General features: G+C 40.6%; 1 protein-coding gene across 1 annotated transcript; it reads right to left on the bottom strand.

Annotated features, from left to right (window-relative positions):
• On the bottom strand, positions 50,829-51,792 carry LOC102169731 (microtubule-associated protein RP/EB family member 1-like). The gene is made up of 2 exons (XM_005698695.2): positions 51,732-51,792; positions 50,829-51,316 (listed from the first exon to the last, which is right to left on the bottom strand). Exons 1-2 carry the CDS (start codon positions 51,790-51,792, stop codon positions 50,829-50,831), a joined length of 549 nt encoding a protein of 182 aa, XP_005698752.2.

Here is a 72,089-nt window from a genome sequence, read left to right as displayed (position 1 = left end):
TGGGCTCAATCCCTGGGTCAAGAAGATCCCCTGGAAGAGGGCATGGCAACTCACTCCAGTATTCTTGCCTGGAGAATCCCATGGACAGAGGAGCCTGGTGGGGCACAGTCCACAGGATGCGTGGGCTCAGTAGTTGCAGCTTCCAGTCTCTAGAGCACAGGCTCAGTAGTTTCCCTACATGGAGCTAGACACCCCATGGAATATGGGATTCTCCTAGGATCAGGGATTGAACCTGTGTCCCCTGAATTGGCAGGCAGACTTCTCACCACTAAGCCACCAGGGAAGCCCCTCTTCCTTATTTCTATCACAATGAATGACCTCAAATCTGGCTAGATATGTGTAGATAATAAGTAGGTGGTAAGTCTGGGGAGGCCTTACAAATAGCTGTGAAAAGAAGAGAAGCAAAAAGCAAAGAACAAAAGGAAAGATATAAGCATCTGAATGGAGAGTTCCAAAGAACAGCAAGAAGAGACAAGAAAGCCTTCCTCAGCGATCAATGCAAAGAAATAGAGGGAAACAACAGAATGGGAAAGACTAGAGATCTCTTCAAGAAAAAGAGAGATACCAAGGGAACATTTCATGCAAAAATGGGCTGGATAAAGGACAAAAATGGTATGGACCTAACAAGAGCAGAAGATATTAAGAAGAGGTGGCAAGAATACACAGAAGAACTGCACAAAAAAAGATCTTCATGACCAAGATAGCCACGATGGTGTGATCACTCACCTAGAGCCAGACATCTTGGAATGTAAAGTCAAGTGGGCCTTAGAAAGCACCACTATGAACAAAGCTAGTGGAGGTGATGGAATTCCAGTGAGCTATTTCAAATCCAGGAAGATGATGCTGTGAAAGTGCTACACTCAATATGCCAGCAAATTTGGAAAACTCAGCAGTGGCCACAGGACTGGAAAAGGTCAGTTTTCATTCTAATCCCAAAGAAAGGCAATGCCAAAGAATGCTCAAACTACCACACAACTGCACTCATCTCACATGCTAGTAAAGTAATGCTCAAAATTCTCCAAGCCAGGCTTCAACAATACGTGAACCATGAATTTCCAGATGTTCAGGCTGGTTTTCGAAAAGGCAGAGGAACCAGAGATCAAATTGCCAACATCTGGTGCATCATCGAAAAAGCAAGAGAATTCCAGAAATACATCTATTTCTGCTTTATTGACTATGCCAAAGCCTTTGACTGTGTGGATCACGATCAACTGTGGAAAATTCTGAAAGAGATGGGAATACCAGACCACCTGACCTGCCTCCTGAGAAACCTATATGAAGGTCAGGAAGCAACAGTTAGAAATGGACATGGAACAACAGACTGGTTCCAAATAGGAAAAGGAGTACGTCAAGGCTGTATATTGTCACTCTGCTTATTTAACTTATATGCAGAGTACATCATGAGAAACGCTGGACTGGAAGAAACACAAGCTGGAATCAAGATTGCCGGGAGAAATATCAATAACCTCAGATATGCAGATGACACCACCCTTATGGCAGAAAGTGTAGAGGAGCTAAAAAGCCTCTTGATGAAAGTGAAAGAGGAGAGTGAAAAGTTGGCTTAAAGCTCTACTTTCAGAAAACAAAGATCATGGCATCCGGTCCCATCACTTCATGGGAAATAGATGGGGAAACAGTGGAAACAGTGTCAGACTTTATTTGGGGGGCTCCAAAATCACTGCAGATGGTGAATGAAGCCATGAAATTAAAAGACGCTTACTCCTTGTAAGGAAAGTTATGATCAACCTAGATAGCATATTCAAAAGCAGAGACATTACTTTGCCAACAAAGGTCTGTCTAGTCAAGGCTATGTTTTTTCCAGTAGTCATGTATGGATGTGAGAGTTGGACTGTGAAGAAGGCTGAGCATGGAAGAACTGATGCTTTTGAACTGTGGTGTTGGAGCAGACTCTTGAGAGTCCCTTGGACTGCAAGGAGGTCCAACCAGTCCATTCTAAAGGAGATCAGTCCTGGGTGTTCTTTGGAAGGAATGATGCTAAAGATGAAACTCCAGTACTTTGGCCACCTCATGCGAAGAGTTGACTCATTGGAAAAGACCCTGATGCTGGGAGGGATTGGGGGCAGGAGAAGAAGGGGACCACAGAGGATGAGATGGCTGGATGGCATCACTGACTTGATGGATGTGAGTTTGAGTGAACTCTGGGAGTTGGTGATGGACAGGGAGGCCTGGCGTGCTGTGATTCATGGGGTTGCACAGAGTCGGACATGACTGAGCAACTGAACTGAACTGAAAGATTATTAGCCTAGTATTTGATGCAAACAATGGAATACATTTGATTGAATGCCAGGATGTGTGTGCGTGTGTGTGTGTGTGTGTGTCTGTGTATAAGATGGATGCTTATGTTTTTAGTTATTTGCAGAAATGCTTCCTCTGTTTCCTTTCAAGCCACATTCTGGCAGCCTGTATATTCCAGACATGGTCACCACCACAAATCCTGATCTACAAACTCTTCTGCAGTGTCTTAGTACTATTACTCTGCCTTTTCAACCTATGAAGTGGCCTTGCACCAAATACAGGTGCGACAGGAGGGAAGGGGTCAGGGCACAGCCTCTAAAAGAATGACATTCTATGGTCAATCTTTGGGTCTAAAGTCTGGCTCAGATGTCCCCTTCTGGAATTGAAGAGAAAGGGTCAAATACAAGCCAACTATGTAGACTGAGAGTGGGAGAAGGTGAGGTTCAAAGGAAAGCCTACACGTTAACAGAAGAGGCGGGAATGACTGATGGGGAGGGAGAAATGGCAGCTGTCCAGGGTGCTGTGAATTACAGCTCCTGCCTGGACCGATAAATAAATAATGGCCAGAGACATTATGAGCGACAGCATTCTTGTTCTGCAGACACTATAAATCTGAATAGAATAAGCAATTCTTTGGTGAGTTGATAGAAGAATCCATCTTCTGTCACTTTACCTACTCAAGGAAGGCGGCAGCCTCTGAATTCTTGTTTTGTGTGGCTGTGATCTGAAGAGTATCCACTGCAGCCATCATTGATGGTGTATAACAAAGTAAGAAAAAGGTGCGATGTCAAAACCAGCTTAAGTAATATTCATGCCACTTTGGTTAACCTTTAGAATATGTTCTTTTTAATCTCACAGAGAATTGATATTCATTTTCTAATCCACACGAAAAGTAAGTGAATGCAATCTCTGGAGGAGAAGGAACTGGTCAAATACGAAGATTTGGAGCTCACTTCCTTGAGACGTGACCATGAGCGACACTTCAAATTATGATGAGATTAAATAACGTAATTTAAATAGAAGGCTTTCTTAAAGATTGGAAAGTAGAAGGGACTTAAACATTAGCCCCTGTCTTTGCATCCTTAACTACTTTTGATGATAAAGCTACACAGGGAAGTGGAGAGTCCTTATGACTTCACCTTTAGTTTCTATAGGACTTGCTTAGTGGCTCAGACAATAAAGAATCTGCCTGCAATCCAGGAGACCCGGGTTTAATTCCTGTGTCAGGAAGATCCTCTGGAGAAAGGAATGGCTCCCCACTCCAGTGTTCTTGCTTGACAAATCCCAAGGACAGAGGAGCCTGGAGGGCTACAGTCCATGCAGTCACAAAGAGCTGGACACCACTGAGCAACTAACACTGCACCTTCCTCAATGACTCAGCTGGTAAAGAATCCCTCTGCAGTGCCAGAGGTGCAGGTTCGATCCCTGGGTTGGGAAGATCCCCAGAGGAGTAAATGGCAATCCAATCCAGTATTCTTACCAGAAAAATCCCACGGAAAGAGGAGCCTAGTGGGTTACAGTCCATGGGGTTGCAAAAGAGTCAGACATGACTGAGTGAACACACAGCCAGTGTTTATAAGATGGCATAAAATGAAGCTATTTTTTGGTATTTGTTTTAATTGCTAGATTAACAGTAAAATATCCCTGTCTATTAATAATGTCAAAAATAAGCTAAACATAAGCTGGTAATCTTATCAGGAGCAGCAGAGTTTCATTAGAACTATACTTCAACTGTGCTCCAGTCAAGATGCTTCTTTAATCTCTCACACTGCATGATTCCTGAACCCTCATCTTCTCTTAAATCTCAGTGCCATTTAGATCCATGTCCTGCTGGCTGGTGGCAGAGTGGAGAGCAGATACTAGGAGAGTCACTCCTCTGGATAATCGGGTGGCTGTTTTTTGGCATGTTTTATATAAAGATCCTCTTCCCTACTTCTTCCCCAGTATGAGCAATGATTAACCTTGCTCTTTGTATAAATGCTCCCTGCCATACACACCCATCTCCACTTACTTACTAATGGGTTAACATCTTCATCTGCCTTGCCCAAAGTCACCAAAACATCTATAAAAATATGAGAGTCATTAACTGCATATGTTTGACTTCTTCAAAGAATTGCCTGGACAGGAAGCCAGGATCATATCAGAGCTAGAGCCAGCAGAGCATAGCATCAACCCACCAGCTTGTAGGAACTCAAATGCATGAAAAAGGAGTTAAAGTTGGGGTGTTATCGTGTTCTGTCCTCTCAGACCAGGATAGAAAGACTTCTCTTGGATTCCCTTCAGCTTGGGAAGTCTCTCACCACGTAGAAAAGCAAATAGAAATTGTAGTGATTGTGGAAGAAAAGAAAAGGTGAAATAACAGTCATCTCTGATCGTCCATAGGCTTTGAAGGAGGAGAAGGACGAGATGCTTGCTGTCCAGGTATGCAGCAGAGTAGAGCTACGGGAAGGGAGCTGAGGCAGAAATTTAACTGCAACAAGAAAAGAACGCACCAGACTTACATCACATACATCTCTACAGACAGCAATATGTGTTCTGTATAGGAAAGGAAGTCTCAGACCCTGGACTCAGAATGAGTGATTACAAATCACATAGCGCTTTACACTTTACACTTCTGCAGAATCTTCACAGAGGTGTTTTAAGTTGTAATTAAGGAAAAAATAAGTTTCTCACTTTCATGGACATGTCTTGGAATGATCTACATGGAAAATGAAGATATTTGGTAGGAGAAGGAGATGGGAAATATTTCTGAAATGGAAAGAGACCTTGTCAATATTCCAGGATACCCATTTTTCATGTGAAAAGCAAGCATGTATTTGTAAACCTAGTTGCTTACTAAAATTTTCACTTATTATTTGTAGGAAATATTGAGAAAATGAGTTATTCTCAAAGGCTAATTAAGTCAATCTTCCTCTATATTTGTGTCACAAAATGCAATTTTAAGTCTTCTTATATATACGGTCTTATTTCTTTTTTGGGGGGGTTAGAGATTATTTTATTTTATTATTATTTTTTAATTTCTTAAAATATAAATTTATTTATTTTAATTGGAGGTTAATTACTTTACAATATTTTATTGGTTTTGCCATACATCAACATGTATCCGCCACAGGTATACACGTGTTCCCCATCCTGAACCCCCCTCCCTCACACAATTGGTATATAACATTTGTGACTGGGCAGAACATATGCAATTATGTTAATTTTTAAAATATAGAAATATATCATAATTAAATAAGGTTTTCATGGAAATTCAGATACTAAGTAGAAATGCTCTACATCCAAGACTTTCTGACTCCTAATTTAAATTGTAATCTTGGTAGAGATTTAAACACATTTTAGCAGTATGTTTATAATACATAAAAATACTAAGAGAAGCGCATATTAAGAATGACATAAAATCAGTGAGGGTAAACAGACACAAAACATCCTCATTTGCCCACACTCGCAAGTCAGCGCCTGAGACAGGGAGTTGCATGCATTTAATTAGTTTTTGATGTGACTGCAAGATGGGAAAGTAAGCGAGTGGGTGCAGGAGATGTGCAAAAAGGTAACATGTGTTAATAATCCAGTAGGATATTGTTGTCAAAATTAAACCGTTACACACAGATAGAGACTTAGAAAAACCGAAGCAGGCTTGGCAAATGAATGGGGAATCTTACACTCTCTGATTTCAAGATTTACTCTGGAGCCACAGAGGTTCCAGACTGGCCTAGTCAGTCGCGTCCGACTCTTTACAACCCCGTGGACCATACAGTCCATGAAATTCTCCAGGCCAGAACACTAGAGCAGGTAGCCTTTCCCTTCTGCAGGGGATCTTTCCAACCCAGGGACTGAACCCAGGTCTCCCACACTGCAGGCAGATTCTTTACCAGCTGAGCCACAAAGGGAAGCCTAAGAACACTGGCGTGGGTAGCCAAGCCCTTCTCCGGGGGATCTTCCTGACCCAGGAATCGAATCAGGGTCTCCTGCACTGCAGGCAGATTCTTTACCAACTGAGCTCTCAGGGAAGCCCAGACAGACTGGAGCTGACATGAAAAATGACAACCAGATAAACCAAGCAGGACAGAGGGTTCAGAGACAGACCCACACGTGGGATTTTTGACAAAGGTGCTAAGATAACCCAGTAGAGAAAGAAAAGTCTCTTTCTTTTCTATTTGTGATACCTGAAGATCCATTAAAACAATAAATAAATAAATAAGAAACCTAACCCCCAAGTCACACCTTACACACAGATTAAGTCAAGGTAGATAAAAGACCTAACATAAAATATTAAATCATAAAGCTTTAGAGAAAAAGATGGAATAAAATCTTCATGACTTGAGTGTCGGCTAAGTTTTCTTAGACAAATCACAGCAACTAATGACAATTAAAATGTTAAATTAGACTTGGTATCTGTGCTCAGTCCCTTCAGTCCTGTCTCAGTCATTGAGACCCCATGGATTGTAGCCCACGAGGCTCGTCTGTTCATGGAATTCTCCAGGGAAGAAGACTGGAGTCTTTACAAGGAGCAACTTTTCACATGTTGCTCCCCAGCTTTAGAAATCAGAGAAGTCCCCTTTAAAACTGCTGTGGAATGTACATCATTAGAATATCCAAAAAGATAAAAAGAATATAACACAAAATTTTAGCAAGAATACAGGGCAAATGGAACATTGTTGGTGTGAGTTTACAATGATACATATGCCACTTAGAAGAAAGGCCTGACAGCCTCTTATAAGTCAAACTTACACCTGACATACAGCCGACAGAATCAGGTCCCTGGTATTTACACAAAAGAAAGGGAATATAGCAACACGGGCACACACAGACACACATACACGACATGTTCCTCAATATTTATGGTGACTTTATCCGGAAGGACAAACACTGGAAACAAACCAGGTCTTCCTCAATGAAGGAATAAGCACCCCGTTTCTGTTCACCCAGCATAACAAAAATCAGCAAAAAGAAACCAATAAACTGCTGACACCCACGGCATCACAACGTGAGTGGAGAGCGATGGATTGCGGATCCTTTCATTTTTTCCCATGGTAATGCTGTAACCGCCTGGATTTCAGATTTACAGATCTATCAATCTTATCCTTAGAAGTCCTTCTGCATCCCTCTGGTCGATAAATATTCCCTTAATTGCTTCTAGTTCTTATGGCTTCATTTTGTACATTTCCAAATATGTTTGCAATTAAGTGTGGTGGACAGTCTGTTCCAAAAACAGTTCCAATTTCCTGTTTTGGTAAATAATTAATTATGACTCTCAGCATCGTTAGAGTCTCTCTTTCCCTACTTATTTGTCTTAATGTTTTTAGCATTTACAAAATTCTCATCGATACTAAGTCTATTGCTGGCCTGTCTTTTCTGCTCTAGCCATCAGCATTTTTGTGTGACAATAACAGGTTTTAGTTATGATGAGTTTATAGTTCACTTAGCTTCAAAATGATCTCATACTTCCTTAAACTCAATAGTACTTTTTATACTTTTAGATGAATCAGTCTTTTCCTTCATACATTTTCTTAAGTACCTGCATTTTCTTGTCACAGCCATCTAAAAGATGCTTGTCTTGTTAAAACTGCTGATATAGAAAAGACGACTAAACTTTAGTAGTTTGGTTCTAGGGAGATTTTAACCTTACTGAAACGCAGAATGTTATAGATTTGGTCTTAGAGCTATTCAGTTCTGCAGAAGTGTCATGGACTATAATTTAAAATTCTTCACAGGAGGGAAAGCTTTATAGTTGGGGTTGAGAATGCACAGATCCTAATTATTTAATGACTTTGCTACAAAAAATATATACTCTGATTTTAGAGCTAAACAGGATCTCAGAACCACTCAATTAAAAACCTTTATTTTGCTGATAGGAAATAGAGGATCAGATGCAAAGTAATTTGTTCTATGCTAAGCCTCAGCCAAGCAGCTGAATCAGAGGGAGAGCACAGATCTTCTTCCCTTGCGGTCTCCTTCCTACCCATCGAGCTGCCTCCAAGAAATAACTACATCTCAATACAGATTTTGTACTGGGATCTCACATGCCTGGGAAGTTTGCAATCTTGGTAGAAGAAAGACAACAGGAGGAAGTCTCAGCCACCAAGGAGAGCAATTAAAATGCAAACAGGTTTGAGCTATCCCAAGGCAGGCGCTTTAAAGGAGGCCTGTGCTCATTAACCACATCATCCGGTGACCACGCCAGCAGAGCAGCTCTTCTGCACTGGGCCAGCCCCAAGTGCACTGCCAACAGCAGCGACTCTGATGATGAAAGCAGCTGAGCCCTTGGTAACCCCTCGGCTGTCACTGTCTACTATCTGGAGATGGAGGGAAGAGACAGACATTCCATCATCTTAAAATGCATTTTGAATATTTTTGGAGAAACAATTGTTCAGGAGCTGAACTGCTCAAACTTTGAGGCTGTGCTGCAGAGGGGAACTTTTCCATCAAAGAAAAGTGCACACAAAGGGGATGGGAAATGGCAAACTGGGAGAAAATTATAGCATTTGCTGAGATGAGTCTTCAAGAAAGTCATTTCCACAGAGAGGGCTTTGCCACACGGGAAGAGCTGTCATTTCAAAATGCAAGATAGAACCTGCAGTTTAAAAACTTCTGAATGTGTACTGGAAGTCTATGATGCTACCTGCAGAATCCCTGTTACCTTTGGGGAAGAAACATTTTTTCTTCCTGTTATTGTAAATGAAAACATATAGCTTAGCTATTAAAATCACATATATTTTCAAATATATATAAATATCATTTTATTATGTTATCTACAATTAGATTTGCATGCATATGGATATATAAACCTCTTCCCTTGTTTTTCTTAAAGATGTTTTCACTGTTACAGTCTAACAATCTACATTCTTTAGAGTAATTGTCATGGGTGTATTTTTACAGATGAGAGAACGGAGGCCAGTCAGATTCTGTTTGTCTTAGAAACCTCAGTGCATGATTTATCTTTGATCTGTTCAATGTACAGGAGAAAATTTGAGTTCTCAAGAATAAATGCCAAAATCTTCAGTACTGCAGGAGTAGATACACAGATGCATCCATGTAATTTTAAATAATTATGTACCTGAGTAAATCTGATGAGTCCTTTTATTAACATAACCTATTAGAACTGGCAGACATTTTACAGGGGAAATGCCTTCTAATCCTATATTCTACTTTACTCTCTTGCCTTCAGGCTGATTGTAAATAATTGCCTTTAGTAAGTTAAAAAGAAGAAGAAATAGAAACTGAATTCAAAATTCCAGGATTGCCTTTACAACCTCAACAGAGATTTGCCTTCCCCCTAAAATACTCTAGAGTAATCCAGTATACATGCATTATCTTTAGGATGGCATATACGCCAAGAAACAAAGCTTATATGTCATCAGGTTTCATGCTCACTTGACTACACATTATGGGTGAAAGAAAATGCACAGTATATCAGGGTGTTAGTCAATTTAAGGTCCTATGGTTATGCATATGACGTATATATGTGTATATACTGGGTTGGCCAAAAGGTGCCATTAAGTTTTTTTCCATTACATATTATTTAAAAAAGCAAATGAATTTATTGGCCAACTTATATAAATATATATAGCTTTCAAAATATACAGCTGTGGTGAAAGACAGTAGGAGATGAGGTGATGTTTTGGGACCGTTTATTGCTAATAGAGTCATAGCTTCTAAGGACAGACTTTCTGGAGGCATAATTTTGATCCCCAGACCTGACAAGCATCAATCAGCAGAAATGACCAAGTGTAGCTTGTGAATTGGGCTTCCCCACTGGCTCAGTGGTAAAGAATCTGTCTGCAGTGCAGGAGATCCAAGTTTGATTCCCAGGTCGGGAAGATCCCCTGGAGAACGGAATGGCAACCCACTCCAGTATTCTTGCCTGGAGAATTCCATGGGTAGAGGAGCCTGGTGGGCTATAGTTCACGGGATTGCAAAGAGTCAGAGATGACTGAGAAAATGAGACAGACAGACATACAGCTTGTGAAATATCTTTGCCTACTCTAATTGATAGCACATGGCCGTTTTGTGGCCTAAACACCTCACAAAACCGTTTGGAGACCATCACAGACAGCATCTTAGTCTTATTGAGGACTGATCCATGATTATAGAATCTGGAGAATAGCTGTCCAGCGTGGAGAGTGAAAAAGCTGGCTTAAAACTCAGTGTTCAAAAAACTAAGATAAAGGCATGTGGTTTCATCACTTCATGGCAAATGGAAGGGGGAAAAGTGGAAGCCGTGACTGATTTTTCCTTCTTGGACTCCAAGGTCACTGCAGATGGTAACTGCAGCCATGAAATTAGAAGATGACAGCTCCTTGGAAGGAAAATTATGATAAATCTAGATAGCATATTAAAAAGCAGAGACATCACTTTACCAACAAAGGACATATAGTCAAAGCAACAGTCTTTCCAGTAGTCATGTATGGATGTGAGAGTTGGACCATAACAAAGGCTGAGCACCAAAGAATTTATGCTTTTGAACTGGTGTTGGAGAAGACTCTTGAGAGTCCCTTGGAGTGCAGGGAGATCAAATCAGTCAATCCTAAAGGAAATAAAACCTAGATATTCATTGGAAGGACTGATGGCTGAAGCTGAAGCTTCAATACTGTGGCCACCTGATGCAAAGAGCCAACTCACTGGAAAAGACCTTGATGCTGGGAAAGATTGAGGGCAGGAGAACAGGGTGGCAGAGGATGAGATGGTTGAATGGCATCACTTGAGTTTGAGCAAACTCCAGGAGATAGTGAAGGACAGGGCAGCCTGGAGCGCTGCAGTACATGAGGTCACAAAGAGTCAGATATGACTTAGTGACTGAACAATATCAATGGAGAGTAATCTATTGTTTCTGGTTATTTTAACACTTGATGGTGGATATTAATCTGATTTATAATCAAACCAGCTTTAAAAAAATTTTTTACACTATTGTATAATCACTTGCAAAAGTATAACTTAATGATGACTCCAAAGAAATAAACAAAATAAATAAATGTATGAAAAATTCTCCATGTTTATAAAGAAATTCATGGAGACTAATGAAAAATGAGGTGGTAGAAGATTCTTTATGAGCCTTACTAATACCAAACAACTATTGTGGAACCAAAATATTAGCACAATATAATGACAGGACATGCTTCACAAAGTTATTATAACTTGAGTTCACAGGTTCTGTAATTTTTATAACATCACAATATGTGTATGTTTTCAAAGTCTATTTAGTAATGATCACATGACTATAAAACAGACCACTAGGTAATAATATCTTGCTGCTATATATATGTACACACACACACACACACACATATACACATATATATACAGTTTAAAACTATGTGAGTTGGAGCATAGGCACTAATCTCTACATATCTTCAAATGACAAAGATATATATTAATTTCTAGTTTCTCATTAATAAGAAAATAAGGTTGGAATGGACTGACAGTTTAAGATGCCATGGTTGGAAAGTTTCAAAACCAGGGATGAACTCAGGTCTCTTTGCTCCTCTTGTGTGTGTGTGTCTGTGTGTGTGTGAGACAGGGCTCTTTATATATTTCCTCTTTCAAGAAAACCTAACACAAATGGAGGTCTGTTTGAGCTTCTGACTAATACAGTCTGTTAGAATAATGTTACTGAGCTTCAGATGCCATCTTCAGATGCCATTTAAAATAATCATGTACGATGTATAATCTTTTCCAAATCATAAGTCATCAAGAACTAGCAATTCACAAACAATGAAGCATCATCCCATATCACTATATTGATCAACTTAGGATTCTTGGTGGAAATGGAACTCAGCTATAGAAGAAACACTAGCAAATTTAAATACAAAAAGACAGGACTTCCCTGCCTGTCCAGTGATTAAGATTTTGCCTTCCAATGCAGGGGGAGTCAGTTTGATCCCTGGTGAGGGAGCTGAGATCCCATCTCTCTGGGCCAGAAAATCAAAACATAAAACAGAAGCAATGTTGTAGCAAATTCTAAAATGGCTTAAAAACATGCACATAAAAATATTTTTTAAAATAAATTAAAAACCTAAAAAATTTTTCCTATTATTTTATTTTATTTACTGAGATATAATTAACACAAAGCATTGTGTCGGTTTAAGGTGTACAGCATACTGACTTGACTTTCACATACTGCAAAATGATTATTTCAATAAGATTAGTTAGCACCTATCACTATGTACCAACAGTAGGAAATGACAACCCACTCCAGTATTCTTGCCTGGAAAATGCCATGCACAGAGGAGCTTGGCAAGCTAGAGTCCATGGGGTCACAAAGAGCCGGACATGACTGAGTGACTTAGCAGCAGCATCTCATATAAGAAAAAAAAAAAAAGATTTTGTTTCTAGTGATGAAAACTCTTAGGATCTAATCTCTTAGCAACTTTCAAATTCACTACACAGCAGTGTTAATTACAGCCATTACGTTGTATATCACATCCCCAGGATTTATTTGTCTAATAACTGGGAGTTTGTTTCATCTCATAACTTGGAAGTTGGTTTGAAACTTATTTTTTGGTCAAGTAATGGTGCAACGTCAATATCCTAAAGACTCCGTGTAGTTTTGGGTCTTTCCACTTTGACTCCCACCCCCATGTCCATGGTCCTTGCTGTTATCTGTTTGCTGACTCTGGAAGAAGATGGGAAAGAGCAGAAGAGAAGAAAAAGGCTTTCTTACAAGCCCTGAACCAGAAGAGAAACAAATTGTGGCCTCTCTCACCCTCTTGTAGTGAGAATTAGTCACATAACTACAACTACGCACAAGGGGCCTGAGAAATAAAGTCCCACATATTTTCTGGCAATGCTGCTATTCTCTGAAACGGGGCATTTACTTCTTGGAACACCTGAGCTCCTCTGCTGTGTTAATGTTTCATCACATTTGATCAGATAAACCAATCATCCCCAAATTCCCAAAACCCTATTTCATGGGGAGAAATAAAAACCACATCCTTCTTTGCACAGGTAAGACTATTCTTTGCCCCACTAAAATTGTTGATGAGAAGGGTAGAACACAACAAAAGTTTCAGAGGATCAGGGTTCAAAATCTAGTCTAAGAGTTGTGTCACTATGGACACATCAATGTTTGAACTTCTGTTTGTATCCAAGTATAAGATTGTTTAGCATGGAAGTTAACAGGGGGCAGGGGACGACATTGTGTTTGGTAATCACTCAGGGTGTAAAGCACACAACGGTTTCCATAACCATCTTACACGCTCCACTCAACATCAGCAGGAGTAGTTAACAAGAGAGTGTTTTATAAAAATACCAGTGATCAGCCCAATCCTACCTGAGATTTTGTTACTTAGAAAAATACTATGTAATATAGCCCCTTTTGGACTGAAATTTGGACGATTGTGAAAAGTGATGGTTCTTATTAAAAACATTGTGCAACAATAGGCTTGCTGCTTGGCACTTGGTGTGTTATAACTTAATTATCCCAGTAGTTTGGTGGAATGGGGATGTTAGACTCATGTTACCAATAAAGAATTTAAAACTCCAGAGAATCAGGTATAACCAAGATTCTAATTTAGGCTTCTCTCAATAAAAGCCTTATTGTCTCTCCAGTAGGCCACAGATCTCTGCTCCACAGGCCCTAGTGGGTAGATGGTGATGTATTGTTGGACCAGACTTTAAGCTGCCATGGGTGGAGACCGGGCTATCTGTCACCCACTCCACCTGCTTCTGAAGCTTATGCGTCTACACTACAGGCAGAAAAACTCAACTCTTGCTCAGTCTTTCCCATTGACAGGATTTATCCTTTTCCAAGGGGTGGGTAGAATGTTCTTGAGTTACAATTCCTGTGATTCCTTGAGTCTCCTTGCCCACTATACTTTGGGTGGAAGAAAGGCTAAACACAAGCAAGGATATATGGTATTTATTTCATCAGGAAATGAAAAGGATGTATTTGGGCATAACATTCATGACAATGACCTAAATTACTTATGCTATCTCCTGTTTTTATGAGATACCACCTAATTTGCCATTATAATTCAAAGTAACTTCATTTTCCCAGGTGGAGGATGGAACATTACTGTAGCTTATAATTTGATGGCAATTAGAGTGAGAACTCACATAATTAGTGTAACTGGATCCTTGTTCTATTTATTTCTCAAATGAATCATATCCTTTGTAGGGGAAACTCTTGAAGGATAGGTTTAAAGTTACAACTGCTATCAATAGATTAGATGGCACCTAAATAAATAAAACATGATCCACTCTCTATGTCCAGAGAATATTCTGAAATAGTCGCCCAGGTCAAACTGAGGGGAGATCTAAGTGCATGAATGAATTCTAGAAGTGAGGAGGTGCCCAGGACTCTAAAGCTATATCGTGAAGGATGAAAAGAAACCCATAGCACCTATGATACTTACACATCCCTGGTATCAAGACTTCCATGCATAATATCCATTTATTCTACAAACAAGTTCCACACTGAGCGCAGGACATCCCACCACTATTCCTCTCTCCTCCATGCAAACTGGTAACCCCACACTCCTTGTCACATGACTTGACCATCCCTTATATCTTTACCTTTTTAAAGTCACTACATTTTTATTCTTTCAGTTTTTAGCAGCAACTTGTGGTTCAGATCAATGCAAAGAAAATAGAGGAAAACAATAGAACGGGAAAGACTAGAGATATCCTCAAGAAAATTAGAGATACCAAGGGAACATTTCGTGTAAAGATGGGCGCAATAAAGGACAGAAATGGTAGGGACTGAACAGAAGAAAAAGTGGCAAGAATACACAGAACTATACAAAAAAGATATTCATGACCCAGATAATCATGATGGTGTGATCATTCAATTAGAGCCAGACATCCTGGAATGTGAAGTCAAGTGGGTCTCAGGAAGCATCACTACAAACAAAGCTAGTGGAGGTGATGGAATTCAAGTTGAGCTATTTCAAATCCTAAAAGATGATGGTGTGAAAGTGCTGCAGTCAATAAGCCAGCAAATTTGGAAAACTCAGCAGTGGCCACAGGACTGGAAAAGGTCAGTTTTCATTCCAATCCCAAAGAAAGGCCATGCCAAAGAATGCTCAAACTACCGCACAATTGCACTCATCTCACACGCTGGCTAAGTAATGCTCAAAATTCTCCAAGCCAGGCTTCAACAGTATGTGAACCATGAAATTCCAGATGTTCAAGCTGGATTTAGGAAAGGCAGAAGAACAAGAGATCATATTGCAAACATCCACTGGATTATAGAAAAAGTAAGAGAGTTCCAGAAAAATATTTACTTCTGCTTTATTGACTAGGCCAAAGCCTTGACTGTGTGGATCAAAACAAACTGTGGAAAATTCTTCAAGAGATGGGAATACCAGACCACCACCTGACCTGCCTCATGAGAAATTTTCATGCAGGTGAGGAAGCAACATTTAGAACTGGACATGGAACAACAGACTGGTTCCAAATAGGCAAAGGAGTACATCAAGGCTGTATATTGTCATCCTGCTTATTTAATTTATATGCAGAGTACATCATGAGAAACGCTGGGCTGAAAGAAGCACAAGCTGGGATCAAGATTCCTGGGAGAAATATCAATAACTTCAGATATGCAGATGACACCACCGTTGTGGCAGAAAGCAAAGAAGAACTAAAGAGTCTCTTGATGAAAATGAAAGAGGGGAGTGAGAAAGTTGGCTTATAACTCAACATTCAGAAAAATAAGATCATGGCATCTGGTCCTGTCACTTCATGGCAAAAAGATGGGGAAACAGTGGAAACAGTGACAGACTTTATTTTGGAGGACTCCAAAATCACGGCAGATGGTGATTGCAGCCATGAAATTAAAAGATGCTTGCTCCTTGGAAGAAAAGTTATGACCAACCTAGATAGCATATTAAAAAGCAGAGATATTACTTTGCCAACAAAGGTCCGTCTAGTGAAAGCTATGGTTTTTCCAGTAGTCATGTACTGGATGTGAGAGTTGGGCTATAAAGAAAGCTGAGCACCAAGGAATTGATGCTTTTGAACTGTGATGTTGGAGAAGACCCTTGAGAGTCCCTTGACTGCAAGGAGATCCAACCAGTCCATCCTAAAGGAAATCAGTCCTAAATATTCATTAGAAGGACTGATGTTGAAGCTGAAATTCCAATACTTTGGCCACCTGATGCAAAGAACTGACTCATTGGAAAAGATCCTAATGCTGGAAAAATTGAAGGCAGGAGAAGAAGGGGGTGACAGAGGATGAGATGGTTGGGTGGCATCATTGACTCAATAGATATGAATTTGAGCAAGCTCTAGGAGCTGGTGAAGGGAAGCCTGGTGTGCTTCACTCCACGTGGTTGCAAAGAGTCAGACAAAACTTAGTAACTGAACAACAAAAAATACCCTGAACACTGGCTGAGCATTACATGCCCAGCTTGTTCTAAGCACTTTGCTGCTAGGAAAAGTAAGCATGGCATTTGTGAGACTGTCTCTCTGTGGTGAGGGGCTTGTGGTGGGTAGGATGGAAAATATGTACAGGAAAGCTGCCTGGGCTTCATGTCTAATGCACAGTGTTTAATGTGCATTTCCTACAGCAGGAAGGGGATTTTCCAAACGTTGTCGTCTCTGCTACATTTTTATCTTTGTGTTTTTTCAGCCTCACAAGTCATAATTATGCCATTGCTTTCTGAGAAAACCTTTGTCGATTAATCTTCTCTTAATTATGTTCTCTGTGTAGAGATGCTACTTGTAATAGGATGCTCAAATGTAAATAATCTTAAGCTTGTAGAACCAAGAATTTGGAATGAAGATGTGACATTATCATGTTTCTTTTTAATTCAATGGGCACCAAACTGCAAAAACACATAAAAAAGCCAATAAATTGTTGCCCATGAGTGACATTTTAGAACAACTTTAGTACATAAATAACACATAAACTGTCCAGTAATATCTTTATTTTCATTAAAAAAAAAAAAACATTTCTCTTGAGAAGTCAAGCCAGTATGAGAAAAAGTACTTGCCAAAGACATATCTGATAAAGGGCTATTATCCAAAATACACAAAGAACTCTTCAAACTCAGCCCTAGTGAAATACATTGATTAAAAATGGGCTAGCAGCCTTACAGACACCACACCAAAGACAATATACAGATGGTAAATTAGCACAAGAGAAGACGTTCCATATCACCTACCATTAGGAAATTAAAAACTGAAACAGCAACGAGACCCCACTACACACCTATTACAACTGTCAAAATCCAGAGCACTGACCACACAAAATGCCAGGGAAGATAAGGGGCAACAGGAACCCTTGCTCACTGCTGGGGTGGGAGGTGGAATGCACAATCTACAGCCATCTTGGATGATATTATGGCAGCTTCTTTGAAAACTAAACATATTCTTGTCATATCATATCATATCATATATCACATAACACATTATGCTCCTTAGTATTCACTCAAAGGTGTTGGAAACTTATGACCACACAAAAAACCTGCACATAGCTGTTTATAGAAGCTTCATTCATACTTTCCAAAACCTGGAGGCAACTGAGACATGCTTCAGTCAGTGAAAGGATAAATAAACTGAAACATCTAGACAATGGAACATACTCAGCACCAAACATAAATGAACTGTCAAACCAGGAAAAAATATGGAGAAAGCTTAAATGCATGTCACTAACCTAAAAGGCAGTGTAGGTATGATTCCAACTGTATGACATTCTGCAATAGGCAAAATTATGGACACAGTAAAAAAAAAAAAAAAAAAAAAAAAAAAAGAAGTTACCAGGACCTGGGGCCAGGAGGATGAATACTGTGAGCTCAGAGGATTTTCAGGGCAGTGAAACTATTACGTAAGACACTATGATGGTGGACACATGTCATTATGCGTGTGTGCTAAGTCACTTCAGCTCTGTCCACCCTGCGACCCTATGGACTGTAGCCCACCAGGCTCCTATGTCCATGGGAGTCTCCAGGCAAGAATACTGGAGTGGGTTGCCACGTCCATCTTCAGGGGATCTTTTCAACCCAGGGATGGAACCAACATCTCTTATATCTTCTGTGTTGGCAGGTGGGTTCTTTACCATTGGAGCTCTTTGGGAAGTCCCACACATCATTATACATTTGTTCAAACTCATAGAATGTACACCACCAAGATGTTGTAAACTAATGTAAACTATGGACTTTGGGCAATGTTGTGTCAAAACAGGTTCATCGATTGTAAAAGTAACATGTATCATCTTGTCGGGAGTTGCTGACAATGGTGAGACTACGCACGAATGGAGTCAAAGGGTGGATGGGGAACCTCTGTACCTTCTACTCAGTTTTGCTGTGACCCTAAAACTACTCGAAAAAATAAAGTCTGTTGAAGCTTATACATTTCTCAATTTTGTCAATTACTTTAAAAAATACAGTCTCTAAAAATGCCATCTAAACTCTAAGTAACTGCATGTTCAATTATATAACCAAAACATCTCATTCGGACTTACAATATATGTCAAGTCAAAGTATATAATCATAGGCTCGCCTTTCATGAAAAATCATAGTGGTAGAAAGTGCTGCCTTAGAGTAACAACTAGTAAGCTACATTGGATACATTAAATTGATTTTTTTTCATAGTTTGGACAAGAAAAAACACAGGGTTGTGGTTCTTGAGAAAAAGGAAACTGATGAAGTAAGTCCTATGTCAGCCCCTTAAGGTTCGGAGGAAAATTCCAAGCCTGAGTACATGAGGGAAACAAACAAACAATAAAACAGGGAATTCCCTGCAGGTCCAGTGGTTAGGACTCCACACTTCCACTGCAGGGGACATGGGTTCGATCCCTGGTCGGGGAACTAAGATCCTGCATACTGCAAGGTGTGGTCAAAAAGAAACCTAAACTATTAGAGCCCAGAGGTCTCTGAGTTTAAGAGACAGAGATCAGAATTCACTGAGGCTGAGATTATCAGATTTTAGAGTTGAGACCATCAGAGGAGAGTGAAGTGGACTGAAAGAAAACTTTAGAGATATGCAAAAAAAAAACAAACCCCAACTTTTAATTTTTTGTCTTACTTCTTAACTCAGTATGTACTAGGTGAATATCAAAGACACTAGAGGAAAAAAAAAAAAACACAGAAAGAAGTAGGCTGAAAAACTCCCAGAGTTCATAAAAAGCTGGAAAAAGCCTGTATCCAACTAGCAGAAAGGTAGAGACCCTGAAATGCACAAAGCGTCTGGTAGACTCCTTCTAAAGATAGTTTTGGGCAACATTAGCTCCAGGCTGAAGAGCAAGCTGGCTTGGTCCTGAGGAAGCTTGAAATACACATTGCATGGGTAAAGCTGACTCTGAGTAAGTTATTGGGATTCCTGAACAAAGCTCAACACCATTGAACAAACAGAAGAAAACTCAGCATCCAACAATGCAAAATCATAATGTCCGTCCAATAAAACATTACCAGCATATGAAGAGACAGAAATATATGCTCCATCACCAGGAGATAAATCATCAATACAAATAGACATAGATATGACAGAGATGATATAATGAGTGACAAGGCACTTAATATAGCTACTGTAAATATAATCCATATAATCAAGAATGCAGGAAAAAAAACATAAGCCTGTTGAGGAGAAATATTGGAAAATAAACTTCAAAACTCTAAGTAAAAACTTCTTGAGGTGAAAATTTAACATTGAAAATAAAAACTGCACTGGGTATGATGAACAAAGGATTAGAAACCCAAAATAAAACATTAGTGAACTTGAGGAAATAGCAGTAGGAGATCTCAAAAATAAAACACACACAGAGAAAGAAAAGAGTGGATTAAAATGAACAGAGCTAATTAAAATTAACACATGGGAAAAAATATATATTGATACCTTTTCTTTCTAGTCATTCATCAATGGACACTTAGGCTGTTTCCATATCTTGACTGCTGTATTTAGATTGGTACAAAAGTAACTGTGGTTTTGCATTGTTGAAATTCACTGTTTGATGTAGGACGAAGTGAAGGATGAAGTGAAGTCGCTCAGTCATGTCCGACTCTTTGTGACCCCATGGACTGTAGCCTACCAGGCTCCTCTGTCCATGGAATTTTCCAGGCAATAGTCCTGGAGTGGATTGCCATTTCCTTCTCCAAGGGATCTTCCCAACCCAGGGATCGAACCCGGGTCTCCCACATTGTAGACAGATACTTTACTGTCTGAGCAACCAGAGAATACATTTTTAAATGAATGAGGCTAGGTTATGCATCACTTTAAAGGACAGTTCTTACTTCTTCTTCTTTTTTTTTTTTTTTTTGCTAATGACTTCTTACTTGCTGTATATTTTATATTTATTCAAATTAGAGAAATGACGTTAGGCAAAGAAACAATTGGAGCGATTTTCTTGAGTTCAAAATGGGTCATAAAGTAGCAAAGACAACTCACAACATCAACAATGCATTTGGCCCATTGCTAATGAATGTATAGTGCAGTGGTGGTTCAAGAAGTTTTGCAAAGGGGAAGAGAGCCTTGAAGATGATGAGCATAGAGGCAGGCCGTCAGAAGTTGACAACGACAAACTGAGAGCCACCACCAAAGCTGCCCCACTTACAACTACATGAGAAGTTGCCAATAAACTCAACATTGACCATTCTGTGGTTATACAGCATTTGAAGCAAGCTGGAAGGGTGAAAAAGCTCAATAAGTAGGTGCCTCATGAGTTGACACAAATCTGAGACATATGTTCAGCAAACTGATGAGATGCACTGAAAATTGCAATGCCTGCAGCCAGCACAGGTCAACAGAAAGGGTCCAATTCTTCATGACAATGCCTGATGGCACAACACCAATTGCACAACCATTGCATCAAAAGTGGAATGAACTGGGCTACAAACTTTTGCCTCATCTGCTATATTCACCTGACCTCTCTCCAACTGACTACCATTTCTTCAAACATCTCAGCTTTATGCTGGGAAAACACTTCTACAACCAGCAGGATCCAGAACACGCTTTCCAAGAGTTTACTGAATCCCAAAGCATGGATTTTTATGCTACAGGAATAAACAAATTATTTCTCATTGACAAAAATGTGTTGATTACAGTGGTTCCTATTTTGATTAATAAAGATGTATTTGAGCCTAGTTATGATGATTTAAAAGTCACGGTCTGAAACTGCAATTACTTGCTTTCCTGGTGACTCAGATAGTAAAGAATTAGCCTGCAATGCAGGAGACCTGAGTTTGATCCCTAGGTCAGGAAGATCCCCTGGAGAAGGGCACAGCAACCCACTCCAATATTCTTGCCTTGAGAATTCCATGGACAGAAGAGTCTGGTGGGCTTAGTCCTTGGGATTGCAAAGAGTTGGACACAACTGAGTGATTAACACTTCACTTCACTAGGTAATAATAATAATAAACAATGCTGCAATGAACATGGAAATGCAGATATCATTTCAAAATAGTGATTTTATCTTCTTTGGATATATAACCAAAAATGGAATTTCTAGATCAGCTGATGGTTCAATTTTTAATTTTTGATGAACCTGCCCAGTTTGCCACAGTGGGCGAACCAATTTACATTCCCACCAACAGTAAATCAAGATAAATTTCCTTTTTTCCACCTCTTTGTCAGTATTTTATATTTTTTTAAATGATAGTCATTCTAATGGGTATGATTTTTAATCAACAAGTTAACCTTCAATGTAACATAACAGCAAAAACAAAAAGAGAAAATTAAACAAAGGGTGGGCAGGGTGACAGAAATATAAAGAGAAATAGTTGATGAAATATAAAGCATAACATCAGGGGAGTAACAATTGAAACAAAAGTGAGAGATCAGAATACTGGCTTATGGCAGTGAGTGTATTCTTAAGAAGAGCATAAATAAGCTTTCTTAACTGAGTTAGAATATTCTAGGTCTTAATAAGGTGGTGATTACATGACTGTATAAGTTAGTAAAACCTCATCCATGCTTAACAGTTGTGCATTTCACTGCATATAATTTTTTCCCAGGACAAAACCGATTAAACTCATATAGGAAAATATTGTATGAATGGTTGCTGACTGCCATCCAAAACAATTGAGACAGCCTATTTAAACTGTTTAAAGAAAGAGAATGTCAACTCAGATTTATTTATGCAGCAAAAACAGCCTTAAAGAATGAAAATAATACATGGCCAAGCAATGGAAGACAGACAGAATCCATCGCAATAGTGTTGGCCACTCCACTGTATTTTTGAATGTAAAAGAAGTCTTTAAGCCAAAAGAAATGAAAACAGATGGCAAGTGGAACCTTCTAGAAGGAGTGAAGAGCACTAGAAATAAAATAATGAAGAAAAGAAAATTCCTTAGTAAAATAAAGATAGGAAGCTTGACCACTTCAACTCTCAGCATTTTATGTGACCTGGAGGATATGTGTGTACATATATGTGTGCACATATCCTTTGATTCTAATAAATAATTTATTGTGATACCTATTTAAGTATTCCATTAGTTCCTCAGTGCTATCTGAAACTGGAATTTTTCTGAGGATTTTTTAAAATTTGTGATTTTTTAAACAAAATTGTCTTCACTCTTCTTTAAAGTTGTATCTTATGGTTAATAAATCTGAAACTTTTGACATCTTCAATTGATCTTTTTATATTTTAAAAGAGAAAATACTGTCTTTATAATGCAGTAGGTACATGTTCAGCTTAAGCAAATTATTCTAAATGGAGTATTTCTAGCTCTACTGTGGTAAATAGAGAAATTTGTAAATATTTAAGAAACAATTAGTTTACCAATGTTTCCTCTTATACATGTATTCATGATACCTCCCAATGACAGATAATTTTTTATGAGATAAAACATGTCTGATAGGTTTTCTCTGTTTATAATTCTTTCAAATGTTGGACCAAATTTAGATACTTCATAATCATAGACTTTTGCATCTTCATTCTATTGCAGTACAGGATATAAACATATACAGCTAAAATTAGAATCATTTTCAACAAATCAAGATATCCCACAGAGTAATTATAGGATCTGAAAATCAAATAAACAGGGTAGTTTGGGCCTTCATGCTGTTTGCTAGCTTTGTTTTGAATACATGCAATTTTTGAAAGTATGAAGCTGAAGTTTGAATGTTTCCCTTGTTTATATACTTTCAACTTATTTTTAATGAACTGCAATCAAAATTCAGAAGAACTTATTATAGAAATGTTTAATATTTTTCTAGATACAGACTTGATTTATAAGATATGTTTTAAAAGCTCAATTATTTCTAAAATATAGTTGATCATGAATGGCAAAGAAGAAAATACACATAAATAAGTTGATTTTGTATCCAAAACAGAATCAAGCATATATTTTTTTCTTTAGCTACTCAGAAAAAAACATATAAGCACTATTTATGATGTTTGAAAACTATGGTTTCCTTTAGTCACTTTTAGATGCTTTTTAGATGACATTATGAACTACTTTAACCATGATTTATCTCAAAGATATTCAGGTTACATAACTTTCCTAATTTAATAAAACAACTGTTTTACTGTGATGTCTACCTCCCAAGAAAGCCTTTGTACATTTGGTGTGATTCAAAAACAACCAATGTTCTTTTTCAGGGTGAAACTGCAGAATTCACGGTAGCCTTCACAACAATCTTTGCTCTTTCACTTTTAACCAAATGAATTTTCAAAAGCTTTGCTTTACTTCCATAAATTTGTATTAAAAAATAAACTATCTGAATTAGGCTGAGCTTTTTATTTGATGAACACTGCTGTTAAAATGCCACCATTTTAAACATCTGTGAAGTTCTGCTAATGAAGCAAATCCATTAACATCTATTTCTTGACCTTGCATGTATGCACTGCCCCAAACACTTTAAATTGGAAATGAGATGAATCAATTGACAAGAAGAGTAATTTGATCTAAATGAAAACTGATGATGCACAGAGAGGTCCTTACACATCTCTTCTGTTCAACAGGATAAACCATCACTTTGGGCACAGACTTTTAAAAATAACCACACACTTTTGAAGGACATCCTGGAGCTTCTGACTTGTGTCTTCCAGATATTAGGTGAACCATCAGTAGCAATCAGAAGCCCCACAGTTCAGCTCAGTTCAGTCACTCAGTCGTGTCCAACTCTTTGCGACCCTATGGACTGCAGCACGCCAGGCCTCCCTGTCCAGCGCCAAATTGCAGAGTTTACTCAGACTCATGTCCATGGAGTCAGTGATGCCATCCAACCATCTCATCCTCTGTCAGCCCCTTCTCCTCCCACCTTCAATCATAAATAAGCATTAGAAGCATCAGAAGCCCCACAGCAGATGATAAATGTCGACCAATCTTTTCTGCAAGCTTCATACTTGTCAGGAATCTTCTTTAATAACAAAATCATTACCTTATTTTTTCAGTTTAACCCTCGTTCAGTTTGCTGTTTTCTTATTGATGCTAAAAGGGTTCACTGGAAAGAGGGGTAGCCTGTAAAGGTCAAGGGGTCATTGCAGAATGGGTGGTGAGGACGTGGTTAACAGGTGAGGATGTATTCTGAGCGCCCCCAGACACGGTAAGGGCCACGTGGTCACAGCTAGGTCAAATAGGTTCTGAAAGGAGAAAACAAAATGGTCAAAATAGTGAATGAAAGTAAAAACCTTCAAAGGATCAGTTGCAAATAAAAACGTTAAACTAGAATTGAAGCACAGTCCCACTACCCTGAAAGTCCCACTCCTGCAAGGCTTTCCATGAGAGTGCTCAAAAACACCTCAGGCAGGGCGAACGTTTTGATTGTAAAAGGTTCACTTTCTCATAATAGACTGAAATCATTCACCCAACTGAGTTTGTAGGTTTTATACAACCTTGATTTTAAAGCCAGATAAAGAATGAAAATTTAGAGCATAGTTCTGAAAATTAAAAGCATAATATTATCTAACCATATCCAGCAGTGCATTAAAAAGCAATAAACCACCACAATCAGAATGAGTCTGTTCCAGAAATGCAAGACTTTTATAACTTCTGAAAAAAATCCAACAATTGAATTCATCACTTCAATCAACTATATAAAATCACATAATTATCTGAATAGACGCATACAAAATTGTTGGTAAATTTTAAAATTGAAATTAATATACAAAATATATGCAAACTGAAAAAAAATGAGGAACTGCCTTCCTTGGGGAAAAAAGCATGTACAAAAATCTGACTGTGATCCTACTCCTTGGCATATATCCAGAGACAATAATAATTTAAGAAGACCCATGCACCCCAATATTAACTGCAGCACTATTAACAATAGCCACAACTTGGAAGCACCCTAAATATCCATCAACAGAGGAACAGATAAAGATGTAACATGTACATAATGGAATACTACTCAGTCATAAAAATAATAAAATAATGCCATTTGCAGCAACACGGGTGGACCTAGAGGTCATCATACTAAGTGAAGTAACTCAGAGAGAGAGATAAATATCATGTGATACCATTTATATGTGGAATCTAAAAGAATGATTAGAAAAGGTCAGTTTTCATTCCAATCCCCAAATAAGGCAATGCCACAGAATGCTCAAACTACTGCACAACTGCACTCATCTCACACACTAGCAAAGTCATGCTCAAAATTCTCCACTCCAGGCTTCAACAGTATGCAAACTGTGAACTTCCAGATGTTCAATCTGGATTCAGAAAAGGCAGAGGAAACAGAGATCAAATTGCCAACATTCTATATATGGTAATGTAAGTTTTCACGTTACTCTTTCCATACGTCTCACCCTCTCCTCCGCTCTCCCCATATCCATAGGTCTATTCTCTATGTCTGTTTCTCCACTGCTGCAAGAATATAAAGAAATTCTTCTGTAGCATTTTTCTAGATTGAGTATATAAGTGTTAGAATACGGTATTTATCTCTTTATGACTCACTTCACTCTGTATGATAGGTTCTAGGTTCATCCACCCCATTAGAACTAACTCAAATGTGTTCCTTTTTATGGCTGAGTAATATTCCATTCTGTATATATATCACAACTTCTTTATCCATTCATCTGTTGATGGAAATCTAGGTTGCTTCCATGTTCTAGCTATTGTAAATAGTGCTGCAATGAGCAATGGGATACATGTGTTTCTTTCAATTTTGGTTTCCTCAGAGTATATGCCTAGGAGTGGGATTGCTGGGTCATATGGTGGTTTTATTCCTAGTTTTTTAAGGAATCTACATACTGTCTTCCATAGTGGCTATATCAATTTACATCCCCACCAACAGTGCAAGAGTGTTCCCTGTATGGCTCAGGAAACTCAAACAGGGTGTTGTATCAACCTAGAGGGGTAGGAAGGGGAGGGAGATGGGCAGGAGTTTCAAGAGGATCTATGTATACCTATGGATGGTTCATATTGAGGTTTGACAGAAAACAGCAAGATTCTGTAAAGCAATTATCCATCAATAACAATAAATTAATTTTTTAAAATTGCCAATATTTGTTCAGTTCAGTTCAGTTCAGTCACTCAGTCATGTCCGACCCTTTGCAACCCCATGAATCACAGCACGCCAGGCCTCCCTGTCCATCACCAACTCCCAGAGTTTACTTAAACTCATGTCCATCAAGTCAGTGATGCCATCCAGCCATCTCATCCTCTGTTGTCCCCTTCTCCTCCTGCCCCCAAATCCCAGCATCACGGTCTTTTCCAATGAGTCAACCCTTTGCATGAGGTAGCCAAAGTATTGGAGTTTCAGCTTTAGCATCAGTTCCTCCAATTAACTTGTTGGATCATAGATAAAGCAAGAGAATTCCAGAAAAAAATCTACTTCTCCTTTATTGACTATGCCAAAGCTTTTGACTGGGTCAACAAACTGGAAAATTCTTCAAGAGATGGGAATACCAGACCACCATACCTGCCTCATGAGAAATCTGTATACAGGTCAAGAAGCAACAGTTAGAACCAGACATGGAACAACAGACTGGTTCCAAATAGGGAAAGGAGTACATCAAGGCTGTCTATTGTCACCCTGCTTATTTAACTTTTATGCAGAGTACATCATGCAAAATGCCAGGCTGGATGAACTAAAAGCTGGAATCAAGATTGCAGGGAGAAATATCAATAACCTCAGATATGCAGATGACACCACCTTTATAGTAGAAAGTGAAGAGGGACTGAAAAGCCTCTTGATGAAAGTGAAAGAGGAGAGTAAAAAAGTTGGCTTAAAATTCAACATTCAAAGAACTAAGATCATGGCATCTGGTTCCATCACTTCATGGGAAATAAATGGGTAAACAATGGAAACAGTGACAGACTTTATTTTTTGGGGCTCCAAAATCACCGCAGATGGAGACTGCAGCCATGTAATTAAAAGACACTTGCTCCTTGGAAGAAAAGTTATGACCAACCTAGATAGCATATTAAAAAGTAGAGACATTACTGACAAAGATCCATCTAGTCAAAGCTATGGTTTTTCTAGTAGTCATGTCTGGATATGAGAGTTGGACTATAAAGAAGGCTGAGCACCAAAGAATGGATTCTTTTGAGCTGTGGTGTTGGAGGAGACTCTTGAGAGTCCCCCTGGACTGCAAGAAGATCCAGCCAGTCAGTCCTGAATATCCATTGGAAGGACTGATGTTGAAGCTGAAATTCCAGTACTTTGGCCACCTGATGCGAAGTACTGACTCATTGGAAAAGACCCTGATGCTGGGAAAGACTGAAGAGAGCAGAAGGGGATGACAGGGGATGAGATGGTCGGATGGCATCCCTGACTCAATGGGCATGAGTTTGAGCAAGCTCCAGGAGTTGGTGATGGACAGGGAAGCCTGGCACTCCATGGGGTGACAAAGAGTCAGACATGACTGAGCAACTGAACTGAACTGAAAAGAATGATACAAATAAAGAAGCAGAAAACAGAAGCAGACTCATAGACAGAGAAAATAACCTTACAGTTATGGGTGGGGGGAGAGATAAACCAGGAGTATGAGACTAACAGATACATACTATTGCATGTGAAATAAACAAGAAGCTCCTATTGCGGAGCACAGGGAACTATACTCAGTATGTTGTATAACAGAAAAGAATCTGAGTAAAAAGCTATATATATATATATATGCATGAATGATGGAATCACTTTTGTCTACATGTGAAATTAACACAACATTGTAATTCAACTTTACTTCAATTAAAAAATCAAAGAAACAAAATCCTACAGAAAACCTCCCATATAATAGAAACAATTCGGTTTCACTTCCTTTAATACTCAGAACAAAGCACATACTCTTACTATGATCATCCAACAGAATACTAAAGGCCAGGCTAGAGAAGCAGTGCAAGAAAACAAATGAGTGTAAACCAGGTAGATGCAGCCAGCAGCAGCACACACTCTTCACTCCTCCCCAGCCCCTTCTGTCTCAGTTCCACCGCTGTCAGTGACCAATTTTGTATGAACGCCAACCCGTTTCTCTCGGAGGCAACCTCACCCTTGCCCATTGTATCCATTAGCCAGTTCCCTCAATTTCTTTGGCTGTGCAGCCATTTCCTCCCAAATCATAAAATACAAGTCCACTCTCTGAACGAGTTGTGACCTGCTTCTGGGCACAGAGGCCAGGAAGCAGAGGGAAGTCAGGGAGCAAGTCCTGAGGAAAGGCTGTGTCTTTGGGGCACAACTCAGGGCTCCATTTCTCACTTGGGGAGTGTGGGCACGATGCCTGAGTCCCCCTTGAAGCCTCAGCATCATGTTTACAGTGAGATTCTGGGCAAGAAGCTCAGCATGGTCTGCTCTGCTCTACAGAGATCAAAGTCTCTTTGAATCAGTTATGTAAAGTTCCTTGGGTGGATTTCAAGGTGTACCGTCAGTTAGAAGTCGACTGCCCTAAACTTATGATTTTCTTTTGCTGAAGATTCCAAATGGAGTCAATATAAATACACCAGCTTGCTCTACAAGCCCCGCTCTTAACCTCTCTCCATGCTGCATAGATGCCATGGCTGCCATCATACACTGACGTTTCAGCTCCTACCTGTTTCTCATCATGCCGACCACAGATAGAAGCCCTCATAACTGCAACACCACCGCATCCACTACTCATCACTGCCACATCTGCAACAGGGTTTGGTTTGTGTGTAACACTGAGACTACTACACAACGCACTTACAAAACCCTGATGTGATAGACTGGGTTCCAGGATCAGACATTAACTCCTGTCTTAGCTTTAGTTTCTCAGAAAGACTCTCAGGGAAGGCTTCCATCCTGGTCCTTCACTAGGGAATATAATCGCAAGGAGAAGGAATAATCGACAAGGATAATGGCGAGGAAAAATACCAAGAAGCAATGAATTAGCTCATGCTAATCGCAACTGTTTGCTTGATTTAGTGGAACACTCTCCAAGAAGTGGAATAAACTGCATCTCTGGAGAGACTGTCTGGAGGAGAAAAGGGGAGAATTTATCTTCCAGCTCCTACAACTCATTAGTCAAAGGTTAGCCCATGGGACATGAAATAACCCACAGTTCTGAGTTTTACAACCATGGTGCCAAGTAGGGTCTCATCACACCCAAGCTTTGGCAACAGGAACCTGTGGGGCAGGACACACAGCAGAGAGAGAGAGGCAGGAATTATAGTTTCTGTTCGGGGAGGAAACAGGTACACAGCTAAAGAAATGGAAGCAACTGGCTAACTGATACCAGTGACAATAGAACATATATGGATCCTAAGGCCAGGTGTCACGGGTATTGAACTAAAGGTTACTGCTGCTAAGTCGCTTCAATCGTGTCCGACTCTGTGCGACCCCATAGACGGCAGCCCACCAGGCTCCTCCGTCCCTGGGATTCTCCAGGCAAGAACACTGGAGTGGGTTGCCATTTCCTTCTCCAATGCATGAAAGTGAAAAGTGAAAGTGAAGTCTCTCAGTCGTGTCTTACTCTTAGCGACCCCATGGACTGCAGCCTACCAGGCTCCTCCATCCATGGGATTTTCCAGGCAAGAGTACTGGAGTGGGGTGCCATTGCCTTCTCCAACTGAAGTAAAGGTAAGGGGCATAGAAACGAGGGCATTTCTAGATACAGGACACGTGTTCAAGAGTCTGACATTCTGGCAAATACACCAAAATGTGATCCCAATAGTTCACTGAGCTGGCTCCTTGAACCACGTCCATCATTCAAAGACTTGACCAGTCAGTAAGGTGAAGATGCAGGGAATTTCTTGGCATGGTTTTGATGGAATTGTCAGTTGTCTCAGACAGGTGAGAATGTTAAACCAGTTCTAACTATGTAGGAACTGAGAAACTACAACCAACGACATTCCTTGAGATGATCCAAGGACACTCTCTTTACTAAGGAAATAGGGAAAATACTTTTGAGAGAAGTAATACAATACTTGAGGAAATGGAGGCTATTTTCTGGAGGCCAAGGTGACTGCCTAAGATGTGCCACCATAGGCCGAGTTCCCTGATAGCAACGAAGGAGTCAGGATTCCAGAGCGGCACGGCAGTGTACAACAGACTCTGAGACAGGGCGGACGTAGTCACTGTAATAGGCAGTGAGGCTAGTGGGGTGGGCAATGGACATCTGATCCTAGTGTTTTCATGGTTAAAAGAGATGGATAACCAGTCAGGGTAAGATAGAAAATACACAGATAGATAGGGAGACAGAGAGGGAGAGAGATGAAATAGATCAATAGATAGATACAGCTTTTCTACGCTGATATGTCCTACACAGGCTGGTGGAATGAAGGCTATTATCAGCTAACAAGTGGAAATTCGTGATTCTTCACCAAGTTTTCAGATCAATATCAGTCCACAAATTAAACCCTCTCTGTAATGTCACAAGTGAATGCTCAAATACTTCTTTAGCTTTTCTCAAAGAGATCTATGACTATTTTCCATGGTAACTGTGTTCTGGAGATGGAGATGAAGGTCCACAGATAATCTCAGAATTAACAGAAATGAAACCTGAGCTGCCACTGGAACCAGGAGATGAGCAACCATCATCATCCTCTGGATAGAGTGGGTGCATTGGGAAGTTATGTGATAAATGGAGTTTTAGCTAAGGGCTGTCTCATAGTAGACTAGAATCTGAAGACCCACCATGAGGTTATTCTTGTGCTTTTTTTTTCCAGTGTGTAATAGGAATGTATGCTAAGTTGCTTCAGTTATGGCCCAATCTTTGCCACCCTATGAATTAAAGTCTGCCAGGCTCCTCTGGCCATGGGATATATGTGCACAACTATCATCCTGCCAAAAAAAAACCCAGAAAACAAAGAACCCAATTCTCTTGGGGGTGAATGCTGGACTACTCCACCGTTTAAGTAACTCAGATCTGCCAAAATACTGGCCAGTGGTGAGAGAAAGCTGAAATGATTGTGGAAGAGTTAGAGGACGAACATCAGGCACAACCTGTAGCTTGTTCCTCTCTGCACTTGGCCTGAAATCTCTGGAGAGTCCATATCCAGCTGCCGTCGTAGAGGAGACTCCATGAGACGCTGGACTTCTCACTGTCTTCTCAGAGAAATGGGACAGCACCCGTTCTCACCCCTGTGGAGATTCCATGCTGGAACATGAGGCCAGCTCCGATGGACAGCATGTGGATCTGAGCGGAGTCCCGGGGGATCGGGGGGTCTCTCATGCACATCCCATGAGCCACATGGAATGTTCTTGGCCTTCCTTATGCTCTGGCCACTGCCAGAGACAGAGATGCCTGTGAGCTAACCGATTTCCACTTAAACAAATGGGGGAGGGCCCTCCTGAATGTCCCTGTAGTCCTCTCCCTCCCTTTACAGGTTATGACGGTGCATGAGGCTGGGTTGGCGCCCAAGCAGGTGAAATTTATAAGTCCAAGGGAGTTAAAGTACACTGTAGTAAATCTTTGGCCATGCAATGGTGCGGGCCAATGGACTCAGTTTCCCGCTTCTTCCTTTGGATGCACTGCCCTGAAGTGCAATCAAATGCCTGCTGGGTAGGCGAGATGAAGGCCAGCCCTGGGTGCACTTGAGAAGCAGCCAGTTGACTGTTCCCGGCTTCCCTCTCCCCAGCCCTCAGTGTTGCTCCTGGAATTGCCCTAGCATGTGATTAACACCTAAGCCGCTGCACGGCTGCTGCTTTCTGGGGATCCCAGGCCAGCACAGCAGTCAACAACTGGCATTATGTGTGCACAATATGCTCATTGTTAAACAAAAGACAATGGAAGCATCAGATTAACAGGAAAAACAAGGTAGATTTAGGCAAATTCATATTAGATGATCACCAAGAACAATTAAAAGAGAACCTGAAAAGAAGATATCATTCATAGGAATAGTGTGAAAAACAGTAGCAAATTAGCACAAACAAAAGGAAACCTTAACTGATGACACACAAAGTAAACAGCTCTCAGTCATGATTGTGAAGGAAGCTTGGATATGACAGCAATAGCCTCAAGACAGTGTGGAATGTTCAATCATAGAGTCTGAAAAATTATCTTTTAAATATTTCATACATGGATTTCAAATGCGTGCTTTGTGAAATAACATTTTTATTTGATCATGACCCATGAATAAATGCAAATTTCATTTCCCTACAGCCCCAGATTTCAGGATTTTACTTTATTTTTTAAGGGGAGCCTTACCATAGCTTTAATTTTGCTCCTGCAGAATGGGAGGCAAGTGTGTCTCCTTGCAGTTTGGAGGAGGGCAGGTGAGGAAACCAGAGCTCTGAGTCTGGGTCACTGTGTCAGCCTCAACAAAACCCTGCTGGCCTGTCTGTAGGCACAAGAACAGTGGAATGCAGACAACAGCTCCAGCATTTCAGGTGACGCCACTTTGCCTTGCAGTAGTTTAAAAAAGAGTCTAGAAGTCTAAAAGGGGGAGAGTAAATCAAATTCTCCATGGTCTCAATTTTCAGAATGATGGCAGTTGGAGCAGTTTTCACACCTTTCTTGTGTGCAGGTCGGCTAGGGGAAGAAGGGCCATGGCACTTTCTGTGATGAGTTTCACACACTTGTCACACTTGGCCTAAAGCCTAATCACAGACTCCCGGAAAGGAGACCAGCGCAAGTCTTTCCCTTGGCAGGCATTCCTGGGAAGGAATGTACAAGGCTTCTTCTGGAAATGACTGCAATACGTGTGTCTCCATGGTGGAGCCCACGGTGGCCCACTGCTGGGATCAGCGGCTTGCCCGCTGTGTGTCCACCCTCCCTGGGAGGCACCCCCAGGACAGGGACTCCTTCACCCAGCCCCCCAGTGCTTGTAGCATTTACTGGTCACTAGACAACCAGGTGGGCCTTCCTGGTGGCTGTGGTAAAGAACCTGCCTGCAGTGTAGGAGTTGCAGTTCGATCCCTAAGTCAGGAAGATCCCCTGGAGGAGGAAATGGCAACTCACTCTAGTACTCTAGCCTGGGAAATCCCATGGACAGACGAGCTTGGTGGCCACAGTATACGGGGTGGAAAAGAGTTGGACACGACTGAGCAACTAAACAAGATGTGTTCCATCTTCTCTCCGAGGCCCATCTGCCTTTTATCCATGTCCTAAGACATTTAACAGAATCCCAAGAAGATCAGTAGGAGAACTAAAGGAATTCACACTTAGGTGTTACACCTACTTATCTCCAGGAAAGCTGCCAGTCTTTACCACTTTTTGTCAGTGTCTAGTACTAAGGGCAACAGGCATTTGAAAAAGAGCCCTGAATTAAGACCAATAAAGTATCCTTACAATTGACTGAAAATGTTTATTTAAAAATGAAGATACACTGGTAAAATGTAAAGGCAAGACCTTAAGTTTCAAAACAGCTCTTGTGCTTAAAGGACGCAGGTTGTTCACTCAGCGAGTGGTGGTGTTTGCATTTTCCTCTTCTTCCTCACTTTCATGGCTTACCGAGGGAAGCATCTCCTATAATTAGTGTCAACTTAGAGGCAGACTAACCTTCAGGTCTCCAAATATTTTCCCACAGTTTCTGTAAATGGTAAGACATCAGGCCAGTGTTTGAAGTTCATGGTTCAGAAAGTAGGATTTGGTTCTCCATTCACGGTTTCTGCTCATAAACTTAATTACTCGCAGGAACATTTTTTTCCAGGAGTGACTGATAGGACTTTTCAGTTTGTACAAGAGCAGTGCCTAACATCCAGCTAAAATGCCACGGTGAAGATCGGACTGTTTAGGAAGCCTTATTCATCTCATTTTAGACAAAATTCCATGAAGCTTCAGGCTGTAAAGTTTGGATTCCGGGGCAGGCAGGGGGTGGGCCAGCTGGCGTGCTGACATGGAGGACTCAGGCCAGCTTTCTCTTTTGTCTCTGAAATGGGCTCAGAGGCAACTTTGCCGCTTGACAAAATTCCTGAGTTCCTCGAGGCTGTTGTGTTGGTGAATACTTTGACCAATACTTTCACCCAAGAGTTGGTGAATACTTCTCTTTCTGTGCAACAGATCCGCAAGCCAAACCCTTCAATGATTAAACGGAAGAATGAGGACAGTGCTCGTCCATTAATTTACAAAGTATGGTTGAACATAATGTGTTGTTACGTTCTGGAAAGGTTATCTGTCATTTGTTTATTTTCAAACTATATGTCTCTCTATGAAGAGACTTTTTTAAAAAAGTTTTTTGCATTTTTTCCAAGTTTGGACAGCCTGTTCCTGCTTCCACTATCAAATTAGATTGCTTAATTTAGCAAACAATCCTCCATGGAGATAAAAATATAAGAAAATCAACAGGGTAACTTCCTTCCAGGGTAAGCAGCTTAATGGAAAACAAAGTGAATGGCCACTGAAAGACCATAAATGCTAGCCCCAGGCCCAGCTGGCCCTGCAGGCAGTATGAACCAGCTGAACCGAACAGGGGCATTGCAGTCAGACAGATCTGGGTTCAAATGTCCTTCCAAAACTCCAACATTTACTAAATAGATGACTATGGATATGTAACTGAACTTTTCCACACCTCTGTTCTCTCATTTGTTAAGTCCCACAAAATCATCATTCTTATACTCCAATGTGGGAATTAAATGAATATTCAAAATTTATGGATGTACTATATGCTCAGTAAATAACTTCTATCCTGTCACTAAGCCTTCATTGTTTCCATATTATGTAAAAATACTGTGATAACTTGGATGGAAAGCAAATGGAACTGGGACTGCTTGGATATCAGCTCTTACATAAGATTCCAGCTGATGCTGCACAGAATATTAGGGTCGCTGGACCAACACATTCTGGAAAGTAAATGGTTTGGGCTGAAGGACAGCAAGGGGGCTCATTCTTTCAAAAAACATTTGAGTACATACTATGGGCAGGCTCCTTTTTCCAACAAACCTTTAAAAATCCTTTGAGCCAAGTACTGTCCTCAGAATGTTAAATATTTTACTTGAATTGTTATAACAACCCTGAGAGGTATATAGTACTTATTGTGCCCTTTCATGGGAAAAATGGCATAGAGGTGAAATGGAAAATATATCAGATTCCCAAGCTACAGGGCAGAAGAGCACGATTAATTTGTGTGGCATGTGGGATCTTAGTTCCCTGACCAGGGATTGAACCTGGGCCCTCGGCAGTGAAAGCACAGAGTCCTAACCACTAAATGGCCAGGGAAGTCCCGATGACCGCGTTTTTAATATCTACACTCTCTGCCCTTTCAGTTTCCAGGAGTGGCTTACCACACTCATTTTCTGTCTCTGGTGAGATCAATTTGTAATTTCTTCTCTGTTATGAGATTTTTTTTTTTCACCCTTCATATCTGTCTCAGCTGTATCAGTCTGTCCTAATTCCGTGCTTCTTGCTTAATTTTTGTGAAGGTTGGCTAACCGTTGTATCTCTGACATTTTCGAATCTGGAGGTTATCTTGTCACATCTTGTCAGAAGTCTCACTTCTACCAGGTAAATTCAAGTTGAAGTCCTGGCAAAATTTTGCACTGTCTTCTCAGTGAACGGAGTATCAAATCCATACTGTTATGCTGGTTCATGAGACCCCCTATAGTCATGCCTTGAATCAATTTTACTTCTTTTACTCCATAATCTCACCCTTCCAAAACTGTCTGGTTCCTGAAGCCTGGACTTCTTTTCTCTCTGGAAAGAGATTCTATATTCCTTACCTCTGTTCATAAAGAATTCTCTCTTTTCACCTTTCCCCCTTAAAATCATCTATTTATCCTTTAAGGTTCCACTTGAATGCATCTTCTCAAAATTGCCTCCCAAATTTCCCAGGTAGAAGTATTTTATTCTTTTTAATGGTTTGGGGTAGTTTGGCCTGGGCTGGATTGTAGGTCTGTCACCTAGTAATCTGGTCTCCAGAATACTTGAGTCTTTATGTAAAAATCAGGGAGTCCCTCGGACAAGACACCTCAAGACCTCTGGCCTCATCTCGCTATGACTCAGTTTTCACTGTGAGCAGGTAAGGCCAATGTATTATGACTGTACAGTGTCCCTAAGTGACTTACACTGAGAACCCTGAGCCCTGTCTGCCTCCCTTGTTATAGACATGATAAGGAAGAAAGACAGGCAACATTTCCAAATCTTCTGCTCAGTTTTTTCAGCTGTGACTTCTGCTTTATTATTTTTGTAAAAATTACATAAAAGTATGTCTTCCAGTGCACTAAGTTAAAACAGGATTGCAACCTTGAAACAGAAAAATGAAGTGAGTAGGAAGTGACCTCTTCGGTTTTTCTCTCTGAGCCCAGGGGTCATATCAAACCATCTCTAGAGCAGATTATCACATGGTTGACAAAACCCACCCTCAGACTAATGACAAGGAATACCTGATATTTCATTCAATAAAGGATCGTGTAACTGACACCCTTCTACTTGTAACTGACTCTTATTGTTGTAAAGTTTCTGACGATTGTGGAATAGTTTATGTAGACTTTACTGAACTGCTGAATGAACTCAACATACATGTAGCTTAAACAGGCAAGATAGGAATTAACAAAAAGTCTGGTCTGTTGCTAATCTAACTAAACATGAGTTTAAGATGCCCTGGCTTGCTCAGCCATTTCTAAAGACCTGGGATGGATGCATTACATTTCTCACACAAGTATATATTTTTCTAAAATCTGAAAAAATCACAGTTGATGAAAAAGTCTTTCTACGTCCTCTTCAATTTGCCCTTGTATTGGATGGCACTGCAGTGGTTACAGATACTTTCAGTACCCAGTAAAAGGGAAATTGACCCAAGACCACATATAACCCAATTATGTGGTTTCCAGCCACTTCCATGAACAACTCTTTCAGTACATACATAAATGGTTTTCAGTAACACTACTTTAGCCCATGGTGCCAACCTGCACAGAATTTGACATATTTTCAGGACCAGGAGCTGAGTCACAGTATGTTCTTAACCTGGCACTGTAAATATGAGAGTAGTAGAGAAAAAAAAAAAAGAAGTTTGAAACATGCGCTTCCAACAGTTAGACTTGCACATCATCAGATGTGTAAAAGACATAGAAGACTCAGTTCTGGTCAAAAGAGAAGGTGCCTTCTAGAAGGAGTACAGTGAGTAATCCAGGACATAGTTTCTCCCATAGTCTTGTACGAATGTGAGAGCTGGATCATAAAGAAGGCTGAGTGCTGAAGAATTGATGCTTTCAAACTTCGGTGCTGTGGAAGACTCTTGAGAGCCCCTTGGACTGCAAGAATATCAAACCAGTCCATCCTAAAGGAAATCAACCCTGAATACTTGCTGGGAGCCAGCATGGGGAATCCCGCCCGTGGCAAAGGTCATGAGGAAAGGGGCCTGACAAAACACTAAGGTGGGATTAGGCCTCAGGGGTCCCCCTTGGATTTTATCGATCATCTACCCCCAAAACCAGAGTCTGCCTGCTTTACTGTGTTATGCTTTCCACCCATTCTTCTGACATTAACAGGGGGCTATCCCCCTGCCCCACCTTTTTCTGGAAAAAGTTAATTTAGAACTTTTAGATAATAAGTCTCCTGGGCATAATAAGAGTGTTTCAATCCAAAAACCCCTCTGATGGCTTTCTAGCCTGTCTGCCAGACTCTTACAGCTGCACATGTGATTGCTTGCGGCCTCCTGACTGCAAGAGGCATAGGAAGCTTAAAACATCCTAGGAATGTAGGGGCTTCCGAGGAGTCAAAATCATTAGACTAGGACTGATTAAGGGTTTGATTTGTTGAGCCAATACTTGCTGCCAAATTTTCATATCTTTTATTTGTTGATATAGTTGGCATGTAAAAAAAACTGGTAGTAGCCCTGGTATTAGCAACATTAGATCTTTGAGTTAAGTACTTTCTTTGTTATAACCCACTGCACCTTTGTTCTACAGGAATGTAACTTTATTTAGTACTTTGAGGGTGATGCAAATTAAGAAAAAACACTTCAAGGGAAAAAGAGTTTTCTGGTTGATAGACATTTACCTAGGAAAAGAGCCATAAAACTGTTAACAGGCCCCCTGGCCAGAAGATGATGTAAAACCACTTAAGACCTTTTGTATACAGGAAGGTATGCAAAAGGAAAGCCTGGTCTCAACAAGGGTCAGGGCTGCTGCCCCTGCATAACTCTGCATATTCCACTATTTCTTTATGTACAACCTGGGGTACACAAGCTGCTTTTGAAAATAAAGTTGTGGGTCTGGCACCGATGCTTGGCTCCCCCATGTCATTCTTTTCTCCCTTTTCTGGCTGAATTCCCATCTGAAGCGTGGAGGCTCACCATGTATACTTATTTGCCTGGGCTTCTAAGACCCACGTGAGAGGGAGCCCAAGGCGGGGCACCCTCTGCTATTCAAGTGGGCGCCGGTGGCCTCCTTGTCTCAGAGTTTTATTGGTTCTCCGTGTAAACCAAGTTATTAAGCCTCTTTTCCCCACTAATTTCCCTACTACACTATTCTTTCCTAATCTCTCTTTATAAATAAGTCTCTCCTTGCTGACTCCATCCCCACTTTGAATTACCCTCGATCCACCAGGGCTGGACCCTGGCAAATACTCATTGGAAGGACTGATGTTGAAGCTGAAGCTCCAATACTTCGGCCACCTGTGCAAAGAGCTAACTCACTGGAAAAGACCCTGATGCTGGGAAAGACTGAGGGCAGGAGGAGAAGGCAGTGACAGAGGATGAGATGGTATCACCAACTTGATGGACATGAGTTTGAGCAAACTCTGGGAGACAGTGAGTGAAGGACAGGGAAGCCTGGAGTGCAGCAGTCCATGGGGTCACAAAGAGTTGGATATGACTGAGCACCTGAATGACAACAGAATATAACTTATTAACACAGATGGTGGGTTGAACCACTCGCCCTATTTCTTCATGTCTCTATCCTACCACATTTTGCTAAGTTTTCTTTAGGGGTAAATCACCCTTGCTTGATCATCAACTCCTTGCTCTCCCATGCAACTCACTAGGGCCAAAGAAATGAGGTAGAAATAGCAATGTGCCAATCCTGGGCCTTCATGGACCAGACATAGTTCTGCTGGCCTGCCTTTTTTCTGCAATCACTATGACCAAAATATACCCTGGCTAGATCCAGGTTCTAGGAGAATAATAAAAAGGGTAGAGCCTCTCAGCTGACCAGCTACTGTCTACCTGTCCCTGATACCTTTTACAACAACAGCTAGAATAAAACAAATATCATGAAAATGTAATAAATAAAATGCAAAGATCCAGTGATCACTCAGTGAAACTCATGATTTTCTGCTGTGCTAATATTTGAGCTTTTGTGCTTAGCTGCTCAGTCATGTCCGACTCTTTGTGACCCCGTGGACTGTAGCCCACCAGCCTCATCTGTCCATGGGAATTCTCCAGTCAAGAATACTTGCCTGGAGTGAGTTGCCATGCTCTCCTCCAGGGGATCTTCCCAACGCAAGGATCGAACCCTGGTCTTGCACATTGCAGGTGCATTCTTTGCCATCTGAGCCACCAGGGAAGCACATTTGAGCTTTGGCCCCTTTCTCTTTCTTTCAAACTATATTTCTGAACATTATTATTTTTATTTAAAAGGAATTGTAGTGTCTTCCCAACTCCATGGATTATCTATCCATGCCATGCTCTTTGAAAAATCTTTCCATAACTGCTTTCCAAATCTTTCCAAACTTTCCATAACTGCTCACCCATAACTACAGAAGGGATCACAGATTCTCAGAGAAAGATAATTCAAAATTGTCCATAACTATTTAATACAATCCCAAATGAATTTGGGGCACATTTTCACCCAATTAAACATTCAACCATGCATATCATCCAGGCAAACTTGGTAGATGACCATTTATTACTCCATATTCAAAAGTTCCTCTGTCTATAGAAATGAATACCTAACAGTCTTCCAGAATTTTTTCACTGCAAAATTTTCAGAGACATTAATAAAATGTGTTATCCATAACATTCCTTTTCAAATCTTTCTACGTGTCAAGTTTTATTGTACTTGCCCAAAAACTGATAACTACGAAAGGTACAGATTCCAATATGTCACACCAATTTCAGTGTTCTACAAAATTCCTTATATCCACATCACACCAAGGAGACCCTAACAGATCAGGTGAGGAATTTTCATAGAATAAGGAATCAATATATTGAGGATGGGGCCAGCTCCCAAATGGCATGTGTTCACAATGTCAAGGAAAATAAAATGACAGCATAGCCAGGAGGAAAGGGAAGGTAAAAAGTCAGGAAAAAGTAGAACCTTGTGATTGATATAAAAGTACCAAAATTATGAATGAGCATTCAGTTCAGTTGCTCAGTTGTGTTCAACTTTTTGCGACTTCATGGACTGAAGCATGCCAGGCCTTCTTGATCATCACTCACTCCCGGAGCTTACCCAAATTCATGTCCATTGAGTTGGTGATGCCATCCAACCATCTCATCCTCTGTTGTCTCCTTCTCCTCCTGCCTTCAATCTTTCCCAGCATCAGGGTCTTTTCAAATGAGTCAGTTCTTTGTATCAGGTGGCCAAAGCTGGAGTTTCAGCTTCAGCATCAGTCCTTCCAGTGAATATTCAGGACTGGTTAACTTTAGGATGGACTGGTTGGATCTCCTTGCAGTCCAGTGGATTTTCAAGAGTCTTCTCCAACACCACAGTTCAAAAGAATCGATTCTTCAGCACTCAGCTTTCTTTATGGTCCAACTCTCACATCCATATATGACTAGTGGAAAAGCCATAGCTTTGACTAGACAGACCTTTGTTGATAAAGTAATGTCTCTGCTTTTAATAGGCTGTCTGCATTTGTCATAGCTTTTCTTCCAAGGAGCAAGTGTCTTTTAATTTCATGGCTGCAGTCATCAACTTCAATGATTTTGGAGCCCAAGAAAATAAAGTCTGCCACTTTATGAGCATAGGGGTGGGTAATGAGAAAGTTTGGAAGAAATGCTCAAGGACTGAGTTCAGAGCAAGCTTTAGTTCCTCAGCAGAAATGGATTACTGAGTACTGGAGACACAAGAACTGATGTCATCATAATAGAACCACAGGGGCATATGCAGTTCAGTGGTCAACTGAAGATTCTTGTACCACACAGATCCAAACCAAAATGCTGACTATTTTCTCCATGTCCTTGAGAGAAAATTTTTAATCTCTCTAAAAAAAAGTTCCTCAGTCTACATAATAATAGAATTTACCTAATATGCTTATTAAATCATGAGAAATACTGGACTGGATAAGGTTAAAAACTGCAGTGAAGATTTCCAGGAGAAATATCAATAACCTCAGATATGCAGATGACACCACCCTTATGGCAGAAAGCAAAGAAGAACTAAAGAGCCTCTTGACGAAAGTAAAAGAGAGAGTGAAAAAGTGGGCTTAAAACCAAACATTCGGAAAACTAAGGTCATGGCATCTCCTCCCAACACTTCACGGCAAATGGTGAAACAATGGAAACAGTGAGAGACTCTATTTTTGTGGGCTCCAAATCACTGTAGATGGTGATTGCAGCCATGAATTAAAAGACACTTGCTCCTTGGAAGAAAAGTTATGATCAACCTAGACAGCATATTAAAAAGCAGAGACATTACTTTGCCAACAAAGGTCCATCTAGTCAAAGGTATGGTTTTTCCAGTAGTCATATATGGATGTTAGAGTTGGAATATAAAGAAAGCAGAGAGCCAAATAATTGATGCTTTTGAACTGTGGTGTTGGAGAAGACTCTTGAGATTCCCTGGACTGCAAGGCAATCCAACCAGTGAATCCTGAAGGAAATGAATCCTGAATATTCATTGGAAGAACTGATACTGAAGCTGAAACTCCAATATTTTGGTCACGTGTGAGGTAAGGAGTAGTGGCTGTGCGTTTCTGGAGCAGTTGTGAAGACATATCCCATGTCCAAGGTAAGAAAACCCAAGTGAGATGGTACACAATGAAAGAGGGCATCAGAGAGCAGACACACTGAAACCACAATCACAGATAACAGGCCATCTGATCACATGGACCCCAGCCTCGTCTAACTCAATGAAACTAAGCCATGCCATGTGGGGCCACCCAAGACGGATGGGTCATGGTAGAGAGGTCAGACAGAATGTGGTCCACTGGAGAAGGGAATAGCAAACCACTTCAGTATTCTTGCCTTGAAAACTTCATGAACAGTATGAAAAGATGAACTCCCCAGGTCAGTAGGTGCCCAATATGCTATTAGAGATCAGTGGGAAAATAACTCCAGAAAGAATTAAGTGATGGAGCCAAAGCAAAAACAATACCCAGTTGTGGATGAGATGTGATAGAAGCAAGGTCTGATGCTGTAAAGAGCAATACTGCATAGGAACCTGGAATGTCAGGCCCAGGAATCAAGGCGAACTGGAAGTGGTCAAACAGGAGATGACGAGAGGGAACACTGACATTCTAGGAATCAGCAAACTAGGATGGACTGGAATGGGTGAATTTAACTCAGATGACCATTATATCTACTACTGCGGGCATGAATCCCTTAGAAGAAATGAAGCAGCCATCATGGTCAACAAAAGAGTCCGAAATGCAGTACTTGGATGCAATCTCAAAAACGACAGAATGATCTCTGTTCATTTCCAATGTAAACCATTCAATATCATGGTAATCCAAGTATATGCCCCGACCCTAACGCTGAAGCAGCTGAAGTTGAACAGTTCTGTGAAGACCTAAAAGTCCTTCTAGAAATAACACCCAAAAAACATGTCCTTTTCATCACAGGGGACTGGAATGCAAAAGTAGGAAGTCAAGAAACACCTGGAGTAACAGGCAAATTTGGCCTTGGAGTACAGAATGAAGCAGGGCAGAGGCTAATAGAGTTCTGCCAAGAGAACACACTGGTCATAGCAAACACTCTCTTCCAAGAACACAAGAGAAGACTCTACACATGGACACCATCAGATGGTCAACACCAAAATCAGATTGATTATATTCTTTGCAGCCAAAGACGGAGAACCTCTATACAGTGAGCAAAAATAAGACCAGGAGGGGACTGTGGCTCAGATCATGAACTTCTTATTGCCAAGTTCAGACTCAAATTGAAGAAAGTAGAGAAAACCACTAGACCATTCAGGTATGACCTAAATCAAATCCCTTATGACTATCATGGAAGTGAGAAATATATTTAAGGGACTGGATCTGATAGACAGAGTCCTGATGAACTATGGACGAAGGTTCATGACATTGTACAGGAGACAGGAATCAAGAACGTCTCCAAGAAAAAGAAATGCAAAAAAGCAAAGTGGCTGTCTGAGGAGGCCTTACAAATATCTGTGAAAAGAAGGGAAACAAAAAGCAAAGGAGAAAAGGAAAGATATACCCATTTGAATGCAGAGTTCCAAAGAATAGCAAGGAGAGATAAGAAAGCCTTCATCACCGATCTATGCAAAGAAATATAGGATAACAATAGAATGGGAAAGACTAGAGATCTCTTCAAGAAAATTAGAGATATCAAGGGAACATTTCATGCAAGGTGGGCTCAATACAGGACAGAAATGGTAGGGACTTAACAGAAGCAGAAGATATTAAGAAATGGTGGCAAGAATACACGGAAGAAGTGTACAAAAAAGATCTTCACCACCCAGATAATTATGATAGTATGATCACTCACCTAGAGCCAGACATCCTGGAATGTGAAGTCAAGTGGGCTTTAGAAAGCATCACTATGAACAAAGCTAGTGGAGGTGATGGAATTCCAGTGGAGCTATTTCAAATCCTAAAAGATGATGCTGTGAAAGTGCTGCACTCAATATGCCAGCAAATTTGGAAAACTCAGCAGTGGCCACAGGACTGGAAAACGTCCGTTTTCATTCCAATCTCAAAGAAAGGCAATGACAAAGAATGCTCAAACTACTGCACAATTGCACTCATCTCACATGCTAGTAAAGTAATGCTCAAAATTCTCCAAGCCAGGCTTCAACAATATGTGAACCATGAACTTCCAGATGATCAAGCTGGTTTTAGAAAAGGCAGAAGAACCAGAAATCAAATTGTCAACATCTGCTGGATCATCGAAAAAGCAAGAGAGTTCCAGAAAAACATCTATTTCTGCTTTATTGACTATGCCAAAGCCTTTGACTGTGTGGATCACAATAAACTGTGGAAAATTCTGAAAGAGATGGGAATACCAGACCACCTGACCTGCCTCTTGAGAAATCTGTATGCAGGTCAGGAAGCACCAGTTAGAACTGGACATAGAACAACAGACTGGTTCCAAACAGGGAAAGGAGTACATCAAGGCTGTATATTGTCACCCTGCTTATTTAACTTCTATGCAGAGTACATTATGAGAAACGCTGGGCTGGAGAAAGCACAAGCTGGAATCAAGATTGCCAGGGAAAATATCAATAACCTCAGATATGCAGATGACACCACCCTTATGGCAGAAAGTAAAGAACTAAAGAGCCCCTTGATGAAAGTGAAAGAGGAGAAGGAAAATGTTGGCTTAAAGCTCAACATTCAGAAAACTAAGATCATGGCATGTGGTCCCATCACTTCATGGCAAATAGATGGGGAAACAGTGGAAACGGTGTCAGACTTTATTTTTGGGGGCCCCAAAATCACTTCAGATGGTGACTGCAGCCATGAAATTAAAAGACGCTTACTCCTTGGAAGGAAGGTTATGACCAACCTAGATAGCATATTAAAAAGCAGAGACATTACTTGGTCAACAAAGGTCTGTCTGTTGAAGGCTATGGTTTTTCCAGTGGTCATGTATGGATGTTAGAGTTGAACTATAAAGAAAGCTGAGTGTTGAAGAATTTATGCTTTTGAACTGTGGTGTTGGAGAAGACTCTTGAGAGTCCCTTGGACTGCAAGGAGATCCAACCAGTCCATCCTAAAGGAGATCAGTCCTGGGTGTTCATTGGTAGGACTGATGTCGAAGCCAAAGCTCCAATACTTTGGCCAGTTGATGTGAAGAGCTGACTCATTTGAAAAGACCCTGATGCTGGGAAAGACTGAAGGCAGGAGGAGAAGGGGACAAAAGGATGAGATGGTTGGATGGCATCACCCATTCAATGTACATGAGTTTAAGTAACTCCAGGAGTTGGTGATGGACAGGGAGGCCCAGCGTTCTGCAGTCCATGGGGTTGCAAAAAGTCATGTATGACTGAGCAACTGAACTGAACTGAATATGCTTATGGATGTGAGAACTGGACCGTAAAGAAGACTGAGCAGTGAAGAACTGATGCATTTTAACAACTGTGCTCAAAAAGACCCTTGAGAATATCTAGGACAGCAAGAAGAAAAAAACAGTTAATCCAAAAGGAAATCAAGCCTGAATATTCATTGGAAGGACTGATGCTGAAGCTGAAACTCCAATACTTTGGACACTTGATGTAAAGAGCTGACTCACTGGAAAAGACTATGATGCTGGGAAAGATTGAGGACAAGAGGAAAAGAGGGTAACAGAAGCTGAGATGGTTGCATGGATCACTGACTCAGTGGACATGCATTTTAGCAAACTGCGGGAGTGGTCAAGGACAGGAAACCCTGGTGTGCTGCTGTTCATGGGGTCTCAAAGAGTCAGAACATGACTTAGTGACTGAACAACAACAACAACAACAAATATGCTTACAACAATAAATAAATAAGGAATAATGAAAAATTCAAGGACAAAAATGTTAGTGCCAAAGACTGAATATCTGTGTCCTCCTGAAATTTATACCTTGAAATTTAATCCTTAATGCGATGTTCTGAGGAGGCAAGGCCTTTGAGAGGTGAATGGGTCTTTAGGGCAGGAAAACTGTGAATGGGGCTATTGCCCTGATAAAAGGGATCTCAGAGAACTCCAGTGTCCATTCTGCCATCTGCGGAGAGAGTGAGAAGGTGACGTTCATGAAGGGGAAGCAGGTTCTCGTGAGACACAGAAGTGGTGGCACGTGGATCCAGGCCACCTCAGTCCCCAGAGCTGTAAGCAGTGATCCCTGGTGTTTATAAGCCAGAAAGTCTCTGGAACTCAGTGGCAGCAGCCCAGATGGACTGACAGAGCTGGCCTATATTGTCTTAGCCTCTGTTAGAGGCGATGAGAGTTCAGAACAGCCCAGCCCTCAGTCCACCCCAAGGGAATTCAAGTCTGGCTCCACCACCCCAACACTGTGAGAAGGATACTCACTCTGTTACTCTCTTACTCCATCTTCACTCTTGCTGAAGCCTACCACTCATGACTGTATTCTTGCAGCAGACATCCCAACATCAATACTTCAGTGACATGAATGAGTGCAGGGACCACAGAGATGACATGAACCTATGTCTCAGCAATGTTTGGCAGAATGACCAGACATGCACAGTCACATGAGAGAACGCAACGTTGCACAGAACACAGGCCAACATGGACAAGGAGATTGGAAGGACCCAACACTTACAGATTGAGAGAAGTAAGGAGGGAAGAGGAAGGACCCTGAGCAAAGATGCTCACAAACATTCAAGATGGTATTGTCCACATAGAAACAGGAAATGTGACTGAACAAATAAAGATGGAATTGAGTGAAAAGTGGTATAGTGAGAGATTGTTGTTGTCATGATAATCAGTCCTATGGATTAGATTTTTTTAGTGCTGAGGTACAGAATAAAAATTACAAGTGTACAGCTTGAGTTATTATCTCAAAATTGATACTAGGTTAAGAAATAGCCACAACCAGAGTAGAATTATATATGTGTGTGTCTACACATTGTTACATGCATTTATCACTTGGATTTAAAATGTTTTCTCCATTTAGTGATAATCAAGCTGATTATAGCTATAAGCATATTCATTTATTTTCACCAAAAGGATGAGCTTTCCTGGAAATTATTTTTAAAATTAAAAAAATTCAGGATTTTGAACTAAGAAAATGATAACCCAAATCTATCCTGAATTCAAACTAAGAAAATTATAAACCAAAGGCATATCTCACACTTATAGTAGATTCCAGTGAAATGACCCTTCACTAAACAAAATGGACAGCATGGAAAAAATCACATATTTGCATCTTTTTAGACCAGAAGAGAAAATACAATTACAAACCACAGGGTGTTTTTTTTTTTGTTTGTTTCCTCTTTTTTTTTTTGGCTTGTTTGTATTTCTACCCTCAGGATTACCATTTGGACCTCAGGAAGAGCTACTTGGGGAGTTCTTGAACCTAACCAATAAGAAACATGAAGCCACACTATCTTCTAAAAGACCCACACTCATGAGAAGATGGGTGTGTGGTCAGACTTGTGGTGTTCGGTGTTAACACGGGGGACGTGAAACTGACCTGTGACACTAGATGCTAAGTCACGCTCGCCCTGGGCATGGTCTGCGCCTGCAGACAGAGAAGGAAGCCTACTGACTCTCTCCTGTGAGCGCCCACACTGTGGCTGCTAGAAAGTACATCTGTAAAATGTTCTGCCTCTACCTAGAAACTTTACCTCCCAGAGCTGACCACTGCTCCACCTTACGTATTTGTTAAAACACGGGAAAGGCAAGAAAATAGCAAGTGATGATCCATGCATGTGTTAACTTAGGTAGACTAGCATGTCCGGGGATTTTTTCAGATGCCAGGCAAGATGTTGTGGTGAAGGCATTTCGTTAGCTGTGATTAACATTTTAGTCCAGACACACTGAGAGTACACATCATCCTTTAAAATGTGGGTGAGCTTTAAGAGCAAAAGACTGAACTCCTCCAAAGGAAAAGGAAATTCTGGCTCCAGACTCGGGTTCAACATCCACCCCTCCCTCTGTCTCCAGCCTGCTGGCCTGCCCTGCAGAGTTTGGATGTGAACCCAACCCCCACACCAACCACAGGAAACAATTCATTAAAATAAAAATCTCTGTCTTAAGCATTTGCTGTAACTGCGTTTCCATCTGTGATCATCATGATTGCATTAGGTCTTCTTTGCATGTGATTTATATGTAACCTGAGTTTGCTAATCACGACAGGCGAGGTCTTGCTGACCTTCACTCAGCCTGCACAGCTAATGTAGGGTGATGGCAAATTGTCTTCCTCCCGGTTCTCAGGGCTCATGTTGACAGGGGATCCATCTCATTCAATGCATTCACTTATTAAGGTGAACTGTGCACTGCCTATTAAAGTTTCTGCCCAAAAAAGACCCAGTTACTTTTGTTCATATTTCATTGGCTGACATATGACATTACCATGCTTAATTTCACAAAAGTTTGAGAGGTACAATTCTATCGTCTACTCAGAAGAAAGAGAGATGGGCTTTGTGTGAGCAATAGTAATAAGAAGCAGTGTGTGGCTTCTGAACCCAATGATAGTTCAGACTTCCTTTACGTAAGACACGCTCATCCTTGTCCCAAGGGCCATTATCACTCCCTTCAGGCTGGTGCGTCAAGGTCATCGTCTGGGACCTGAACCACGTGCTCTGTTCTCATATGATATTCCATGGGTAGAGAGACACCAAGTCAAAATGAAAAGAAACCTCCCATGCACTCATACAAGCCACAGTAACAGAAAATAACAAGATCACCCCAATAAATGCTTGCTTTCAGAAAGAGGAGAGCTGTGAGGCACACAGTTACTAAGAGTCCAGGGGAGTTCTAAACACCATGGGGAGACATCGCGCGGGTGGAGAATGGTCCCCAGTTACCCTGGGTGCTTACCTTCAGGGGCTCAGGCGCCACCCTCGGGAGAGTCCTCACTCTTCCAGCTTCCTCCTTGGCCACACCTGCAGAAGATGAAGATAAAATGCTGTCCGCGGCTCTGAGCAGGTGATCCAGGCTGCGTCCTGCCAATGGAAGAGGGCAAATCTCAGCTTTAATTTATACACGAAGAGTCTCAAACATCTCCGAAGACTAACATTTTGGTTTCGTTAGTAAGAAAACTCTCTGAAGTCGTCTTATTTATTTGATGACCATCAGTCTTTACTAAAGATTTTTTTCTTTCTTCTTAAACTGAAGACTCTCTGCTTCCATTGTGTTTGTCTGCTCATGGAGATGCCTCAGGATGTAAATACCATTGTGTATGGGCAGCTACCCTTAAACGGGAGGAAATTTATTTCCCTGCCCCTGTTTCAGAGAAAAACTGATATAAATAAGAGAGATAAACCAGAAGCAATTTTAGTGAAAGAAAATAAAGAAGCTAAATGCAGGCCAATTAACTCCTTGAACAATAAAACCAAATAACCATCTAACTTCAATCACAAGATTCAAAAGTAGCCGATTTCAGAGAAAGTACAGCTAAAAATGTTCAAGGACATAAACTTTTATGATTTGAAAAGTAATTTCCTCTCACATTATTTGAATTTTAAACGATAACAAACAAATGTGGCCATGTTGAAGTGACAAAACTGTTTATTTGCAGAACTGCTCAGGAGGGAATATAACGCTTCTGTGTGAAAATGGGTATACAATTATAAATTTGTTGCCCTGTGAATATAGATTATGAAACATCACTTAAATAGGGGCTGAGCTTTCAGAGTTCCATTTTCTGAAATTATATAATTAATGAAGCAAATATTACATTATAATATTAGGAGAATAAGAAACTAATATTTTTCACACCAATGTTTTTCTATTAGTAAAGAAGCTACTTTATTGGTAAAGGGAGGCCAATGTGGCATAATTGCCCCCCCATTTTTATTATTTTTGAATACATATCAAAAATACATTTTCCATTGAAATTTAAATAATAAATACATATTTGTCCATTTGTTTTCAGTATTATTCAACCATTCAGTGTGAAATTTTTTTTTGATGATTTTGTTTTTTTTTTTTTTTTTAAATTTTAAAATCTTTAATTCTTACATGCGTTCCCAAACATGAACCCCCCTCCCACCTCCCTCCCCACAACATCTCTCTGGGTCATCCCCATGCACCAGCCCCAAGCATGCTGCACCCTACGTCAGACATGGACTGGCGATTCAATTCTTACATGACAGTATACATGTTAGAATTCCCATTCTCCCAAATCATCCCACCCTCTCCCTCTCCCTCTGAGTCCAAAAGTCCATTATACACATCTGTGTCTCTTTCCCTGTCTTGCATACAGGGTCGTCATTGCCATCTTCCTAAATTCCATATATATGTGTTAGTATACTGTATTGGTGTTTTTCTTTCTGGCTTACTTCACTCTGTATAATTGGCTCCAGTTTCATCCATCTCATCAGAACTGATTCAAATGAATTCTTTTTAACGGCTGAGTAATACTCCATTGTATATATGTACCACAGCTTTCTTATCCATTCATCTGCTGATGGACATCTAGGTTGTTTCCATGTCCTGGCTATTATAAACAGTGCTGCGATGAACATTGGGGTACATGTGTCTCTTTCAATTCTGGTTTCCTCAGTGTGTATGCCCAGCAGTGGGATTGCTGGGTCATAAGGTAGTTCTATTTGCAATTTTTTAAGGAATCTCCACACTGTTTTCCATAGTGGCTGTACTAGTTTGCATTCCCTTAAAGACATTTATTAAATTTTATTTAAGAAACATGAGATTTTATACATTGACCTGCTGCATCAATTCAGCTGCCTCGTCATCTCCATTCCCTACACCAGGATTCTTCCGCACCACACCCGGGCCAGCCTTAGGGGTTGCAGTAGTTCTGCGTGTTGCAATGGGCCTCTGTGGAGCTGCACTGCTAGAGCTGAGAGGTTTCTTCGGTTTGTTCAGAGTGGGAGCAACAAGGGAGGGGGCCACTGCAGTTTCTTGACCTTGTCTGGCAGCTACAGGGTCATACTCTTTTCCATCATAGTTTGCATCAAAAAACTTCTTGAACCACTGAACGAATTCAAAATTGTCCTGAAACTTTCCTTTTACTAATTTGTCCACAGGAATTATTTTGTCAACACCCATTCTCTTAAAACCCGCTTGTAGTATTTTGAAGTTCTGGATGTATTCATGTTCTAGCTTAGCTTGGAATTTCACTTTCTTCAAGGCAATGGAGCCAGGGAACAACATGTCCATAAACTGACAATAGGCAGCCCCTGAATTGATGCAGCAGGTCAATGTATTGAAGCTTACTGTGGAAGACTTGGAGAAGGAGAGAGACTTCTATTTTGGAAAGCTGAGGAACATCGAGTTGATTTGCCAGGAGAACGAGGGGGAGAACAACCCTGTGCTGCAGAGGATCGTGGACATTCTCTACGCCACAGACGAAGGCTTCGTGATACCTGATGAAGGAGGCCCACAGGAGGAACAGGAAGAGTATTAATAGCCTGGACCAGCCGAGCAACATCTGAATTCTTCACTCCAAATCATGTGCTTAACTGTAAAATACTCCCTTTTATTATTCTTAGAGGACTCACTGGTTTCTTTTCATAAGCAAAAGTACCTCTTCTAAAAGTGCACTTTGCAGAAGTTTCACTCCTTTTCCAATAAGTTTGAGTTAGGAGCGTTTACCTTGTAGCAGAGCAGTATTAACATCTAGTTGGTTCACCCAGGGAACAAAGAGGCTGACCATGGGGCTCACTTTGTGGATGCTGGTAGCACTGATTGCTGGAGAAGGTGGAGACCTCAGTACAGAAATGTAAACACCGATTTGAATTTTAAGTTAATGTGAAATCTTGGCAGAGAACGTTTTAATAAATAAATGCCTTAAGAGTAAAAAAAAAAAAAAAAAAAAAAGAAACATGAGATTTTAGTAGAAATTTAAAATTGTTTAGAGCCGTCAGGTGAAAAGCACATAGAGCAGTGTTTCAGAAATGTAATTTTAATGACAGAAACCTAGCCCCTGTCTAATTCAAAGCTAAAAAGATATAAAACACAGTGAAAAAATCTAAATGGTTGGCAATTAATCTTAATCAAATATTGACTCTAAACATGAAAGAGCCTTCGTATTATTATATGTGAGAAGTTGCTCCAGAGGAACAGACTGGTGCTTGCCAGGGAGGGGAGCTTGGGGGTTGAATGAAGTGGAAGTTTGGGATTAGCAAATGCAAGCTATTGTATATAAGATGGATAAATAACAGGGTCCTACTCTGTACCACAGAGCTATATTCAATATCCTGTGATAAACCATAATGGAAAAGAATATATAATGTGTGGAAATGTGCATGTGTGTATATGTGTGTGTGTGTAACTGAATCACTTTGCTGTAGAGGGGAAATTAACACAGCTTTGTAAACCAACTATGCTTCAATAAAAAGAAAAAAAAATTCTCTGGTAAAGAAAGGTAAACTTTTACTAAACTTTTTATGCGAGCTACTTACACTCGGTGACCTAAGGTAGGAATTATATTTACATGTCTTTCTATCAGACAGTGTTTACCAAACTAGGGTCCTATATAATAATCTGAATATTTGTATTTTTTAAAAAATAAAACCCTTCAACCATAGTTACAGTTTACCCAGAGGATTATCCTTATGGAGTAAATGTTGTATCCCCTTGGCAAATTCCTATATCAAATCCCTAATCCGCAGTGTGAGGATGTGTGGAGACAGGGCTTTTGAGAGGTCTTAGGTCAGAAGGGTGGAGCCTCGTAACAGGATATGCATGCTCAGTCGCTCAGTCATGTCTGACTCTTGGCCACCCCAGGGACTGTAATTCACCCAGGCTCCTCTGTCCATGCAGTTTCCCAGGCAAGAGTACTGGAGTGGGTTGCCATTTCCTTCTCCAGGGGATCCTCCCATCCCAGGGATTGAACCCAGGCCTCCTGCATTGGCAGACAGGTTCTTTACTACTGAGCCACCTGAGAAGCCCCGCAAAGGGATTCAGTTCAGTTCAGTTGCTCAGTTGTGTCCGACTCTTTGCAACCCCATGAATCGCAGCTCGTCAGGCCTCCCTGCCATCACCAACTCCACAAAGGGATGAGTGCCCTTATAATGAGAGACAGGAGAGAACTTGTTTTTCTCTCCCGTTCTCTTCCATTCAAAGAAACCAGGAATAGGGCTCTTACCAGAACCTGACCATGCTGGCACCCTGATCCCTGACTTCCAGACCTCAGAACTGTGAAACATAAATGCTTCTTGTTTAAGCCCTGCAGTCTGTGGCATTTGCTCTGGCAGCCCAGACTGACAAAGGCAATTACAGTGTAACTAAGCCCTGTCACGTGATTTCCACCCCAGGTTTGCTCACATGTGATGGTTTTATGGGAAGAAAGGATTACTTAGAGATGGTTCAACTTGTCAAATATTGGGCAGTGCAAGAACTGCCACTAAGCTGTCACCTTGTGATATCAAGATGACTGCCCTGTGGCATATTTATAAAATATTCTAAGGAATGGAAGAGCATTAGGTGAGCTAAATTAAATTTACTTAATTAGATTAAGAGTCCCCAGTATGGGGAGACTGCATTCCTGGCTGGCACATGCCTGACGGGGCAGCTGAGGCCTCTGAAGGCGCACGGGTGACAACTGCCACTGAACAGCCTTGTCTTCTACCGACTGTCCCCTGTTTGCTTGTTTCCTGAATGGAGTAAACCTAAAGTTCACTGGAAAGTGGATCTCTTTAAATTTCATTAAGATCACTGAAGATATTCTGGGGTCCCGATAATTTTATTGTAATAAAATTCTCTCTGTGTAATCTGTGCGCTCTGTGATATTTGAGCCATTCTTTTCTCAGGCTTGAAATTTTAGCATTCAGCAGCTATGAACTAAGAATAAACAGATTAGATAACTGAGAGGTTTAAATATAAACACACATATGCGCCCAAGTGGAACAGAGAGCATGATTTCCATACTATATAGAATCTGGATTTAATCTAATCGGCAAATGTCATATCCTCTTGAGTGTTTGCTTTGTAAACGGTACTGAAATTTCAAACCTGGAAAGGCCCTGCTTCATTGCTGAGTGGGTATCTCCCACTTTATGCAAGTAAAATGTTAGGCTGAGTAAAGTTGAAGTGCTTAAAACTACCTAGGATTGCTTATGACAGAGTCAAGATCAGAATTGAAATCTCTTGGCTATCAATCTAAAGATGTTAAAAAACAAAGCCATTATGAAGTATTATGTTTAAGAGTATTAAATATCTTTTTTATATTGCTCAATAACAGTTATATCAGCAGTATCACTCTGACATGCTTGCTGAGAGGACTAAATTCTGTTGAGCTCAGTACTCAGTTATTATCTCAGTACTCAATGTAATGATAATGATGATGGTGATAGAAATAACAATAATAGTACTTAAGGCACACTTGAGAGTCCTTTGGACAGCAAGATCAAACCAGTCAATCCTAAAGGAATCAACTCTGAATACACACTGGAAGGACTGATGATAAAGCTGAAGCTTCAATACTCTGGCCACCTAATGCAAAGAGCCAATTCACTGGAAAAAGACTCTGATGCTGGGAAAGATTAAGGGCAGGAGGAGAAAGGTGTGACAGAGGATGAGAGGGTTGGACGGCATCACCAACTCAATGGACATGAGTTTGAGCAAGCTCCGGGAGATACTGAAGGACAGGGAAGGACTGCATGTTGATTGCAGAGTCAGACATGATTGGGCGATAAGATTTCAATATATACACTATTCACTATCACATCCTGAGCTTGGTACTATAGTACCTTCAGGATAAGCATTCAATAAGTGGTAAATGTTGCTGACTGAATAAGGTGCCATATATAAGCATACATATCTATATATGTCTATATCTATTTTCTAGTCTTATCCAAAAATCATAAAGTTAGAAATATGAAATGATGTAGACTTTAAAATCTATATTCTTGAAAGTAATTCAGGAGAGGGGATCTAGGTAATCAATCTACTCTGAAGGAAAATCTTAAAACTACAAAATCATATCCAGAAGAGAATATATTTCACAGAAAAAAAGGGAAATTTCTGTAACAAGTTGAATGGTATCCCTTGCAAAAGATATGTACATTTTGAAAATGGTGAATGTGTCCTTACTTAGTAGAAAGTCCTTTGCAGATGTGATTGAGTTAGGGATCTTGAGACCATTCTGGACCACCCAGGTGGGCCTTAAGTCCAATGACAAGTGTCCTCATAAGAGGCAGAAAAGAAGGCCATGTATAGACAGAAGGACGTTTGGGTAGATGCCGTCACAGAGGAGAAAGAAGGCCGAGGAATGTGGAAGAGGCGCGGAAGAATTTCCCCCAGGAGTCTTCTGAGAGGTGCAGTCCTACTGACTCTATGATTATGGACTTTTATAAAGAATAAGCGCCTGTTGTCCACAGCTGTTCAGTTTATGGTAATTTATCATGGCAGCCACAGGAAACTAACTCAACCTCCAAGACTGAAAACCCAACACAACTTAGAACAATAGGAAGCTATAATCATAAAGTAAAGAATTAGAGAGCCGATGTATGAGTGTATGTGTGTGTGTGTGTGTGTGTGTGAGTTGCTCAGTTGGGTCTGAATCTTTGTGACCCCATGGACTACTGCCAGGCTCCTCCCCCCATGGGATTCTCCAGGCGAGAACAGGAGAGTGGACTGCCATTCCCTTCTCCAATAGCACTCAGTAAAAAGAGTAGGGAGCCATGAGCAAACTGGGGGATGTCTGAGGGTGAGGACCAAATCCAGTGGTTTGACTGACCAGAAATGGTATTCAGAGCCCATCACAGGTTTGCAGAACTGGACTCGAAATCACTGAGTCACAATCTGACTTTTGAAAGGAACGAGGTCACTGGGATTCCTGAAGATAAAATTTGAGCAATTACGATTTCACAGTCCAGAATTACTAACACACAATGAAAAAGTCTGCATGAATGAGAGTCAGAGACAACAAACTTCAAAGAAATTATCTTAAAGTATACTAGTTACAGTAATAAAACAAAAGTGAAAACAATGCTTAAAGAAATTAAAAAAGAACTAAAACTAATGAGCAAGCAACAGGGGTTTCTCAAGTGACCATAAAATATGAAAAGAAACAAATATTTATATGGTAATAGTGTACTATTTTTAATTTAAAACTCAATGGATGAGTTAAATAAATTAGATAAAGCTGAATGGAAATAGCAAACTCAAAGGTATATCTGGAAAAAATTACCCAGAAATTGACATAAAGAAAAATGAAGAGAGAAACATGAAATCTGAGAAACATGTGTGACAAAATTAGGATTACTGAATGGCTGACTAAGGTCCACAGAGAGCTGAGTAAATGAAGGAAGAACATTTAAGATGTTATGGAACAGTGTTTACAACTTAAGGCATGAATCCAAAGATACAGGAATGGTAATGAATGTATCAGGAAAAACAAAAGCAAATTCACGTAGAGGCATAACTCAATGAATTTGTAAAACAGCAAAGAAGATGGAAGAGAGGAGGCACTGTGCAAGCAGATTCACAGATACATGAAAAAACTAAAGTCACAGCATAATGGATCCGTGGCAAAACAACTGATTACTTAACAATGATCCTGGAATAACTGGTTTTGGAATATCAATATCTTGGAAAATGAATTAAACTAGATTGTTACATTAGACCATGCTTAATATTGACTTAGTATATTAAAGACATAAATATAAAAAGCAAAAATATAAAGGTTTTTAAAGAAAATACAGGATTTTTTTTTTCCTGAACTTAGGGAAGTGAAAAACTTCAAATCACCCCATCTTACACAAAATTCAATTAGACTACAATGAAAACCTCTGCCCTTCAAAGGGCACCATTAGGTAATGAACAGCCAATTCTCCAAGCAGATGTTTGCAAAAAATTTTACTAAAATATCCTATTCACTTGTAAATGTGTACACACTACTATATTTAAAATGGATAACCAACAGGACCTACTGTATAGCACAGGGAACTCTGCTGAATATTATACCATAACATAAATGGGAAAGAATTTGAAAAAGAATAGATGCATGTAGATGTATAACTGAATCACTTTGCTGTATGCCTGAAAATAACATACTATTGTTAACCAATTATACTCAAGTATAAAATAAATTTGGAAAAATAAATTGCATCATTCACAAATCAATAGTATTGTTGCCTGAGAAATACTGAATATCAGATACAAAATGTTGAATGAAAATATTGCAAAGTCTATATAGAGTACATAGCTTATATGACAATTATAAAGTGAATTAAACAAAATCATATGTTGTTTACATGTTGCAAAAATGAGAAACCCCAAGTCCTGCTCTAAGTTGGGAGCAGGGTGGGGACTGAGTTTTCAGAATGCATTTATTGATTTATTTTATTAATGTTTATTGGAGTATAGTCACTTTATAATGTTGTATTAGCTTCTGCTGTACAGCAAAGTGAATCTTTGTAAATGTCTCCTTATAAGCCCTCTTTTTTGGATTTCCTTCCCTTTAGGTCACCACAGAACAAGCAATGCTTTTATTGAATCGTGAAAAATTAAGTTAAATGAATTCTCTTCTGAACTATACATTTCAAACTACATTGTCTTATTTAAAGGTAACTCAAAACATACTTGAATAAAGTTAATTCATTTGAACTCTATTAACAGCCCTAAATCCCTAAATAAAGTTCACAACAAACTGTGTTGTATCACGTGCCTTCAGAAACAATTCAGTATTCTCCATAGAAGGCAGAGTTTCAATTAACAGTTATTGTAAAAATGTTTTTAGTCTATTTAGTGAATATAAGGCTAAAATCCCCAAATGCAGTACATTAACAGAATTTGGGGGCAAAAATAATCACTACATTGATGAAATGAATGTTTTCTAAATTTGAGCTAAATCTTTTAAAGTTAATATTATAATTAATTTTAAATTAATATGGTAAATAAAATTTAAATAGAAGGAAAATACTGGTGGAAAATACAGTTGAGTCCCCAGGGCCAGTGTCTAAGGATGAAGGGCAGAATTTAATTTAGAAAAGTTTCTCCAACGTTACTGAAAGAAAAGACCACAGTTTCATCAAAAACTACTGTTTTGACTAGGCACTGATTCATTTACCAAATAAGAATTTATTTCCCACCTACTTAAAGGACATTGCTAGGTAATGTGAGAGATACAAAAATCATCTCTTTCCCCTATTAGTTACAGACTGATGTCTTGTTATGAAACTGCACAGTTAGACCTTAACCAAGGTGGTGATAGGGATATCACATACTTACAAATTACTCACATTTGAATAAGTAATCTCTTTCTTTACGACTATGGCAAAACCTACTAAATCATGCAAGCTCATGATTTTCTCCCCTAAAAATTGTTATGTCACAAAGAAAATAATTAATTTGGCTTGATTGTGTGAAAAATTACATTCTCTAAATAAAAGCTATGTAAACGGACAAAAGTCCATTTTAGACCCATTTGGGAATTCTGAAGCACTCCACATAATTTTAAAGTATAATAATATAGAGATTAGAGGAGAAGGCAAATGTTCTTTTATTCTTGGCTGACAGGAGAGTTCCAGGTCAGCAAAGAATATCCTTCCAATAGCCTGAGGTCAACTTTTCAACATTCAATGAGAAAGGGGGAAAAAAAAAAAAGAACAGCTAGTCTATTCCTTTTAAAGTTTCCTTTAACTCTAAAATGTCCTGAGTCTCTGTTCTGAATTCACTGTAATTCACACCCACTATTTCACACAGTCTTCAAATGCAACATCTTTGGTACTTGTTGTACCAAATTAAGTTTTTCTAATTATAATACAGAATTTCAAAGTGAAGGATTGAACCAAGATAGCCATACTATTTTGGTAGTTTAAAAACTATGTCAATTAGTTTGATATCGCACAATTACATCTGGGGGAACATTTTCTGAAATATACAGCTGTGTCCCTAAAATCTATTAAAGCACCAATAATGCAAATTAATCCTTAAGTGTGTGTAAAGTATGGTCCTGAGCATTATATATGTTGACTTATGTAATCATTCAGTTCAGTTTAGTTCAGTCGCTCAGTCGTGTCCAACTCTTTGCGACCCCATGAATCTCAGCACGCTAGGCCTCCCTGTCCATCATCATCTTCTAGAGTTCACTCAGACTCATGTCCATCGAGTCTGTGATGCCACCCAGCCATCTCATCCTCAATCGTCCTCTTCTCCTCCTGCCCCCAATCCCTCCCAGCATCAGAGTCTTTTCCAATGAGTCAACTCTTTCCATGAGGTGGCCAAAGTACTGGATCTTCAGCTTTAGCATCATTCCTTCCAAAGAAATCCCAGGGTTGATCTCCTTCAGAATGGACTGGGTGGATCTCCTTTCAGTCCAAGGGACCCTCAAGAGTCTTCTCCAACACCACAGTTCAAAAGCATCAATTCTTCGGCGCTCAGGCTTCTTCACAGTCCAACTCTCACATCCATACATGACCACAGGAAAAACCATAGCTCTGACCAGACGGATCTTAGTCGGCAAAGTAATGTCTATGCTTTTGAATATACTATCTAGGTTGGTCATAACTTTTCTTCCAAAGAGTAAGTGTCTTTTAATTTCACAGCTGCAGTCACCATCTGCAGTGATTTTGGAGCCCCCAAAAATAAAGTCTGACACTGTTTCCACTGTTTCCCCATCTATTTCCCATGAAGTGATGGGACTGGATGCCATGATCTTTGTTTTCTGAATATTGAGCTTTAAGCCAACTTTTTCACTCTCCGCTTTCACTTTCATCAAGAGGCTTTTTAGCTCCTCTTCACTTTCTGCCATAAGGGTGGTGTCATCTGCATATCTGAGGTTATTGATATTTCTCCTGGCAATCTTGATGTCAGCTTGTGTTTCTTCCAGTCCAGCGTTTCTCATGATGTACTCTGCATATAACTTAAATAAGCAGGGTGACAATATACAGCCTTGATGTACTCCTTTTCCTATTTGGAACCAGTCTGTTGTTCCATGTCCGGTTCTAACTGTTGCTTCCTGACCTGCATACAGATTTCTCAAAAGAGGCAGGTCAGGTGGTCTGGTATTCCCATCTCTTTCAGAATTTTCCGCAGTTTATTGTGATCCACACAGTCAAAGGCTTTGGCATAGTCAATAAAGCAGAAATAGATGTTTTTCTGGAACTCTTTCGCTTTTCCCATGATCCAGCAGATGTTGGCAATTTGATCTCTGGTTCCTCTGCCTTTTCTAAAACCAGCTTGAACATCAGGGAGTTCACGGTTCACGTATTGCTGAAGTCTGGCTTGGAGAATTTTGAGCATTACTTTACTAGCGTGTGAGATGAGTGCAATTGTGCGGTAGTTTGAGCATTCTTTTCCATTGCCTTTCTTTGGAATTGGAGCTATCCCACGTTGAAGGTCAGGAACAGTGGCAGTAAGGAGATACCCCTCGTCCAAGGTAAGGAGCAGCAGCTGTGCTTTGCTGGAGCAGTCGTGAAGAGATACCCCACACCAAGGGAAGAGAAACCCAAGTAAGATGGTAAGTGTTGCAAGAAGGCATCAGAGGGCAGACACACTGAAGCCATACTCACAGAAAACTAGTCAATCTAATCACACTAGGACCACAGCCTTGTCTAACTCAATGAAACCAAGCCATGCCTGCAGGGCAACCCAAGACGGGCAGGTCATGGTGGAGAGGCCTGACAGAATGTGGTCCACTGGAGAAGGGAATGGCAAGCCATTTCAGTATTCTTGCCTTGAGAACTCCATGAACAGTAGGAAAAGGCAAAATGATAGGATACCAAAAGAGGAACTCCCCAAGTCATTAGGTGCCCAATATGCTACTGGAGATCAGTGGAGAAATAACTCCAGAAAGAATGAAGGGATGGAGCCAAAGCAAAAATAATACCCAGTTGTGGATGTGACTGGTGATAGAAGCAAGATTTGATGCTGTAAAGAGCCATATTGCACAGGAACCTGGAATGTCAGGACCATGAATCAAGGCAAATTGGAAGCGGTCAAACAAGAGATGGCAAGGGTGAACGTCAACATTCTAGGAATCAGCGAACTAAAATGGACTGGAATGGGTGACTTTAACTCAGATGGCCATTACATCTACTACTGCGGGCAGGAATCCCTCAGAAGAAATGGAGTAGCCATCATGGTCAACAAAAGAGTCTGAACTGCAGTACTTGGATGCAATCTCAAAAACGACAGAATGTAATCATTAAGACAACTTAATAATTGTTATTAAGTTGTTATTATCTCTATTTTGTAGATTAAGAAACCAAGATGAAAAGAATTTAAGTTGCTTGTCCAAACTCACAGAGTTAATAAGGCAAATGGAGAGCTGAGTTTAAAATTCTGTCACTTGGATTTAAATTCCATGCTTAGAGCTGTGTATGCATGCTCAGTTGTTCTAACTCTTTGTGGCCCCACACACTGTAGTCCACCAGGCTCCTCTGTCCAATGGATTTCCCAGGCAAGAACACTCCTTCCCCAAGTTTGAACCAGTCTGTTTTTCTGTGTCCTGCTCTGTTGCATTTTGACCTGCATACAAGTTTCTCAGGAGACAGGAAAGGTGGTCTGGTATTCCCATTTCTTAAGGAATTTTCAACAGATTATTGTGATCCACACAGTTAAAGGCTTTAGCGTAGTCTATGAAGCAGAAGTAGATGTTTCTCTGGAATGCCATTGCTTTTTCTATGATCCAGTGGATATCGGCAATTTGATCTCTGGTTCCTCTGCCTTTGCTAAATCCAGCTTGTATACCTGGAGCTTCTTGGTTCACATACTGTTGAAGCCCAATTTGAAGGATTTTGACCATTACCTTGCTAGCACCTGAGATGAGCACAACTGTACTCAACTGTAGTTTGAACATTCTTTGGAATTTTCCTTCTTTTCATTGCAATGAAACTGACCATTCCCAGTCCCAGGCCACTGCTGAGTTTTCCAAATTTTCTGGCAGATTGAATGCAACACTTTAACAGCATCATATTTGAGGATTTTAAATAACTCAACTGGAATTCCATCACCTGCACTAGCTTTGTTTGTAGTAATGCTTCCTAAAGCCCACTTGACTATACACTCCAGGATGTCTGGCTTTAGGTGAGTGACCACACCATCGTGGTTACCCAGGTCATTAAGACCTTTATTGTATAGTTCCTCTCTGTATTCTTGTTACTTGTTCTTAATCTCTTCTGTTTCTGTTAGGTCCATACTATTTTTATCCTTTATTGTACCCATCTTTGTATGAAATGTTTTCTTGGTATGTCCAAGTGACCTTTTGGATATCAAGAGATCTCTAGTCTTTCCCATTTTCTTGTCTTCTTCTATTTCTTTGCCTTGTTTACTTAGGAAGCCTTTCTTATCTCTCCTAGGTATTCTCTGGAACTCTGTATTCCGTTGGGTGTATCTTCCCCTGTCTCCTTTGCCTTTCACTTTTCTTTTCTCAGCTATTTGGAAGGCCTCCTTAGACAACAATTTGCTTTCTTGCATTTATTTTTCCTTCAGATGATTTTGGTCACCACCTCCATACACTGTTGTGAACCCTCGTTCATAGTTCTTCAGACACTTTGTCTGCCAGATCTAGTCCCTTGAGTCTATTTGTTGCCTCTACTATATAAGCATAAGGGATTTGTTCTAGGTCATACCTGAATGGTATGTGGTTCTCACTACTTTCTTCAATTTAACCTCGAAATTTGCAATAAGGAGTTCATGATCTGAGCCAGAGTCAGCTACAGGTCTTGTTTTTGTTAACTGTATATAGCTTCTCCATGTTCACCTTCAAATCATATAATCAATCTGATTTTGGTATTGACCATCTGACCAGCGCAAGCAGCTGCGACGGCCGGTGCGCACTCACGCGGCTGAGAGGAGCTACCCCACGTTCGAAGTCAGAGGCAGCGGCCGAGGGTGCCAGGCTGCGACGGCGCAGGAATGGCCGAGAGGAGCATCCCCACACCCGAGGCTGGGGCGGTGGCCGGGAAGATCAACCCACATCCAAGGAGCAGTGGCTGCGGTGGCCCAGGAGGGCCTAGAGGAGCTATCCCACGTTGAAGGTCAGGAAGGGCGGCGAGGAGGGGATACCCTTCGTCCAAGGTAAGGAGCAGTGGCTGTGCTTTGCTGGAACAGCCATGAAGAGATATCACACGCCCAAGGTAAGAGAAACCCAAGTAAGATGGTAGGTGTTGCAAGAGGGCATCAGAGGGCAGACACACTGAAACCATACTCACAGAAAACTAATCAGTCTAATCACACTAAGACCACAGCCTTGTCTAACTCAATGAAACCAAGCCATGCCTGCGGGGCCACCCAAGATGAGCAGGTCATGGTGGAGAGGTCTGACAGAATGTGGTCCACAGGAGAAGGGAATGGCAAGCCATTTCAGTATTCTTGCCTTGAGAACCCCATGAACAGTAGGAAAAGTCAAAATAATAGGATACTGAATGAGGAACTTCTCAGGTCAGTAGCTGTCCAATATGCTACTGGGATCAGTGGAGAAATAACTCCAGAAAGAATGAAGGGATGGAGCCAAAGCAAAAACAATACCCAGCTGAGGATGTGACTGGTGATAGAGGCAAGGTCCGATGCTGTAAACAGCAACATAGCATGGGAACCTGGAATGTCAGGTCCATGAATCAAGGCAAATTGGAAGTGGTCAAACAAGAGATGGCAAGAGTGAATGTCGACATTCTAGGAATCAGCGAACTAAAATGGACTGCAATGGGTGAATTTAACTCAGATGACCATTATATCTACTACTGCAGGCAGGAATCCCTCAGAAGAAATGGAGTAGCCATCATGGTCAACAAAAGAGTCTGAACTGCAGTACTTGGATGCAATCTCAAAAACGACAGAATGATCTCTGTTCGTTTCCAATGCAAACCATTCAATATCACTGTAATCCAAGTCTATCCCCCAACCAGTAACACTGAAGAAGCTGAAGTTGAACGGTTCTATGAAGACCTTACAAGACTTTGTAGAACAAAAACCCAAAAAAGATGTCCTTTTCATTATAGGGGACTGGAATGCAAAAGTAGGAAGTCAAGAAACACCTGGAGTCACAGGCAAATTTGGCCTTGGAATACGGAATGAAGCACGGCAAAGGCTAATAGAATTTTGCCAAGAGAATGCACTGGTCATAGCAAACACCCTCTTCCAACAACACAAGAGAAGACTCTACACATGGACATCACCAGATGGTCAACACTAAAATCAGATTGATGATATTCTTTGCAGCCAAAGATGGAGAAGCTCTATACAGTCAGCAAAAACAAGACTGGGAGCTGACTGTGGCTCAGATCATGAGCTCCTTACTGCAAAATTCAGACTTAAATTGAAGAAAGTGGGGAAAACCACTAGACCATTCAGGTACGACCTAAATCAAATCCCTTATGACTATACAGTGGAAGTGAGAAATGGATTTAAGGGCCTAGATCTGATAGATAGAGTGCCTGATGAACTATGGAATGAGGTTCGTGACATTGTACAGGAGACAGGGATCAAGACCATCCCCATGGAAAAGAAATGCAGAAAAGCAAAATGGCTGTCTGGGGAGGCCTTACAAATAGCTGTGAAAAGAAGAGAAGCGAAAAGCAAAGGAGAAAAGGAAAGATATAAGCATCTGAATGCAGAGTTCCAAAGAATAGCAAGAAGAAATAAGAAAGCCTTCTTGAGCGATCAATGCAAAGAAATAGAGGAAAAGAACAGAATGGGAAAGGCTAGAGATCTCTTCAAGAAAATTAGAGATACCAAGGGAATATCTCATGCAAAGATGGGCTCAATAAAGGACAGAAATTGTATGGATCTAAAAGAAGCAGAAGATATTAAGAAGAGATGGCAAGATACACAGAAGAACTGTACAAAAAAGATCTTCATAACCCAGATAATCATGATGGTGTGATCACTCACCTAGAGCCAGACATCCTGGAATGTGAAGTCAAGTGGGCCTTAGAAAGCATCACTATGAACAAAGCTAGTGGAGTTGATGGAATTCCAGTGGAGCTATTTCAAATCTTGAAAGATGATGCTGTGAAAGTGCTGCACTCAATATGCCAGCAAATTTGGAAAACTCAGCAGTGGCCACAGTACTGGAAAAGGTCCGTTTTCATTCCAATCCCAAAGAAAGGCAATGCCAAAGAATGCTCAAACTACTGCACAATTGCACTCATCTCACATGCTAGTAAACAAATGATCAAAATTCTCCAAGCCAGGCTTCAACAATATGTGAGCAGTGAACTTCCTGATGTTCAAGCTGGTTTTAGAAAAGGCAGAGGAACCAGAGATCAAATTGCCAACATCCGCTGGATCCTCAGAAAAGCAAGAGAGTTTCAGAAAAACATCTATTTCTGCTTTATTGACTATGCCAAAGCCTTTGACTGTGTGGATCACAATAAATTGTGGACAATTCTGAAAGAGATGGGAATACCAGACCACCTGACCTGCCTCTTGAGAAATCTCTATGCAGGTCAGGAAGCAACAGTTAGAACTGGACATGGAACAACAGACTGATTCCAAATAGGAAAAGGAGTACGTCAAGGCTGTATACTGTCACCCTGCTTATTTAACTTATATGCAGAGTACATCATGAGAAACGCTGGACTGGAAGAAACACAAGCTGACATCAAGATTGCCGGGAAAAATATCAATAACCTCAGATATGCAGATGACACCACCCTTATGGCAGAAAGTGAAGAGGAGCTAAAAAGCCTCTTGATGAAAGTGAAAGAGGAGAGTGAAAAAGTTGGCCTAAAGCTCAACATTCAGAGAACGAAGATCATGGCATCCAGTCCCATTACTTCATGGGAAATAAATGGGGAAACGGTGGAAACAGTGTCAGACTTTATTTTGGGGGGCTCCAGAATCACTGCAGATGGTGACTGCAGCCATGAAATTAAAAGACGTTTACTCTTTGGAAGAAAAGTTATGACCAACCTAGATAGTATATTCAAAAGCAGAGACATTACTTTGCCGACTAAGGTCCGTCTAGTCAAGGCTATGGTTTTTCCTGTGGTCATGTTTGGATGTGAGAGTTGGACTGTGAAGAAGGCTGAGCGCCGAAGAATTGATGCGTTTGAACTGTGGTGTCGGAGAAGTCTCTTGAGAGTCCCTTGGACTGCAAGGAGATCCACCCAGTCCATTCTGAAGGAGATCACCTCTGGGATTTCTTTGGAAGGAATGATGCTAAAGCTGAAGCTCCAGTACTTTGGCCACCTCATGGAAAGAGTTGACTCATTGGAAAAGACTCTGATGTTGGGAGGGATTGGGGGCAGGAGGAGAAGGGGACGACAGTGGATGAGATGGCTGGATGGCATCATGGACTCGATGGTCGTGTCTGAGTGAACTCCGGGAGATGGTGATGAACAGGGAGGCCTGGAGTGCTGTGATTCATGGGGTCGCAAAGAGTCGGACATGACTGAGCGACAGAACTGAGCTGATCTGGTGATGTCCCTGTGTAGAGTCATTTCATGTGTTGTTGGAAGAGGATGTTTGCTATGACCAGTGTGTTCTCTTGGCTAAACTCTGTCAACCTTTGCTCTGCTTCATTTTGTACTGCAAGGGTAAAATTGCCTATTTCTTTGGCTATCTCTTGACTTCCTACTTTTGCATTACAATCCCCTATGATGAAAAGGACTTTTTTTGTTTTGTTTATTGGTATTAGTTCTAGAAGGTCTTGTAATGTCATCATAGAACCATTCAACTTCAGCTTCTTTGGCATTGGTAGTGATTCTTTCATAAAGTGTTCATTTCTCCACTAATTTAAATGGATCTGTTCCTTCATGGAGTCTACCCGTTTCCCTATTAAATCCCATAACATATGAATCACAGTTATTTAAATATCTGGTCTTATATTCCCAATATGTGTTTAGGTGAGTCTGCTTCTGATCCTGCTTTGCCTCTTTGTTTCTTCTCTCTGTTACTTTATTATGCCTCGTGATTCATTGTGGGAACCTGGACATGATGTATCAGGTGATAGGAACTGAAGTGAACAGGCCTACAGCATGTGGTTCTATGCCTTTATGGTATTTGTTCAACATTTGCTGTGGCTGTGGATACCAGAGACATCAACCAACTTCCTCCAACTTCCTTTCATCCACACTGTGGACCTTGGGGTGTCCTCGTTCTTAGAGAATCTCTGTTTTACATCTCTTTCATCTCTAACCCACCATCTTACACTGGGTCTCTATTGGAGGTTGGTGAAATGGGTGGAGGAGAAGGGTTCTATAATCTTAGGATTGAACTTAAGTCTTTTAATGGGTAGGTGCCTGTGAGCTGTGGACTTCGAGGTTTCTCCACTTCACAAGTGTCCTGCCTTTTCCCTCAGCCTTCTACAGAGAATGAAGAAAGCTTGAGGTGAGTGGGTCTGAATCAATGCCCTCCCTCCAGCTGGGATAATGCTCCATTAAGTCTCCTTCCTCAGAGACAGAGTCTTTTATGGAGAACACAGTGGGTGTGTTTCACAATTACAACCTTTTCTCTCCTCCTTCCAGAGCCAGTTGGAGATTTCTCATGGCTCTTAGTCCTGTAAACCCAGTATAGTGCCCAAAGGCAAAATCTACAACCGTATGAATGACCTCCTGAGAACACAGCCCCAGGAGTTTCTCCCACACTCAGCCTCTTTCTGTGTTCACACAATTCCTGGATCCCAAAAGTCTTGCTCCAGGTGAGCAGATGTCAGCTCTGCTGTTGCTAAGTCACTCAGTTGTGCCCGACTCTTCACGACCCTCTGGACTGCAGCCTACCGGGCTCCTCCATCCATGGGATTTTTCAAGGTAAGAGTACTGGAGTGGGTTGCTCTATGGATTTTCCTTTTGGCTCCAGAATGGTGGTTTACCTGCACCTACGGTTCTCTGATACGTTCAGGAAGGTCATCTACTTTCAGTTTGCGTGGTATTCCTGTTCTAAGGATGTGATTGACAGTGTCCAAGCTTTTTACATGTTAGGAGCTGAAACCAGATGAATAAAGAAATCCTGTGGGCGGCACATACCTTAAAAAGATACACAGAAAGCGAGCATTTCAGTCTAGCAGTGGCTTCCAATACTGGATTAGAAGAATAATTTCAGCCAAATTTCAGTGCCTGACTAGCATTAATTTACCCACGATTTGAAGAAACAGCCATTAGCTTAGGAGTATCAGACTTTGGTAACAGCAGACCAAGGAGCCCTTGGTGCCAACTACGTCCACGGCCAAGATTTAGAAAGCCTGCCTGAAGACTATACTGCACAGCGGCTGGCCATTGTTCTGGCCACTGTCATCTGTCTCGCTTCCCATGTAAATTCTCTCCCCTGCTGACTGATATATACAGCTCTGTAGAAGGCCAGTGTGAGAGTTTCTGAAAGGCATTCCCAAGCGAGGGCTTTCTCTGTCACTCACGTCTGCCTGGGCTTCTGACATGACTTGCTAGTGCACTGATTTGTAAGGCAAGTCCCAGTGTAGGTCCTTGTGAAACATTTGGGGGACTGGATTATTTACCACTTCCTGCCACAGCCAATGCTCATTTACCCCTTGATTCCACGCAGTATGATTCAAAAGTGGGTTCAATAGAGCATGCATGATATGTCGGTATCACTGCCCATGTGAAACTGTGGGAAAAATAACCCTAGATACATCACATCCACAAGTACAATACCATGATTATGTCTGTCGGTGTGTGTTGGTCTAATCTCCCCTCCTCTTTGGAAATTTGTGAGGAACTACAATTTCAAAAATAGCGATATAGATGTATCAGCCTTTGGTGGAAGTAGGTTTCCTGGGAACAGAGGCGATGGGTGCTCATGGTGACCAGCCACTGCTGCCAAAGATTCAGTTGGAAATGAGCCCAGAACTCCCTATTTATTTATATTCTATTCAACACGGTGCTGTACCACAGCTGAATGAATAAAAAACTCTCTAACTAACTTTACACATGATTCAGTTATCTTTTAGAGAACCAAAGATTCATTCTCCAGGTGTCCAATAAAGGGCTGATAAATTAATCGAATGCTGGTTTTAATTCATGGACGAATGCAACATAAAATATCTTTGAGAAATGTGTGTCTCAGTGACACTTCCATTCTCCTTATGTTAGTGACAAAAAATTCATTAAAATTCACCCTGAGAAGTCTGTGAAAGGAAGACCTTACTGGATTTCTAGGATATGAATTTCTTTAGCTCTCAGGCACCCTATTCTTCTCATTGATTTCAACTCTTAGAATAGAGAAACGAAAAATGAGAAAGACGGAGTTATGATATGTATTTAGTCTTATTGAAGGGTCTTGACAGTAATCTATCATGTTAGAAAATAAAATATTATATCCACTCTAACCTAATCTTCTATTCCTTCCTCAAAATAATTTTCATCTTAGTATTATCTACTTTAACAAGAAAAGTTTTTTTTTAAAGGAAACATATTAGGGAGAACTGTAGGCTAGATCTGGTTCAAACCAAGTGTTAAAATTATCTTGATTTAAACAAATGATGTTTTTGTTTTTGTGGAAAACTATACAGCCCAAATTTAAAAACTAATTCAAACTTGAACAACACAGTGATAATGACTAAAATCTTGACTGTGCATAAGTCATGAAAACGGGGATCCTGACATTAAAACAGCACCCTCATTTACTTCATTTACTTACAGACTATCTTTAAAATATCAGCGGATTTGGAATATGCTCCTAAATTTTCAAGGGTTTTTTTTTTTTTTTTTTGTCAACAATATAAGAAGAATCTTAAAACGGTAGTTATTCAGGAGGAAGGTAAGAGTTTTAGAACCTGACATCCTGATTGCACATTTAGCCCTATTTACTGCTTATTTGAGACCTCAGATAAACTGAGGCTTAGATTCTTCATCTGCCAAATGGAAATATTGAAAGTGTATTCTTCTCACAGACCTAGTAAGGATGTAGCCTTTGTCAGGATTTAGTCCACTTGAGTAAGTGACTACTTCCGACCAGCAAAAGATGCAGAGGCAATGCTTGTCAAGAGAAATCCAGGAGCATCCTCAGAGAGGTGTGAAATGGGGCCTCACTGAAAAACCACGCCTTCTGTAGCTCTTCACGAGAAGAAAAGAGGCATTTGACTTACTTCCACCATTTCACTCTCCTCAATTTTAGAAAGTGAGTTAGACTTTGGATGTATTGTATCCTACGTGGACAATTACCTTTGAATTTTTTTGTGGTGTCATATTGGATCAAGACTCAGCCACATTTTAATTTAAAATCCTGACTTCATAATCTAGCCACAGTTAACTTCTAACAGGAAACAACTATAAAAACTCAACTGCTGCTACTGCTGCTAAGTCACTTCAGTCGTATCTGACTCTGTGCAACCCCATAGATGGCAGCCCATCAGGCTCCCCTGTCCCTGGGATTCTCCAGGCAAGAACACTGGAGTGGGTTGCCATTTCCTTCTCCAATGCATGAAAGTGAAAAGTGAAAGTGAAACCGCTCACTCGTGTCTGACTCTTAGCGACCCCATGGACTGCAGCTTATCAGGCTCCTCCATCCCTGGGATTCTCCAGGCAAGAACACTGGAGTGGGTTGCCATTTCCTTCTCCAATAAAAACTTGACAACTTATATAAAATACTTGGCTTTAAAAAACCAACTGGACAGGATACATCCCTGGGCACAAAAATGAGTATCATATCCATTGCAGTTCACAGTAGGGTGATTTCCAAGGGAAGGAAGACAGTCGCAAAGAAGGAGCCCCTAAAATCGGTGAAAAGTATACTCAGGTTTCTGGCTGACCCTTAAGCTAGACATGAACAGAGAGTCGAGTAATGACTTCAACAGCTGCACAGTGAATGGGACATGCTGATGTTCAGTTGTGAGCAAAATGGATTCCCATAGTGGAGACCACAGGTTTTCACTTAAGACCCCAGAAAGATCCTATCCTGGGCTAAGTGTCTTGCTCTGAATATCAGGATCATTTTCAAGAGATTCTTGTGTTATCACAGAAAAGTGAAAAGTTAAATGACAGTGCAGCACATGAAAAAAACATTCTAATATTGTGAACATATGTTCGACTGAAAAGATAATACTGGTGTAATAAAGCATATGACTCTGCTTCTGCTGTTTGATGATAACTTTCAAGTGTCACCACTCACATTTCTGCTTCTTGCCACCCGCCCAGATCTCAGAGAGCTAATAGGAAAACCCTGGCAGCTCTTCCTTTGGCACTGGCAGGACACTCAGTGACACAAGCCCCAGCCCCCACGTGGAAACCCCCATCACAGCCCCACCTTCTGACCACCATCAAAGCCCCAGCCAGTCCCTTGCCCCTGCTTTCCCAAGCCATTTCAGACCAGGTTAGGAGCTCACTGTGTTCTCATAAGAAAAGCTTTAATGTGCAAATAATAAATATCTTGGCATACAAGTGACATCATTTGTCCTGATATCCAAGTCAAATCTGGGGAGTGGGGTTTATTCGGTTATGTGGAGCAACCACACCTGGACAAAAGGATATTATAATAATAATATTCTAATAATAATCAATATTTCACTAATCAAAAATAAGGAGATGAAAGGAGAAATGAGTCAATAAAGATTGTTATTAATCTGTTTTCCACTACTATTTTGTTCAGTCGCTCAGTCATGTCTGACTCTTTGAGACCCCACGGACTGCAGCATGCCAGGCTTCCTTGTCCTTCACCATCCGCTGGAGCTTGCTCAAACTCATGTCCGTTGAGTCAGTGATGCCATCCAACCATCTCATCCTCTGTTGTCCCCTTCTCCTCCTGCCTTCAATCTTTCCTAGCATCAGGGTCTTTTCTAACAAGTCAAGTCTTCATATCAGGTGGCCAAAGTATTGGAGTTTCAGCTTCAGCATCAGTCCTTCCATGAATATCCCAGATCAACTTCCTTTAGGATTGACTCATTTGATCCCCTTGCAATCCAAGGGACTCTCAAGAGTGTTCGCCATCACCACAGTTCAAAATCATCAATTATTCATACTCAGCCTTCTTTATGGTCCAACTCTCACATCCTTACATGACTACTGGCAAAATCATAGCTTTCACTAGACAGACCTTGTTGGCAAAGTAATGTCTCTGCTTTTTAGTACACTGTCTAGGTTTGTCATAGCTTTACTTCCAAAGAGCAAGCAT

Source organism: Capra hircus, chromosome 27 (genome assembly GCF_001704415.2).
Source record: "Capra hircus breed San Clemente chromosome 27, ASM170441v1, whole genome shotgun sequence".
NCBI lineage: Eukaryota > Metazoa > Chordata > Mammalia > Artiodactyla > Bovidae > Capra > Capra hircus.
This window is presented reverse-complemented; position numbering and strand designations above follow the sequence as displayed.

Bases quoted from the DNA above. Each gene is read 5' to 3' on its own strand.
- LOC102169731 (XM_005698695.2), bottom strand. From the start codon at position 51,792: ATGGTCAGCCTCTTTGTTCCCTGGGTGAACCAACTAGATGTTAATACT. The intron at 51,317-51,731 runs GTAAACGCTCCT...GCATCAATTCAG, and splicing joins TAATACTGCTCTGCTACAAG to GGGCTGCCTATTGTCAGTTT.